The following is a 72,089-nucleotide window of genomic DNA, read 5'->3' as shown; positions in this document are numbered from 1 at the left end:
TAGGGGATTCACAGTTTAAAATATCCTTGAAATACACTGCTATAAGTTTGCAATTTTCTTGATTATTCGTTTCTAATGTTCCATCCGGGCGTTTGAAGCAAAAAGCAGTTGCCTGATAATTTGAAAATTCTTCTCGGAAAGTTTTGTAGAAGTTACGTGTATTTATTTGTAAAATCTTGTTCAATTTCTGCCAATCTGTAGTGATCATATTTGCGTTCCTCATATCTGATGATTTTCGATGTTTGTTTCTGTATTTTGGTGAATTCCGGCCAGGTTAGCTCAGTTTTATGAGAATTCCATTCCTGCCAGGCTTTAATCTAAAGTTTATGGCCACCACCTATGTTTACGTTTCCTGGGTGGTGTGCCAACATTTCGAGAAGCTATCAAAAGTATGCCTTTGAGATCTATCCAGTTCGAAAGATTGTTAGTAGGGATACTTTCAATGAATGTACTAGAGTCCTCTCTAAGGAATTCCGGATCGACGCACAGGGTTTTTGTTATTCTTGGTTTGGACCTGTTTGGTTGAAATTTTACCTTCAATAAGAATAGATAGTGGTCCGAGTCAATAGTTCCTTTTTAACTTTAACATTCATAATTTCTTTTTGATTGTTCTTGGCTCAACGTGATCTATCTGAAATTCTCCCTGGTTGAAAATTTGGGGATCTCCAGGTTTTCTCTTGTGTGGAAGCACCCGAAAGTGTGTTGACATTAGATTAAAATGTTTGCAGAAGTCAATTAATCTTTCTCCATTTTTACTAGTCCTATTGTGGGCTGGGTATAGTCCTACAGTCTTTAATTTATTTTCTCTACCAATATGGTCATTAAAATCTCCCAGTAGGATTTTTACGTGATGCTTTGGAATTGTGGCTGTAGTTTCGTCTAGCAATTCCCAGAAGTCTTCCATTATTTGTGAATCTTTTCGATTGGAGTGGGAGCATGCACATTAATCAGTGTATAAGCTTTGTCTCCTGATAATGTTGAAATTATTTCAGAAGGTGAAGAAAAGTTAAGTACGGTATTGAGTTAATAATAATATTTCTTCTTACAGCGAATCCAGTGCAAAATTGCAATGGCTTCTTATAAAGGAAAATTGCTGGCTTGCCTTTGTAAATTCTATAATTTTCAGAGTCAAAATGATTTTTATCCGTGTATCTGGTTTCCTGAAGTGCTAAAATTTGGATATTTAAGTTTTCTAACATGTCTGTTAATTGCTATAACTTCCCAGTTTTCCGAAGTGTGTTTATATTTAGACTACCAATAAAATTCTTACATTTTCGGCGAAGAGTTCCAGTAGGTACTGCAGGCGGAATTATATTATTATTATTATTATTATTATTATTATTATTATTATTATTATTATTATTATTATTATTATTATTATTACTATTATTATTATTACTATACATACATACATACATTATCATTATAGACTGTTATGCCTTTCAGCGTTCAGTCTGCAAGCCTCTGTGAATGTACTAAACGTCGCCACAATCCTCGATTTGCAACTAGTGTTGTGGCCTCATTTAGTTCTATACCTCTTATCTTTAAATCGTTAGAAACCGAGTCTAACCATCGTCGTCTTGGTCTACCTCTACTTCTCTTACCCTCCATAGCAGAGTCCATTATTCTCCTAGGTAACCTATCCTCCTCCATTCGCCTCACATGACCCCACCACCGAAGCCGGTTTATGCGTACAGCTTCATCCATCGAGTTCATTCCTAAATTAGCCTTTATTTCTTCATTCCGAGTGCCCTCCTGCCATTGTTCCCACCTGTTTGTACCAGCAATCATTCTTGCTACTTTCATGTCTGTTACTTCTAACTTATGAATAAGATATCCTGAGTCCACCCAGCTTTCGCTCCCGTAAAGCAAAGTTGGTCTGAAAACAGACCGATGTAAAGATGGTTTCGTCTGGGAGCTGACTTCCTTCTTACCGAATACAGTCGATCGCAGCTGCGAGCTTACTGCATTAGCTTTACGGCACCTTGATTCAATCTCACTTACTATATTACCATCCTGGGAGAACACACAACCTAAATACTTGAAATTATCGACCAGTTCTAGCTTTGTATCACCAATCTGACATTCAATTCTGTTGAATTTCTTACCTACTGTCATCAATTTAGTCTTCGAGAGGCTAATTTTCATACCATACTCATTGCACCTATTTTCAAGTTCCACGATATTAGACTGTAGGCTTTCGGCACAATCTGCCATTAAGACCAAGTCGTCAGCACAGGCCAGACTGCTTACTACATTTCCACCTAATTGAATCCCTCCCTGCCATTTTATACCTTTCAGCAGATGATCCATGTAAACTACAAACAGCAAAGGTGAAAGATTACAGCCTTGTCTAACTCCTGTAAGTACCCTGAACCAAGAACTCATTCTGCCATCAATTCTCACTGAAGCCCAATTGTCAACATAAATGCCTTTGATTGCTTTTAATAATCTGCCTTTAATTCCATAGTCCCCCAGTATGGCGAACATCTTTTCCCTCGGTACCCTGTCATATGCTTTCTCTAGATCTACGAAACATAAACACAACTGCCTATTCCTCTCGTAGCATTTTTCAATTACCTCGCGCATACTGAAAATCTGATCCTGACAGCCTCTCTGTGGTCTGAAACCACACTGGTTTTCATCCAACTTCCTTTCAACGACTGATCGCAACCTCCCTTCCAAGATGCCAGTGAATACTTTGCCTGGCACACTAGTCAATGAGATGCCTCGATAGTTGTTGCAATCCCCCCTGTTCCCTTGCTTATAGACAGGTGCAATTACTGCTTTTGTCCAATCTGAAGGTACCTTACCAACACTCCACGCTAATTTTACTACTCTATGAAGCCATTTCATCCCTGCTTTACCACTATACCGTACTTAACCATTTCAGGTCTAATTTCATCTATTCCTGCTGCTTTATGACAATGGAGTTCATTTACCATCCTTTCCACTTCCTCAAGCATAATTTCACCAACATCATTTTCCTCCTCCCCATGAGCTTGGCTGTTTGCAACACCACCAGGATGATTTCCTTTTACATTGAGAAGATGTTCAAACTATTCCCTCCACCTCTCCAGTGATTCCCTGGGATCTATTATGAGTTCACCTGAATTACTCAAAACACTGTTCATTTCCTTTTTTCCTCCCTTCCTAAGATTCTTTATTACTGTCCAGAAAGGTTTCCCTGCTGCTTGACCTAGCCTTTTCAGGTTGTTACCAAAATCTTCCCATGACTTCTTTTTGGATTCAACAACTATTTGTTTCGCTCTGTTTCTTTCATCTACATACAACTCCCTATCTGCCTCGGCCCTTGTTTGGAGCCATTTCTTATAAGCCTTCTTTTTACGTTTACAAGCTGCTCTCACTTCATCATTTCACCAAGATGTTCGCCTTTTCCCGTCTTTACACACAGTTGTTCCAAGGCATTCCCTGGCTGTTTCTACTACAGCATCCCTGTATGCCACCCATTCACTTTCTATATCCTGAACCTGCTTACTGTCTACTGTTCGAAACTTCTCACTAATCATATCCATGTACTTCCGTCTAATTTCCTCGTCCTGGAGATTTTCTACCCTTATTCGTTTGCAGACAGATTTCACTTTCTCTACCTTAGGCCTAGAGATACTTAGTTCACTACAGATCAGATAGTGGTCTGTATCATCGAAAAATCCCCGGAAAACTCGTACATTCCTAACAGATTTCCTGAATTCGAAGTCTGTTAAGATATAGTCTATTATGGATCTGGTACCCCTAGCCTCCCAAGTGTAGCGGTGAATCATTTGTATTTTTATTTGGGAGATTGAATGTGATCAACCTCCATGTTACAACTAAGGTATTGAGCCTTAGAGTTTGCCTCAAGATGTTCTCTAGCTGTCATTTTACGGCATTGAGCCAACCCTACTCCCCAGGCTTGGACCGGCAACAGCAATTCCTGAGTTACTCAATCCACCCAGTAGGTACTGCAGGTGGAATAATAATAATAATAATAATAATAATAATAATAATAATAATAATAATAATAATAATAATAATAATAATAATAATAATAATAATAATAATAACAACAATTACTATCATTATTATTATTTATTTTCATCTTTATTCGTTAAGCCCATTCAGAGAGCATCTTTGAACGTGTCCATTCGCCTGATGGTTTTCGCCTTCTTATACTCACAAAATCTGTTCATGAATGTCCGTCTCCTTGCCTAAGTGGGTAGCGTGCTTGTATTTGGTCCCAGGAGTCCCGGGTTCGATTCCCGACAGAGTCTGAAATTTTTACCATAATTGGTTAATTCCCTTGCCCGACGGCTGGGTGTATGTGTCGTCTTCATCACCATTTCATCCTCACCAATTCGCACAGGTCGCCTAGAGGAGTCAAATCGAAAGACCTGCATCTAGCGAGCCGAACTTGTCCTCGGACACTCCCGGCACTGAAAGCCATACTCCAATCCAATTCAATTCTTCATGAATGCACTGTATTTCACTTTGCGTTCTGTGGACCACATCCCACCAGTTTTCTTTTTAGGGTTCTCTACGAATTTGTGCTTGGCTGCTATTGTATTGAAGGCTCCACGATCTTCTAAGATTACATCCGTGATATTCATTTCTTGGAGGTCCGCCTCAGTTTCTTCCAGCCAGTTTACTTTGACCTTCTTTGAGTCGATTACTTTAAACAATCTTGTGGCGAGTCTGTCACTGTCAATTCCATAGATATGGCCATAGAATTTCAGGCGCCTCTTGTGTACGGTATCAGTGAAGCTGTCAGTTAATGAATAGTGGTCCGCTGCATTTCACTTAATCAACTTTCCATTTTCTCTCGTGGGACCATAAATTTTCCGGAGAATTTCTGTTTCTTGTTTCTCAGTTGCTATAAATTTAGTGACCTCATATGGTTTCTGAGACAAAACAACTGCTGTCTTGTAGTGTCGTAACTTTACATTAAGCATTATGACTCTCTTGTAGTAATTCCACGTCAGTCTGTACGCCTTATGGAGTTTAGTGGCTCTTTCTACGTTGGCACTACCGTTGAGTCTTGATGGTAGTATGATTTCTTCAAGAAATGTGAAGGAGGACACCTGCGAATTTGTGCCGTTTTTCATCTCTAGCGGAGATTTCTTTGTTGCTATGTTCATGTAGATGTAGCACTGCTTGTTTTCGTACGATATCTGGAGGCCTGCCTTTGATGCTATATTGTATAATCTCTGTAAGGCGTATCTGGTTTCATCTCTAGTCTTAGTAATGATTGGTAGATCATCAGCAAATATTGTACATTTGACCTTGACTTTTCTTCCCAAATTTTCTATGGTAACACCTATGACGTCCCTATCCCATTCTCTAATAACTTTTTCTAGAACTAAGTTAAACAGAATAGGGGAGATGCCGTCGCCTTGACGAACGTCCATACATATTTCAAAATACTAAGATACAGTATTTCACCAAGGAATTTCACTTCAGAAGTCGTATTCATGAGAGTTTGCCGGATTAGTTCTCTGGTCATCTTGTCCACTCTGAGTTCTTCTAGAGTATCAATAACTGCCTGTCTGTCCAGAGAACCATACACCTTCTTAAAGTCCACTTAAGTGGACTGATTGTTTTCGGCAGATAATTAATGCCGTCTACAAATTCCATACTTCTAAGCACAAGATCGACCTTTCCAGAAACCTGCTCGAAACTCACCGATCAGGTGTTCATTCTGTTTTTCTAAAGGGTTTAAGTGAACTTTACAAAGAATTTTGAATGTGATTCGTAGTACGGGATATGCCTCTGCAGTTCTTTGGATCCACCTTGTTGTCTTTTTGTGCAATGGTTGTATTAATGCACACTTCCAATACTGCGGGATCGTCTGTTTCCCAGATTTCTAATATGATTGCATGAATTCTGCTTACAACATCATCTCCTAGTTTCCACATATCCTAATATTGTTAAATAATAATGTTATTTGCTTTACGTCCCACTAACTACTTTTACGGTCTTCGGAGACGCCGAGGTGCCGGAATTTAGTCCCGCAGGAGTTCTTTTACGTGCCAGTAAATCTACCGACACGAGGCTGTCGTATTTGAGCACCTTCAAATACCACCGGACTGAGCCAGGATCGAACCTGCCAAGTTGGGGTTAGCCAGCGCCTTAACCGTCTGAGCCACTCAGCCCGGCCACACGTATCCTAGAGGATGCCATCCCCTCTAGGGGCTTTCTTACTTTTAAGCGATCGGCTGACGTCTGCTGAGTAGTACGCAAGGCCGGTTCTAAAACACGTTGTCAGAATTTTTGTGCTGAGTCAGCACCCGAGGTCACTGAACCCTAGTAGTGGGGAAAAGGGTTTCTGATGTCATTGACCCCTAATATGGTACTAGGGCAATAAGGGATTCGCGGAATTTGCATAAGAGAGCAAGCGTAACCTCACACTCGCCACCTTGGAGGGACCAACCACACAGGGCCTAGTTTTACGGTCAGATGCCCTTCCCGACTTTAACTTCCAACCTTACAGGGCCTAGTTTTACGGGAGGATGCCCTACCGGACGCCATCTTACCAGATATGCTTCCCGTCGCTATCTTGGAGGGCCTAACCTCACTTTTACGGCCAGATGCCATTCCCGACGCGATCTTAAGTAGTAGAGCAAAGCGGATTCGCGGATTTTGCCGACGCCATCTTGAGTAGAAGGGCAATGGGAATTTCGCAGATTTTGCATAAGAGAATAAGTTTAACCTCCCGGAGGGGCCAATCTGCACAGGGCCTAGTGTTACGGCCAGACGCCCATCCCGACGCCAGCTTGGAGAGGCCTAACCTCACTTTTACGGCCAGAAACTCTCCCCGACGACATCTTGGAGTGGCCTAACTACACCCTCGCCAACTTCAACTGGTTATACGGCCAGATGCCATTTCCGTCACCAGTTTTGAGGGGCATAACTACATCGTCGCCATCTTGGTCCAGTTTTACGAATATATGACTTTCCCTCCCCACAAACACGGCTCAGATGTAATCTTGGGCCCAATTTTTCGGTCAGATGCACTTCCTTCTTCACAAACGCTATTTTTGGAAGGGCCTAACTACACAGTCGCCATCTTGGGTGCAGTTTTATGACTAGATGAACATCCTTTCTCAAAGCCGCCATTTTTGTGTGGCCGAAACACACAGTCGCCATTTTGGGGTCCAGTTTTACGGTCAGATGGCCTTCCATTCTCCTCCTTCTCATTTGGCCTATTCCCCCCTTGGAGTAGTGACAGGGCTGTGACGTAATAAGCGTGGCTATTTAAAAATTCCGTTTCAACTTGCAGCGATTACTTCGACATAGTTATGCACCTTTAGACTTGTTCGTTATCAAGGTCACTCCCTAGTAAACTCAAGCTTTTATAGATGGTATAAGTGTGAATTTTTATTTAGTCTTTGAGATACTGTGATAGAGAGTTGAACGCCTTATTCCGTCATGAGAAGAGTGTTAATAGTTGGTGTACAAGGCTTTAAAGTGAACGGCAACTAATTTGTGTTCAAAGAGGTGACTGTGTTGAATTGCACTGTGTGGTGGGTGCCAAACTCGTCAGTTTAGTAATTAGCCTGTCCTTCCCTTACTGTTTGCAAACAGATATAGACAAAAATCAAACAAAATGGACAAAAAAATTAGATCTGCAGTGGGAGGAGAAAAGAGTACCTTATCGCTTTCTGTCTGTGATCATGAACACCCATTTGTCAAAAGCAGATCTTGCTTTTTAAAGGGTATTGAAAAGAAGGAATGGTTGCGTGAGTATCCTCAATCAATATGTGAAGCTACTGAAATGCATGAATTAGGATGTACATCATTTAAAACTCTTCACAAGTGGCATCGTGGAGAAAAAGTTAAAGTCATGTATGCATGCTCTTTTATTTGTTGTGTTGTAGTGCATGCCGGGAGCTGAACATGATATGTAAATTGAAGTGTCGAAATGAAGTCATTGTGAAAGAAATATTTGTGGAGTAAAGACATCATTCCGTTTCTATCTGATACTAAGTGTAACGCAGTTGGAAAGTCAATCGTGAAATTTTATGCTTGCAAAAAGAAACTATACACGTTTACTGGAGAAGATATGAATGCATTACCAAAGGCATTTTTGGTCAATGAAGCTGCGAATGCTGTAAAGAAGATCTATGATTTGTCAGCGCTTCAAACGTGTAGTGTACATCATGAACAAGTGAGTTTAGCTGCGAGAACTTCAGTGAGACAGTGTCGTACATGTCAACTCATTAAGCTGTATCACGGACCTAAAACTAACTAGTTGTTTTCGCTTATAAACACATATCATGGCTGTGAAATGAGTAAGCAAGTTATCGCAGAAAAAGGGGAAGAAACGTGCTGGGAGATAGGTGAGGAAGCATGCTGGGCATGGACACATCACTTGATCTTCTTCCTTTTGAGCTTCATCTTCGTAGTTGCCAGTACTGCGGCCCTGGAACTGGAATTGACGTCCGCTTGGGACGTGGTGATCCTGGCATTGATATATTAAATTATGACTGCAGAGAACATGACGTCGCTTATCGTCAAAGGAGACGTGTAGCTGATGAAAATGTGTATTGTAACGCTATGCAGCGTGTGTTGTCACCTAATGCTGCAGTTGCTGAGAAGATAGCAGCACTTGTCGTCCCCGTTGCAATGGAAGGAAAACTGTTAATGTGTGGTGGCATAAAACAGCGAAGACAGTAGAAATAATCTATGTAACAAAGTACAGAACAGTTTTACTTGAAGAAAGAAAAATGTATATATACTAACATAAATATTGTTTGTAAAACATAATGCTGGTGTTGCTTGATTTTTAATATTAATCCTACCCTGCAGCATGTCTAAAATTAACTAGTAGTAGTAATTTTGACTTGCAAGTTTAATCTTGCCTTATGCCATAGAAGAAAGAGAGGTAGATCTTCAAGAATCAAATACTCAAGATTTAAAGAACATCATCTTTTTTATTAATCCATGAATTGAAGTTGTTATAAAAACCAAGCCATTTGACATAAAGTTTATTTCCACAACGACGAATAACACGTTCGATTAAATAGTGATCAGGATATTTTATTTTCTGCAGTTCTTCGATGTAGAATCCTCCTTCAATAGGCTGTCCTGTGAGATCGAAAAGTAAATATGTAACTGGATAGTATGCTTAACACTCCTGATTTGAAAAAATTATGTGCTCCAGTTAGGTGCGTGTCCTTTTGTAAAAATAGACTTGTGTTTGCTGATGCGAACGAAATCACCTTTTCCCAAGCGATGGCGCCAGGGATCAGCCGTTTTGAGTACAAAATAAATAGCATCTAAGCGTGGTGTATTAGTAAAATCACGTGGTTTTGTGCCCATAAGGCGATGAGGTGTATCGTTGTAAGTAGCCACGGGTCTAGGTTGCACTTCAATCCAACGATAAGAACCTTGAGCTGTATATTCTCGCCACATCATTGTTTTGAGTATACGATTAAAGCGTCCTACAACATTTGCCTCAAGATTGTTGCCCGTAGAAATCTCTTAACCTCAATCGGTTTGAAGAAGTGTTGGGCAGCGTTTCGATTGTTCAACAATAATGTGTAAATGCGTCTTTGACTTGAGCTGGGGTCTTATAACGCACCGGTTGTGCAAAAGCAAATTTAGAGTACACATCGATGACAGTAAGTCGATACATATACCCATTATTGCTAGAGGAATATGGTATCATTTCTACTAAGTCTGCTTGATGCCAGAGATCACCTTTTCCGCGTGTAATAACACGTCTGCTAGAGTAGGTGCGACGAGCAGGTTTATGTAACTCGCATGCGATGCTTATCTTTACAGGCGAGGTCATATCTTGACGAGCCATTACTGAATAGTACCCGCCTGACGTAATTCTCTCTCAATTTCTAGAATTTCTGATTCATGACCTGTGTGACCAGCATCTTGCGATGATCTTAAAAGTTGTAATCTTTCAAGGAGTAAGTTAGAGTCATTCCAGTATCTTACGTCTGCATACGGCAACAAAGGCTTTTAGATAACGTTAAGACCACGTGCAGTTGGTTGATGTCACAGAAACAGCTTAGAAGTAAACTCTCGATACTTGTGACTCTTATTTTGATTTACAACTCCTGTCCTCTTGCATTTACGTCGTGTTGCGTCACTAGCAAAAAGTATCGCTTTATATTAATTAAGATAATCTTGTGAAATGCTATCCTTGTCAGGTATTTCGTGAGAAAAGAGTTCTAAGAGCCTTTTATTAGGTTTATAGGTAACACCTTTTACGATGAGGCTCTTCCCACTAATCTTAACAATTGCATTACCTATCCAGAAACAGTTGTCCTAATAACGAATACAGTAGGTTGTGTCAATTTGTCCGGTAGGGAAATTTTCTATATAAGGAGCAAAGAGAGATCTATAGGTATTTCGAGTAAAAGTCTTAGAGTGATACCGATATTCTGGCGATATCATAAGCTTAGACAAAGAAGGTAGATCTTGTGTTGATGAAGTAGGCGTTTCAGCAATAACATCTGTAGTTAAAAATTTAACACGCTTAGATGGTGAAGTATCGTCAAGTTCTTCTTCCTCATCCTCTTCTTCATCCCTGCCCTGCTTCTCCTCTTCCTCATTCCGCTTCTCTTCTTCTTCTTGCTTTTCTTGTTCATGCTTCTCTTCTTTTTCTTCATGATTATCTTGTTCATGCTTTTCTTTATTGTAAGATGATTGTTTAGAAATAGAACTTGTAGTAGACTGGGGCAATGAAGTATAATTAAACATTTCTTTCAGTGGTGCATTTTAAAAATAAATCAGTGTCTGCTTGAATACATTTAACCTCTTTAAATTTTCGTCGAATATTGTTTCAAGCACGGAGTATATGTTTCGAAAACACTTTGCTGCATTTTGACATGAGGCTTTTGAACAAGTGGTGACTGTATCTCTGTGTTGATGCATATAAAATGATCCAAACCCATGCGATATCGTTCGTAATGAACATCACTTTATGTATCAATAACAAAAAAGCCGTAACGATGTGATTACCAGCATGTAGCACACGTACGTTTAAAGTCATTGAATGTCATATCAGTGTTAACACAATCATCATACGAATGCCGCATGTTGCACTCAGTTTGCCGAAAATGCACAATAATATTTGTATAGTCGCGTATCAACTGCTTAGATACACAAGAATAGGTTTGACATAAATAGAAGCGATCTACATATTTGTGTCGTCCCATACTAAAGTATGCGCGAATAACGTTATGCTGTTCTGTAGCGACACCGTCAAAGATCATAAGAGAATTGGAAAGCACACCATCCGGTGATGGTATTTGCTCATGCGCATTAAATTGATAATATTCCAATCCATCTTTAACAAGTTCGTGACTTACAATTTTACAATAGTATATAGCAATTGATAGAGTGACTTTGCGAAAACGTAAATATTCTCGAAGCGTATGCTATTAAAGATTTAATGAGTGTGATTAAAACGTTCGTCTTCCCACATCCAGCTGGGCCAGATATAATGAATCGAATAGTAAAAAGAAACAACGTTCCATGTCGTCTTTTTGTAGTTGTACTAGAACTAGGTAAGAGATGTGGCACTATGTCACTAACAGGTAGTGTGTCTTACTGCTGTATAATCCTCATGGTAATTGGATAATAAATTAGGCAAGAGTAATATATATATATATCAAACGAACCAACAGGGAACTTTCAGTTCATAATTCGCTATTGACGAATAAATTCGTGTACTGAATGATGAAACAACGATATCCAAACGTTATGAAGAAGAAGAAGAATAAAACAGTTTGATGGAAACAATTTGGAAAGCTTCACGAAAAGCTACTCGAAGGGAATACAATCCGCGTGTAGCAATTACTAAGGCACTACGCGCAGCAAGAGCGAGAATTTCTCCAATGTGCAGAGCAATGTTTTTATACGTGCACGAATTATTCCTGTGCCAAAACGGGGAGGATTTCTTCCTGCGCTTTTTGCTGGACTAGCAGCTTTAGGGTCTTTGCTGGGTGGTGCTAGTTCTGTAGCAAGGACTCATAAGGCTGTAGAAGAAGCGAAACAACTGTTGAAAGAGAGTGAACGTTATAACAAGACAATCGAGGCGATTGTATTACGAGGCAAAGGCGTACACATGAAACTAGCGCCACAGAAAAAAGGGCTTGGCTTCTACATATCACCAAAAAACGTCTACTAAATGCACTGCCACATCGAGCTCTAACCCACGAGGTTGTTACGTTTGCTAAAGAACAAATAATTCATTGTTTTCGAGGTGTGTATATGCGTGATCAACTACCAGCATGCCCACGTGAACGTGAGTGTGCTGTAATAAACACAGACAACAGCTGTGGACCTGGAACTCATTACGTTGCCTATGTAAAACGTAAATTTAAAGTATGGTGTTTCGATAGCTATGGAGACTTACCTGCTCCATTTGAGCGCATATGATATTTTGGAAGCAGTGAAGACATTGTTTACAATAAAGACCGTGTGCAAACATTCAATACACGCATGTGGGGACAATTAAGTCTTATGTTCTAATATCAAATCCAAACAGTAGCCAAAGTGTATCAGTGTGCACATAATGACCAAAGGTGTAAGAAAGTTAGCTGTACGCGGAGAAGGACCTAAAACAACTGTCTACTTCAATCCTCCAATCAAAATCGGTCATCAGCCACATAGTCTTGGAACTGTGTTGTTTGAAAGCTACAATAAAATTTCTGATGTGCGTGATGGCTTAAACAAGTTCTATTGCGATGAGTATGTGCTAACGCTACCATCAGGCAGTTGTTCAGTAGATGATATTCATGACTATATTGAAAGTCCATTAATTGAACAGTTTAGTGAAGAATTGAAAGTCCATTAATTGAACAGTTTAGTGAAGATGGTTATAGTAATAATAATTACAAGTTCTCAATTACTGTAAGGAACATTACACATGAATGTGTTATTGTGTCATCATTCAAGATTGACTTCACATCACAACCTGATTCCATTGGACCATTATTTGGACCTTCACCAGGAGAGCTCATATCGAACGTACATTACGAGTCTGATCAACCTATAACACTCTTCTATGATAATAACGTGAACATTACTTGTAGTATTATTACAGACATGAATAGTAATCAACAACCTTCACACGTACGGCACGACTATATTATTACAGAAGAAAGTGGTTTTACTATTCGTGAGAAACCGTCACTATGTTTTATCATCCTGAGACGTAAAACACATTAGTAACATCACCCTTAGGCTTGTGAATAAATATAATCAGCTTATTAATTTAGATCAACATACGTACGTAGGTTATAAACTTAATCTTAAACCACTATGATAAAATCTATAAAACACCGTGTATATTCTGGAAACAATCTACATGTTTGCGAAGACTCAACGAGTTAACAGATGACCATAAGCAGTTTCTCCAAGATTTAGAGTATACGCTACTATAACAAAATGCTAGACATTATGAACACAGTAGAAACTCGTGAATGTATAGTACGAAGTGAGCTTCACTCTTATGAACCTTTTACGTTTGGACTCAATAACAATGATGAAATTTGCTCTATCATTAATCAACAAGATGTATTACACCCTACCATACGAAAACTAGCTCTATATTGAAGGACGTCTAGATAAGGAAGATGGAAGTGGACCAAGCACATCAGAAATAAATACCCAAGGTCTAGCTTTTCTCTTTTGTGATGCGAAATATGAAGTAAATAATATGGAAATAGAAAGATCGAATAATGTTGGTATTACACGCGCAATGAAACTACCTTCTGATAGTGATGAAGAAAGTTATTTTTACGGGTGGCCGGATGGTGTCCGAAAGCTAATAACAACTGGATAATTAATCAGGATGGTACAATTTCCGGTATTTCACAATTGAATCATATTCACGGTTTGCAGATGATTTTAGACGTATTATAATCAACGCAAAACAAGAGCTAATTCTGATCCGTGATCGAAGTGATTACAATTCTCTTAAAGCAGCAGAAACACCAGTAGACTCGAAATTTACACTTCATCGTATATTATGGAGGCTTCCACATGTAACATCTTATCCAGAAAAACTTCGATTGCTCAAGATTGTAGAAAATGATACACCATTACCTATACGTTTTCGGAGTATGGAGCTGCATGAATATCCTGTATTACCACCTACAAACAAGCATAACTGGGCTGTTAAAACGTCACGTTTTACTGAAAAGTCACTATTATTCTATATCCAAAGCTGTTTGGAACCCTATATTACATAGTATACTAGGGTTATGGTTAAAATACATATTCAGTTTTCCAATGAGGATGAATTCATGTATCTAATCGACGGAAAATGAAGTGGATGAAGTTAATAAAATATTTGTAACAGCATGGCTTCTTAAACAAATGATACAGGGGTTTTGATAATGCATTGTTGCAATAATTCAAATGAGATTTCAAGTCATGCCTTCTTCTTTCAATGCAGCACATTCGAATAGTAGGTGGTCCACTGTTTGTGGGGATCCGCAAACACACACGTAGTCATCAGGACGATTGATTCCAAATCGATGAATACAATAACCAAATTTGCCATGACCAGTCAAAAATTGATTAATTTCAAAGCTTGGCACCAACACGTTACTTTGCAGGCGGTTGAAAACCTCAGGAAGAACATTTCTCTTGTACTTGGCCTCTAGTGGAAGAAGTCCAAATATTGTTTCTTTGATGGTTTACGTGCTTCTTTATGATTTGTTAGCGTAGCTCCAGTCAAAAATTGATTAATTTCAAAGCTTGGCACCAACACGTTACTTTGCAGGCGGTTGAAAACCTCAGGAAGAACATTTCTCTTGTACTTGGCCTCTAGTGGAAGAAGTCCAAATATTGTTCCTTTGATGGGTTACGTGCTTCTTTATGATTTCTTACCAAATTAGATATAGCCGCTGCATTTGCCAGAAGATAAGCTTTCTCTTTTCCAGATATTCCACAATGACCGTGAATCCAGTCAAAACGGATGTGCGGACTTTGCTGAGCTATGGTTCTAATAGCTACAGCTATTGGATTCAGATTATATTTGTTATTTATCGCATTCAACGCAGCTTGCGTATCACTTAATAACCGAGATTTCTTATTGTTCGATTTGTAGCATTCGATCGCAGATTTGATCGCCCACAGCTCAGCCCGGAAAATAGAGCATTTGGAAGAGAGTTTGTACTGGGATGAGAACACCTCAGAATCGTTCCCATGAACAACGAAGGCGCATCCAACTTTGTCCTGTTCATCTGAAAAACCATTATATATTATTTGTGGATTTACAACAAACCCACCGTAATTTCAACCACGAAAAAGATAGTTCACAGGTTTTTCACTGTAAATTAATAAACATTAGACTATATCTCAACGGAATTACTTATCCGTACGAAAACATAGATATTAATTTTGAGAAAAATGAATTTGGATTGCTCTATGACATGTTTTATAAATTTCATCATCTTATTATCACGAAAGAAGGTCGTCCGCTATTTTCGCCTGAAGAATTTAAAAATAAAGCACCGATTGCAGTTATAGGCAGCTCGTATTATGAAGAATATCTTGTCGATATTCGTTTGGAATTTGAAACATCCTGCTAACACAACAGATTATTCTTTCATTATTCACATAATTGACGTCACCATTCACTAACGAATATTGTTACAAGACTATAAATATGGATAACCCTTTATCATGATCAATAGTGTGTGCTTCTTCACCGTACACTATGGAACAGAAAGGAGAAAAGACAACACGGTTACAGACAATCGCCTTGATAATGAAGAAAACTGTGAATGTGCACGCTGTTCGCCTACCAGTGTAACTAATACGCAACATCTTATTTGACTCACACAAGTAAGTGGGGCTATTAAGATGTTCTATACTTGTAAACATAGAACCTTATATCAGATGCCAAAATATCTGATTCAATGTTTACCACCAGGATTTTTATCTACGTACACTGCTCCTTTCGTAGATGCTTTTTGGGACATCCTTCGTCTCCACGGTAAGATGTCAATCGATGTAGCTTTATGCAGACCCTGTCAACGTCATTATAGGCACCGAGATAAAAACGATTCGGATGATTGTGATGGATCTAATCCGATGATTGTAAACTATACACAGTGTATGGATGAATTGTTTCCCTTCTTTACAGTTCCTGATAATAATTCAGAAAGGAACAAAACACGTGAATAACAAGGTAAGAACTGCATTACTGGTAACTTCTTTGTAAAGCATAACATACATAGTATAATATATTTCAGTGGCGGCTGGTGGTTTAAAAGCTCAGTGGTGCACAGTTTTTACCAATGATATAATATGATTACAGGCTAATTTTCAAATCTAGATACATCAACAATACCTTTTTATTATTAAAAATAAAACAAACATTTTATATTTCTATTTTCAGGAATATTACTATAACGCATTAACATTTTTTCATTTAAAAACTCTTTTACCATACTGAAATGAAACACTTTGAGGTAGCCTAATTCCGGTATTGAAAAAAATATCCTTTTGTAACGTATCTGGTTTCGAAATTAAACGTCGCGTGGGCCTTCCCATTCGTTTCACCTCGGATTGTTCCTCAGCAGTCCGTTGCGGAAACGGCCCAGACATTAAAGACTGCACCGAATTCATGATCTGGCAAAATACCACTAACCGATAAAAACGCACAATAATAAAAACACACATGCTGACACGAATGTTTACACAATGAAATCAATAATCTACTTAGCTTGTACGCACATAACAAAGCTCACGACTATATTGAAAGAAATGGCGGTTTTTATTATCAAATTTAGAGACATTAGTTATATATCCAGCCACGGCCGACTTGATGCGTCGCTCTAGCCAGGACGAATAGCTCCAACTAGCTCCTTACCGAGCGCAGCAAGGGATCCAACCGCCCGTGATCCAGCAGATGAACTTCCATCTGGTGTCGCTAGATGACACTCCTGTTCTATAACAGAATCTCACATTGAGCAGCAACGGTCTCTAGCGACTTCGCTAGTAGTTGGTTACGTAGGAGCACGGCCGATTTGATGCGTCGCTCTAGGTAGCTCCTTAGCACAGCGAGGGATCCAGTCGGCGTGGTAGGAGGAGCCAGGTTGATAAACCTCCATTTAACCAATGTATAAGAAGCCACGCCTATCTTTTCCTCTCCCCGCGCACCCCTCTAGCAGCCTAAAAGCACACTTCTAGCAGCCCCGCGCACCCCTCGAGCAGCCCAAGTTTCATCCTACCTCAGGTTGACTTCTCGCTGCAAACTTTTCGACTCCTGCAGTGAACATCTAAGAGTAGCGGCTTGTTAAGTACCCTGTAGTCAATATTTGCTCTTTCAAGCTCTTGAAAGGTTTGTCTTGCTGAATAAAAATACAGTAGTTGAGTAATCCAAATGATAAAAGTTTACCTAAAGGCCGGTCTCCACTGATTAACATTTAGCAACAACATGTTAAATGTTAAAAGTGTTAAATGTTACTGCTAATAAGAAGAGATGGCGTCTGACAGGTAAGGTTGGAGGGAGGAGCACTGCACGTGGCATTTCACGATGTTGCCACATTCCAGCATTCCTTTCTGTACATGCTCTTACCCCTCGCTTCCGGCTCACTTGTTCTCTCCGTCATTCTGACCACTGTGATCTGTTGTAGACTGCCTGGCCAGGCGGTGTCGTCCCATTTGCGATCACTCTTATACAATCAGGTTCTTATCAGTGACATACAAACAGTCAGGTTGCTGTGAGGGAAATCCTTACTGAAGGATTAGTACAGGAAGACATCCCTCAAGTAACTGGCGAAACTGGGAATCTTACGAATCGTATGTTGAAAGTCATTAAATTACTTATATTTACCGTTTGAGACTGATGCGTTTATATCGGGATTGACAGGGAATAAACAGGACTCAAATAAACCTTTTATTTACCGAGCTGGATAGCTGCAGTCGCTTAAGTGCGGCCAGTATTCAGTATTCGGGAGATAGTGGGTTCCCCACTGTCGGCAGCCCTGAAGATGGTTTTCCGTGGTTTCCTAATTAATTTACACAGCATGTTTCTACTGCCGGATGCCCTTCCTGGCACCAACCCCAGTTGAGGAGCTAATGAAGACGAAATGTGTTATGGTGAATAAAATTGGGTAAGGGGTGCCTATGGATAGGAACTGTACCGGCATTTGCCTGGAAGTGAAGATATTAAGCCACAGAAGACTATTCTGAGAAGAGCCGACGGTGGGATTCGAACCCACGCGTTTCCCGAATGCAGAGCTTGGCTCCATAGCCACAGAGCGTTAAAACGCGCGGCCATTCGGTCTGCTTTCATCTATATAAATAAAATTATAATTTTTGTCTGTACGCTTAGATTAGATGTACAAGATTCCAGAACTTAATGTTAAGAAAATGTTTAGAACAATAAGTTGAAAAAATGACGATTCTATAATGATAGCGCGAAGAGAATATATTGCGTTCGGAAAATAGTGGGTTCGAATCCCATTGTCGGTAGCCCTGTAGATGGTTTTCCGTGGTTTCCTATTTTCACAACAAACACAACAAGCCAGGGTCGTTTCCTTCCCACTCCAAGGCCTTTCCTATCCCATTGTCGCCGTAAGACCTATCTGTGTCGCTGCGACGTAAATCCAGCGGTAAAACAAACCCTTGTCACCAAACATCCTCACTTTTCCGTAAATTTCTGTAAGAGTATCCATTATATAAAGCTACGCCTTAATTAGCAGTCCCCTTGCTGCGTTAAAGTTGGGAAACCCTGACAGGCTGCTGAAAATTTTACAGTGATCGCAAATGAGACAAGAACTGGTCTTTCTTCACATTCTTGTTTTCCACTGTAATGGAATTGGTCGCAAATAGAACAAATTTTGCTCTGGAATGGAATTAAGGGAACATTCCTTTCCGATAAACTCGTAGCCTCCTCTTCAAAGAATTCTCTTGCAGCACATATCATTTCTCTTCCTTGGTGATGAATTGTCACACCATGGCCGGCGGTATTTTTTTCACGAGGTGGACGAGTCCTGGGCCTCCCTCTCCCTCGAGGAGTATTCATCGTACTCAAAATATAAATACAATGATTGCACGTGCGTACGTACGTAAATACTATTTAAAATACAATTAGAAACTTACTAACGGCCACTCACACTGAACTGCTTGCAACAAGATCTACCTCACAAGTGAAGTGAGAGTTTGGCAACTCCCAGCAAGACGACCCTCCCAGAAGTTTTATCTCCATGGCAACCGCAGTCGCCCCACCCTCGTTTCCATGGCAACCACACAGCCACTCCCTTTATCCCGCCTCGGCAGGCAGTAAACGGACCTCCCTCTACGAAATGTCACAAACCATCTCTTATTATTAGCAGTATAACTGGTGACACCATCAGCATGTTAAATGTTAAATGTCAAATGCTGTTTCATTTAACATTGTGTCCACACTTAATAAACATGTTAAACTTAACATCCTTTGTTTATATACAGGTAACCACATTGAAAGCTTTAGATAGGGAAGAATGGCGGAGTATGGTTCATCGGCCAGAGGGCTGAATATTATGATAGTCACGGCGCCTCAGTCATGAGGCAAAACGAAGAAGAAGAAGTTCATCATATCCATTTATGGTAATACATTTAGATGGTGTCTAGTATTTTTAAACTAAGGACAATGGACTCAGATGAAGAGGAATTGGCTTTTGTTATTGCCACTGTTGCAATTTAGAAAAGCAGTTTTATTAGGCACATTTCCTCCCCTCACTCTGCTCATTGCTTCAAAAGCAAACCACTTTGAAGTATAAACTTCGTTCGCTCCCGACTACCGAACTTTCTGCAATTCTCGACTGTACTGGGAGCGGCGGGACGCTAGTTTTTTTTTTTTTTTTTTTTTTTTTTTCATTTACTCCCGGGAACAATTATAGATATTTTCGAGTTCCTGGAAACTGTCTGCTTTCTTCGCTTTATATCTGTATTCCTCTGATGAGACATCCTACAAATAAGGCCTTTCTATTATATCATTAATTAAGTCCAGATTAATCTTCTTGCTCTACTCCATTCCCGACTATACATTTTAGTATAGTGCAGAGAGAACGACACACGTGCGTGTACTGTATTTGTAGCTTATAACAAAGAGAAGGATTGTTGCGGAGTGTTGTAATTATAATCCTACTTCATGAGGAGCACGTCGTTTGCGTCGTTTAGGTTATGTGTTGGCATGGAAACATCATGGTAGTTGCCGAAGCTGTGCCGACAACGCACGAACAACGAATTGACTTGACATGTTTTCCACTAGGAGCGGAAAACACGCCAACATGTTAAAAGTGTTAACTCAACATTCTGAGTAAACATGCAAAGTCAATTGGAAGCCACAATCACAATATACATGTCAACTGTAACATGTTAAATTCAACATGTTGGTGTTAGATGTTAAACAGTGGAGACCGGCCTTAAAATAAACATAAAAATTTAATGGGGGTAGCGCAAACCTGCAACCTTATGGAGAAACCGCCCCTGATATATTTTAAAAACTTACTTTTATAAACAATAATTTTTTTATATAAATGAATGTTGCAGGGTTACAATTTCGGAAGCATGCACCATCTTTGCAGTAAACTGTTAAGGAGTAGGCCTACAGCTTACTTGTCGGCAGCATACCAAACACTGTTGTATAACCGGTAGTAGATTCATTAATTTGTAAATAATTACACAATAAATACCGGTATTTCATTAAATTCAAACTGTTCTATTACATACCCTTTGCCTTCTTCTACTTATAAAAAGTATTCACACTTATTCCATCTATAAAGGCTTGAGTTTACCAGTGAGTAACCTTGATAACGAACAAGTCTAAATATGCATAACCATGTCCACATAATCGTTGCATGTTGTAACAAAATAACCTAAAACTGGAGTCAAATGAGAAGGAGGGAAGGGCATCTGATTGTAACACTGAGTCAAATCAGGAGGAGAAGACTACTAGAATGATGAGGAGGAGAGAAGGGCATCTAGCCATAAAACTAGGGGAGGTAAGGAAGAGGGAAAGACATCTGACCGTAGGAGTAGTGAGGTTAGGCCCCTCCATGATAATGTGGAGGGAAGAGAATCTTTCCACAAACTAGATCAGATGAGGAGAAGGGAAGGGCATCTGTCCGTAAAACTGGACCCGAGATGGTTACTGTGTAGTTAGGCACCTCCAAAATGGCGTCTGTGAAGAGGGAAGGCTCCTGACCGTAAAACTGAGCCCACGATGGTGACTGTGTAGTTAGGCCCTCCAAAATGGCGTCTGTGTGGAGATAAGGGCTTCTGACCGTAAAACTGGGCCCAATATGGCGACTGTGTAGTTAGGCCCCACAAAAATGGCGACGGGAAGAGCATCTGTCAGTAAAACTGGTCCAAGATTGCGACGGTGTAGTAAGGCCCTTCAAAAGTGGTGACGGGAAGGGCATCTGACCATAAAACTAGGTCAAGATTGCGATGATGTAGATAGGCCCTTCCAAGATGGCGTCCGGAAAGGGATCTGGCCGTAAAACTCGAAGACGACGTCTGTTCGTAAAAATTAGGTGAGGGCTCTCCGAGATGGCTTCGGGAAGGGCATCTCGTCGTAAAACTAGGCCTTAGGCGTTTAGGCCCCTCCAAATCCGCGAAATCCCCACTGCCATATTACTAAAGATGGCGTCGGCAAAATCTGCGAATCCCCATTGTTCTACAACTGAAGATGGCGACAGTAAGAGCATCTGGCCGTAAAAGTGAAGTTAGGCCCCTCTAAGGTGGCGACTGTGCTTTTAGGCTTGCTCTCTTATGCAAATTCCGCGAATTCCCATTGCCCTACTACTATACTAGGGGTCAAATACCTGGGTTGCTGACTCAGCACAAAAAATGCTTACACGGTGTTTTAGAACTGGCCGTGCCCTACTACTCTGCTGTTTCCTGTATTGTCGGGGGTTGTAAATTAGGGTTTGGTATGGGCTTTTCGAAGTTTAGTTTTTTTTTTGAAGGATCACAGTTTAGGTCTCGGAAGTTGTCAGCTAGAATTGTGCAGATATCTTTGGTGTTCGTTCTAATGTTCTGCTCTATGGAAACATAAAGATGGTACCGGTAGTTGATAACTGGATACATTCTCACGGAGGATATTGTAAAAATTCCTAGCGTTGTTTTGGGGAATCCTTGTTCGATATCTATGAGTCTATTATTGGCCATACGCTCTTTTCTCCCGGCGGGGTATTTTAGAGGTACCGGTACCGTAATTCTCTGCACCTTTAGGAGGGCCTCCAATTTTCAGCTTTTTAATGTCACTGATTCTAAGCTTTCATCCGGTCATCAATGGCTTTATCGCTGGTCGTGTTCCACCAGCTTCTCTTTCCTCGGAGGCTGTTCTAACTTCAGGGCTGAAGTTTGAAGTGTTTCACGTAGGTCTGGCCAGCCTCTGATATCCTGCTCTCGTATGTCTTGTAAGGAGGAGCCGATTTTCTTTTATTATTATTATTATTATTATTATTATTATTATTATTATTATTATTATTATTATTATTATTATTATTATTTAATCCGCGTACCCTCCAGGGTTGGTTTCTCCGTCGGACGCAGCGACGGATCCTACCTCTACCGCCTCAAGGGCAGTGGAGAATAGGAAGTTTGGAAGGGATAGGCAAGGAATACGGAAGGTAGGATCCCATACCTGGAGAAGTGGAAAATCACCGATAACTTCTACACAGTTGACCTCCCGAAGCTGAGTGGACCCCTCTTTCCAAATTTCGTGACGGAACTGGAAATCGAACCCGGGCCTCCGGGCGTGGCAGCTATTCGCACCACCCACTACACCACAGAGGCGGACAGTATCGACTTTTTCACTGATATCCGCAAGCTGTCCGGTACCGTATTGGTATAATCAATTAGGGAGGTCCATTTGGCGTTACCTCTGGTGGTGGTATTCCAGGATCCAATCTCCGTCTAGGCTGATGAAAATCTACACTGTTTCCAGTCATTCGACCGGGTCAGGAATGGAATGAATGAAGCCCCATCTAGCGGCGAGGATAGGAAGCCTGTCGCACTCCTCTGGGGCAATGATTAATGAATGACAGATGAAATGAAATGATACTGGAGAGTGTTGCTGGGAAAACCGGAGTACCCGGAGAAAAACCTGTTCCGCCTCCGCTTTGTCCAGCACAAATCTCACATGTAGTGGCCGGGATTTGAACCACGGAACCCAGCGGTGAGAGACCGGCGCGCTGCCGCCTGAGCCATGGAGGCTCCGTCTAGGCTGATGACCCAACAAAATAACTTTCTGCTTTATTTCGCCATACAACCTCTGAAATTTATAGATGGTAAAATGGATGGATTGGGGCAGCATCAGTTTTCAACTATCTGCCGTGTAACTATTTCATGAACAGAAACTATCATGGATTCGTAATCTGTGGATTTGAGTTAGTTTGATGATAGCATATTCCATAATTGGATTTGGATAATGTTTTTGTAGTGCATCGTGCTGAGAATTTGTTTCTCTCCTGATTCGAGGTAGGTTGGATCAAATACAGTAGAGACTCTACTGTACTGTACTGTACTCTACTGTATTTGGTTGGATTCTATGTATTATATCCTTGTGGATAAGAAGTGTGTAAGTTGGTTAGTTTGTGCCAGCTGAGAATGACACTGATGCTCAGATGTGATTCAACTTAGCACGGATTTTGAAATTTTTTATTTATGTTTAGAAATCAAGTCCAACATCATGTAGCTTATAGAGAGTAGACGTAATACTCTTGTAACATAATTATTCTGTCAGTTATTATTTTCAGAACAGTAGTGTGTATGTGTGATTGATATAGACTATTTAAGTGAGATAAGCTAATGACTCGATTTAAAATCGGAGTTTTCTACTTCTTCAGTACTCGTATAACTTCAAACGTTTATCATTTTAGAGATATGTTCAAATAATATTTCATGTATCCAATTCTTCTGGAGGTAAGATGAAGTATTCTGTGTTGAACTGGGCGTCGTGTTACATTTTCTAAAAATAGGGCAGGTAACTTATGTGGAAAAATCCACTTCGGAATGAAACCGCGGAGTCGTATATTTAATAGGGTATTTTTCTTTTCAGTTTCATGCTAACTGACTCATTTTAAGAATGATACCAAATGATTGATGATGATGCTTGTGGTTTAAAGGGGCCTAAGATATAGCTCATCGGCCCACCAAACGATTGCTTCATACTTTTTATTATGGTACTTATTTATGTTGCAGGGGTACAGGTTGAGGGGGAATTAATTTGGCCGTTAACCCTCGAATATACAGTCTTGTAACGTCAGGGATATTTTACTGGAGTTGCAGGAGCCTCTTAATATAAATTCTGCCAAAAATCATTGACTAAACAGTATATCATTTTATTTACAAAATCGCAAGGAATAAGGAAATAGTATTATATAAACAGTTATTTACCTTCCAAACAAATTTAAGAGAAAAACCAATGATTTTTAATACTAATCATTTTTGCCAAATTTTTACTATACCATATGGGATATGCATAGCCTAGATCTATAATTGTACTTTGTACTCCTTCCATTTCTCTTGTGGATGGCTTCATGTTTTGAAGGGTTGGAGCTCCTCCTCCTCTGACTGGAGTCATAATAAGTTGTTAGTTCTCCTTAAGACAACAATGACCACCTCTCAATTTGTTCATGGACATATTCATGAGTATATTATTTGAATGACCAATATTTAATACAATATTCTAAAGTGACTCATAATTTGTATGCTGGGTTTGTTTTAATATCTATATGGCTTGTATTTCACAGGTTGAAAGAATATGGAGGAACCTGTGTTTGTCAAATGTGAACCAGTATGGCCTGAAGATACGGAAGAAACCTCTAATTTTGTAAGTGGATTATCATAAAATATATTCCCCTAAAGAAGGATAAAACTGTATGTTTCTTTAACTACATTCTGTCTATAAAATACCCTTTTCAGATAGATGGGTTCACACCTCATCAATTCCGGTTATCTTATGTCCATGTTTTATTAACACTTTCAACACTATGCCCGTATGGGATGTGGGTGCACTGCTTTCCTGGTTGTGGATGGCACCCGTATGCCATACGGGTGTGTTTTTCTTGATTGTAGGCAGCTGTGTGTATCCCGTATGATTCCTGTCACTTGTTTGACGGGCAGTAGTTTATCTAGTGTCCACTAGAATGTAGTAGTTATCAGGAACTTTAAACTGAAACAATAAAAAGGGTAGTTTCTCCTTGCCATGTCTTCTACCGAAGCATTCAATGTGCCGAGTGCAGAGTGCGCCAAAATATTTTGCAATGTCAGCCGTGTTACTGTACAAACATGTCCTCACATCAGCTCAATGACAGTGATATCTTGTATATTTTATTGTGAGAAGAGGGTACAGAAATACTGTAGATGACTGTGGTGGAGACTCTGCTTACAAACCAGATAACATATCAGATGATAGTTTGGGCAAGATCTTTATTTGCTATGTCACTTTTGAATGCAAGTTTTTAGCTGCATTATTTTACTCCATATACAAACAATATAAATACTTCACCTCTTCAGAAATTTGGGCTTATTTTTTTGCTTAGACGAAGAGACGCCGGCTGATGATTCACCTGTACTGCAAAACGAAAGTATATGGTGGTGCAAGGAGCACAAGGTTGGACTGTGCATAGCCCAGTGTTTTCAGGGCTACTACTCAAGAACAAAGTATTCCTAAATAGGTATGTGTACATTGGGTATTCAGCCCAAAGTTGGTTTGATCCTCTACAGCTCTGCCAACAGCTGTCGTAGATAGCTAGTTGACACTGAAGAGGCATACTAGGGAAATGAGGAGTGAGGTAGTTTTCCATTGCTTTCCTCATCCTGAACAATGCTTATAAAGTTAAAGGTTTCCACCTATTCAATTAAAACATCACCTGTTTATTTAAAATATGGTATACATTGTGGGACCGGTTTCGACATCCATCGTGCCATCATCAGCCATTGAGATTTTGATTGCAAGGTATATTAGAAAAAATATATATATAATACTATTAGTGCAGTGTAAAATGTATGCTTAGCATACTATACTAACAACAAATTTTAAGTTGTTATATGTACATTAAAATGTGGCTAAGTGACAAAGACCAGTTATTCTGTAGAAAATAATATGTCTTAAAAAACACAATATTATCTTGTGCGTCCAAAATTATTAGGGGTGATTAAACATGTCTATAATTTGGCCTAGCGAAAATACAAGGTTGTCCATATAAAACTGATTTTTAGTTCTTCAAAACATCTGCCATGTTGATACACAATTTCTAGAATGTTGTTCTTTGGTTCCTCATAATATATAACTGTAAAGTTGATATCATATGCAAGTTTTTACTTTCCTTTCAATAAGGTTTTTAAAACAGTCTGTGTTTGACTATTGTGAGAAGTATCTGGTTTTTTATATATTATATTTTACTTTAACTTGAACACTGCTATGTAATATTGTTCAAAGTAAGTTAATGATTGGCTGAGGCTGAGGATTATGGCTGAGATCTTGAATATTATTTCAATGCCAGGTGGAATTGGGCAGATTAAACCTGATCTCGAACCAGCATGGACCTAAAAAAGGAATTACGAATTTAAATATTAAGTTACCGAGAGTCAAACGCGGTAGTTTAGAAAGAAAATAATAATATATGAAACTCACCTCTAGCTCGATGTGACTGTGTGTAGTGTAAATGAGGAACTGAATACGAAGTGTCAAGCGACAGCCAGCAGGCATCAGCTGTGAGGCAGGCCGTGTTATGTAGGGAAAGGGGAAGTTGGAGAGGTTGTGGTAGCATGTAGCTGCATGTCAGGGGGGCATGGGCTTTGCTGGGGATAATAAGCCAGCGCACTGCGTAATGTTTTATGTACTGATTGATTTTTAGGAATTTTTAGATTATTTATCACTGAAATAAGCATGTCAAATAAAATTATGGGTTTTTCCAAAAGATCATTTAGATTGTAATTGGGATTTACCGGGCGAGTTGGCCGTGCGCGTAGAGGTGCGCGGCTGTGAGCTTGCATCCGGGAGATAGTAGGTTCGAATCCCACTATCGGCAGCCCTGAAGATGGTTTTCCGTGGTTTCCCATTTTCACACCAGGCAAATGCTGGGGCTGTACCTTAATTAACGCCACGGCCGCTTCCTTCCAACTCCTAGGCCTTTCCTATCCCATTGTCGCCATAAGACCTATCTGTGTCGGTGCGACGTAAAGCCCCTAGCAAAAAAAAAAGTAATTGGGATTGTAATATTGATCTAATGTAATGTGACATTGCTCCGTTAGGTCTAATAGTAGGCCTTTGTTCATTGTTTCAATGATGTCTACATCGTTGTTAATACCATGAAAATTGTGTTTGTATTCCTGTACATGCTGGCCTGTTGCTGAAAATTTCTTATATCTTATGGCATTGATATGTTCGTTATATCTAATATTGAATGATCTCCCAGTTTGTCCGATGTAAACACTGGAGCAATCATTGCAATGAAACCTATATACGCCTGATCTATCAAACGGATTTGATACATTGGAATTGTGAAAAATGTCAAGGTTTCTATTGTTAGTTCTGAAGGAGATATTGATGTTTCTTTTTTTTTAAATATTCGTTAATCGGAAAATATTGTGATTGAAGGTGAAAGTAGCATATGTTTTTACTTTAGTTACTTCTTTTTGTAACTTGGTCCTGGGTTGGTGTTTGAATTTGTAAATTATGCGTTCTATAAAACATTTGTTGTAACCACTATGTAATGCGATCTTGCGTGTAGTGTTGAGTTCTTTTTTGAGTTCTGTGTTAGACATGGGTACATTAAATGCTCTATGTATTAGGCTATTATATGTAGCTGTTTTGTGACTGGGTGGATGTACAGAATCGTGTTTGATTGTTGTAGCTGTGTGTGTCGGTTTCCTGTAGATTTTATATTTGAAAGAGGATGGGAATCTGGTAATGGTTAAGTCTGAAAAATTTAGGGTTTTATTGCTTTCAGATTCTATTGTGAATTTGATATAATTATTGATGTTATTGAGGTGTGTTAGGGTGGAAGGTCCATCAGTGATAACGTTAAAATCTTCAAAATTAGCATGAAATCTTCTATTTGCAGTTGGCTGAGTCGACTATGAGTGCGGAAGTTTTTTAGGATGATTGGTATAACTTTTTCTGGTTTAATGTTAGCATACATATTGGTGATATCAAATGAGTGCATAGTATGATATAGTTGTAATTTGAAATTGTCCAGTTGTTTAATTAATTTTAAAGTGTTTTGAATTGATTTATTAGCTTGAAAAGTGTAATGCTTACTCAAAAATTGCTGTATAAATTGCGCTGTTCTATATAAGGGGCTCAGTCTAAAATTTATTATAGGGCATATAGGAACACCATTTTTATGTATTTTAGGTTGTGGTTTTACGGTTGGTAGGTCAGGGTTCATATTGATCAATTTGTTCTTTTTGCTATCAGTAAACAGGCATGTTGTATTTTTAAGAATTTGTTTAAGTTGTTTTTGAATAGATTGCGTTGGGTCTTTGTCTGTGGTTGTGAAAGTTTTGTCTGTGAAAAAGTTTTGTGTTTTTGTAATATAATCTGTTTGATCTAAAACAACAGTGGTGTTGCCTTTATCTGCTTTGGTAATAATAACATTTGAGTTTCTGATTTTATTTTTAAGTTGACAAATCGTTTTTCTGTCTTCGAGCTGCGATATGTTTATATTGTTAATTGGTGTGCTGAAGATGTTTTTGATTTGTTTTTTAGCCTCATAGCTAACTTCATTTTGAGTGTCTGTAGGCATTTTACTAATAGCTGCCTCTGTTTCAATGATTAGTTGTTTAGCCATGTTAGTGATATTATAATTAAGCCAATTATGTTTAGGTCCTTTGGAAAGAATTTCTATTTCTTCTTGGTTAAAATCGGTTTTTGACAAGTTTACGAATGGCTGGTGAAATTGGGCTAGATTTTGAGCTAGGTTTTTAGTTTGTGTGTTGTATGGGGTTGCATTTCTGAATGGCACTTTTTTGAAGTTGGATTCATTGAGAAGAGCCTGGAATTTTCTGTCTAATATGTTTTGTTTGTGGAAAAGTATCGTATTTAATGTGTTCTGCACTGTATTTTGGAAGATGTTCCATTGTGCAGCTGATAATAGTTTGGTAATTTCGAGATGAGTTTCATATAGTCGGTTATTCAGAAAGGATTTTTTCTTATGTAAGAATTTCAATTCATTTTGAAGCCGAAGTTTATTAGTTTTTTTCCTGCACTTTTCTTTGATGTGTTAAAATGTGCCCTTCAATTTTTAGAAATTTTGGAGTTAATTTATTTGTAATGCATTTTTTGATAAAGTTAATATCCTTGCACAATTTCCCTATTTTAATACGTAAGCTCTTATAAAGATAAGCTTTGCTTTTTGCCTGGTAGACAGACTTATTTAATATTATATTAATATATATTAATATTATATTTTAAATAAACATGTGATGTTTTAATTTAATTATTATGTTAATGTATTGAATAGGTGGAAACCTTTAACTTTATAAGCATTGTAAATCTCGAGTCAATACGGACAAAAAATGAAATTCTTTATATTAAATCATCCTGAACAGGTAAGTTTTGTATTTTAAGTGTAATAATGTTTATTTGTGGCTTAAGTAGCCACGTTAAATGATTCATATTTATTGTTGGGCAGGCTTATTAGTATAACTATAACGTAAAACTTTTTCCATACATTTTTTAATAAAACTAGTATAATTAAAATAATTCAAATATGTACATCGTCATTTTGGATGGCTGAAGCCTTCATGTGATAAAAACAATCAGGTGTGTACTATGTTTAGCTGTTGTGTAATAATGTCCAGTAATAAATTCAGGAAAAAGACCCAGTTCACTGCCAGGGCTCATGTTGAAATGTGTTAGTGGTGAAAGTGTTAATGGTGCAAGAAGCTTCCAATTTAATATCTTGGTCTTGGAGAAGAGATGTGACAAATATGGCATGAGAATTAGGATTTTTGAGATGAAATCAATATCAGTTTTGAACAAACATGAAAGGACTGAATGTCAGATATGAAGACATAAAGAAGTGGAACATGTCATGTATTTAACCTCTTAACTGGGCATGACGTATATATTTGTGTGCTGAATGTTACAGGGTAATGGGCATGATGAATATATATGTACTCGTCTTTTACCGCGAATATCTCCTGGGTATGACGAGCTACTTTGCCGCGTTGTGTATTGTCGTATTAATTGATGTTTTTCCCGCTCGATGACAGCAAATACCACGTCATGCTTCTTGAAGCTTGTTTGTTTTTATTTTACAACTGTGCGGTGCTACTTGTCCGCAGTAGGCCAAATATGGCAGCATCTAGTTCAAAGCTTAAGTTCAAAACGCTCAAAGAAGGCTATATGGTTCAACACTTAGACAATGATTGTGACAATTTATCTTCTCAGAAATCCAAAGATGAGTGGTTTGATACAGATGAAGGTGAGTCTGATAGTGAAAGTGGCTCAGAGAATGACAATGAAGAACAAGGTGAACAACATGACGAATTGGATGAAGGTGAACTGCTAGACATGTTTCAACCATTCCCACCGCATGGTGTTTCACGTCAGAAATTTGTATTTTCTGGTGCTTGTGGTGTAAATGTGGACGTCGATGATGAATCCAATGTGTTGGAATATTTTGAACAGTTCATAGGTGATGATATGCTTCAACTTATTGCTGAACAGACCAATGTGTATGCTAAACAGATTTTAGAAGCCTATCCAAACTTGAAACCACGGTCACTAGCGAGAGATTGGGTGGATACAAATCCAACTGAGATAAAAGCTAATTGGACTTCTAATGATGCAGGGGATAGTTCATAAGCCAGAAAACAGTATGTACTTCTCAAAACAGGAAAGTATTGCAACCCATCACTTTTCGAAAATTATCTCTGAGACAAATCACCGCAGTTCTAGTGAGGTAAATGACGTAACTGACCGTGAAGTTAATGTAAAACCTTTCAAACTGTCACTAGCATGATGTGTAATTCGTAAATATTCATTTCTTTTATTTGTTTTAATTTTAGGTGCCAACATATGAGCAAAACACTCAAATTTCAACCAGGTAAATGACCTTGCAGTTAATGAAAAATGGTTCAGAATGTCACATGCGTGATATGATATTTATAAATATCCTTTGCTTTTATTTGTTTCAACTTTCGGCTGTAAAATATGGGCCAAACTCTCTAACCAGGTAAATGGCCTTGCAGTTAATGTAAAACTGGTTGAACATTTGTCTAACATTAAAGTTAATTAATTAATTAATTAATTAAAACTCCTTTATTTTACTTTTGTGTCACAGGTGAATGATATTAATGATATTACTAACTTTTCTGCCTATCCTACCATGTAACAACAATTTGCTGAAAAAATACACAGGGCAGGTTACACCAAGCACATCAATAATACCCAGTTAAGAGGTTAAGATGTGTATTCTGTTGGGATTGTATTATGCTAAGTAAAATCAAATCTAGTTTTAGCAAATGCATCAGCACTATTGTTTAGAAATAAGTGATCTCTTGGGCAAAATTCTTTCTTACGCTGCTATTTTTTCGAACAGATTTAACTGTATGGGAGTGAAAGCTGGGTTGCCTTAGGATATGTAATTCTTAAACTAGAACTAGCAGACATCATTTAAGTGAGAATTCTTACTGGTACTTATCAATGAGAACAAAACTAGGATAGAACTCAGAATTTGGGGATAGCGGCCAGTATCCAGTAATCGGGAGATAGTGGGTTCGAGCCCCACTGTCGGCAGCCCTGAAGATGGTCTTCTGTGGTTTCCCATTTTCACACCAGGCAAATGTACCTTAATTAAGGCCACGGCCGCTTCCTTCCACTTCCCAGGCCTTTCCTATCCCATCGTTTCGATAAGACATATGTATGTCAGTGAGACGTAAAGCAAATAGCAAAAAAAGTAATTTGGAGATAAAGGCTAAGTTAGGAATGCACTCTATGGTGTCACTCCACCACATAACAAGTCGTGTTGATCCTCCATTTAATATCTTTGTTCAGATTTCTGTCGAGCAGTTCGTTTCCTTACTTCCAAGTCTTCATGGCCTTAAATGTATAGCATTTTTGCGACACTACCCTTTTGTCAGAAACACGCAGGCTGCTTTCCTTTGAATCTTTTCCAGTTCTCATATCAAGTAATCCCGGTGTGGATCCCATATAATAGAACTGTATTCTAATTGGGGTCTTACCAGGGACTTATATGCCCCAGTGGTCTCCCCAGAAATTTACTTCAGCCGGATGACAGGAAGAGTATGCAGCCTAGGAATACTACATAGAAACTGAATATGATAAAATCTCACTGTATCCCCCTCTGAGTATTAACTGAAAAGTTGAACTATTTCAGTGTTATTTTCACAAACAAGACATAATAAGAAAATTCTGAACTTGTTGTGCTCTACTGCTCATTTATAATCATGTAACACCGGGGCTTACCACTAGGTTGCTGTGGAGTGCCATATGGATTTATGTTGCCATGCAGAATCAAGCTCGCATCAATTCCACACTAATCCAAACATCGCTCACGCACATTACGTGATAGTCCAGCTAAACATTTAAACTCCAAGTTAGTTGATGCATCTATGCTAATAATTATGAAGATATATCTTTTACATAAGTAATTTTACAGTATTTACATTTTGATTTGGAGCACCCAGTGACTCAGATCTGTATTAGTATTATGTAACTAGCACGTTTGCTTGCAGGGCAGTTTGTAAAAACAGCAGGACAGTACTCCCATTAAAGAGGTCCTAGGGAGAACTGTATGCCCTCTCCTTTATATACAACCTCATGAATGTGTTTGCCCCAATGAAGATCTTTCCTTACATTAACAGCTAAGTACTTACAGTGGTCCCCAGTGAGCTACTTTTACCCTGTCAATACATTAATTAAAACTGAGGGGACATTTCCTCTACGTGAAACATATAACCTGACTTTCCATCCCCTTTACATTATCAAGGTCTTTTGGCAGCCGTTCACAATCTTGTAACTTGTGTATTACTCTATGCAATTTAACATCGTCTGCAAAAGCTTTATCTGTAATTCCAGCTTCTACACATGGCATATATACATATAAGAAAACATATAGGGTCCTATAATGGTGCCCTCTTAATCATTACAGAACCAGATAACACTTCAGCCTCTCTAATTCTCCAAGTTCTACTTTCTAGAAATTTTACCACCCATTCAACCACTCTCTTTTTCTAATCCAATAGCCCTCATAATTTATGATTTTCATGATTTCTGTGTTGATTTCCCAGTTTCATTAGGCTTAACTTTTTTGGACACTTCTACGTATTCAACACTACAAATTGTGTTATACAACTTTATACTTTATTCTATCCCATTTACAATAGAACTAGTTTGGTCTATTATACCCTCTTCAGCTTAAAAACTATACATTACAAACTATAAACCATTATACTAATTCTATATTATAAAGTTTACATTCCATTCCTTGGTGATGTCTTCAAGAATTAAGAAACACAGCTTAAATGTCCATTTTGTACGAATATAAAATCTTTGCTGTTGTCCTGTAAATTTGTGAAAACACATTTAAATATAGTTTAAAACCTTAATCTTCACTTGATGTTTTTCACTCATTTTAATGTCCGACTCGACTGAATGGTCAGCGTACTGGCCTTCGGTTCAGAGGGTCTCGGGTTCAATTCCCGGCCGGCTTGGTGATATTAACCTTCATTGGTTAATTCCAATGGCCTGGGGGCTGGGTGTTTGTGCTGTCCCCAACATCCCTGCACCTTACACACCACACATAAAACTATCCTCCACCACAATAACACGTAGTTACCTACATATGGCAGATGCTTCCTACTCTCACTGGAGGGTCTGCCTTACAAGGGCTGCACTCGGCTAGAAATAGCCACACAAAATTAAAAAATTAAAAAACCAATTTTATTAATGACTATTAAAGTTTTGCGCTACTCAGTTGTATCTTCAAACGAAAGTAGCCTTTGTTTACACTATAATGTTGCTGGTGGATAAGCGTGAATTTGTAATAAATAGTACATTATGCAACAGGCCTATAATGGCAATAATTAAGACATGAGTATGTCACTTCGCTCATTTTATAATTTCCATACGAGTGTCGAGAGGCAAGTTACATATGACTGTTAATGCTCAATGATAATTATAACTCTATTTTTTTAATATTCATAAATTTCTGTTGAGATGTCACTTGACAGTTGAGTTTACTGAACAGATCGCAGAGCTCATGCACTGGGTTATTAATTTTCCATGAGTGAATCAGAGACCTTGAGAATGTCATATGTTTTCAAAGCTTCGATAGAAGGTTATCATAACCTAGCTTTATTTCAGATATAAATTATTTATTGTACAGTTGGTGCAGTGAATTTGTGGCAATGTGCCATGAGGTTGTGGAATATTGGAAGTAGAAGTTGTATTGATATATGTGTGTCCGACATGTTTGATTTTGGAAACAAGTGTGAAGCTAGTGCGTTGAGCGCAGGTGCGATGCTATCCTTGCATAATTGGTCAACCAGTTGTATCATAATGAAAATCTGAACTCTGATTGGTGGAGAACCTGTATCATAATGAAAATCTGAACTGGGATTGGTAGAGAACCTGTACCATAATGAAACTTGAACTAAAATGACCCTCAATAAGATTCAGTTTTCTGACATGTGATATTTATATTTTGGCATCATCGAACGTAAAATCAATTATCTAACATATAAAATACGTAAGAGGCAGCAATCTCCCCTATATCCTTGTTTTGATTTGAATAAATTAGTTTAAAGTGGTAGCAGTTGAGTGTTGTTGTTTCATGAGTCAGATGCATGAAGAATATTGGTGATGGCATAGACATAAGATGATATCGTTGTGCATAAGATAAAAGAAAGGCACCTAAGGATATAAAAAGTAATATGATATTGTAATTGAATGTGACAGTATGGTTATTTAAACATTCATTATTAAAAGTACAGTGTTCGAATATTTTAAAAGGCTGCGGTTTGTGTGGATTTTCTTGTCCGAGCCTCAAATGTTGCTGCCATGTAGCATCAGACATGACTTCAGTAGGAGGCTTCACTTTTCCTCTACCTGAAAGTCATTGTATTATTCTTGTGTACACTGTGGACAGAATAAAACCGGCTCGGAAAATATGTACAAAAGGACTTGACGTGGGATTGGCCCTTGCTAATGAACGTCACAGGAGATGCTGCAAATGACCATCATTGATGTCGCTGCAGCGCTGTGCTCGATTTATCAAACTATGAGTCAAGCGTAACAGCTCTGGCTGAGGGATAGCAGCTGTAGCTCTTCGAGTGTGTGAGGATTTTTGGGGTACATCTGACCCTTAAGTTTGCTCACAGGTTAAAATTACAGGGGGAGAGAACAAGAAATTGAGGTGGCCATTCGATTGCTCTACCTCTGTGGATAGTCCTCTCTTCACAAAGTTTATACAAGGAGTAATTTTAATACCACCTATTCAATACAATTTATTCCACTATTGTGTGGTCAAATATACATAGAAATTACCAGAATTTTAAAGGTACATTTTTCGCCCACTATTTATTGGGCATCATCAACTTCGTTCAATCTTAAAATACACACTGGTTTGAGGAATCTTAACAATTTACAAAAAAAAGTATTGATGAACACTTACAGCTATTGATACTGTGGTTGCATAATGATTACAGCACAAAAAAATATTGAATAAAATAGATACATATACTAAAATCGCTTTGAAAAATTAAAACGTTCATCTAAATGTAATTGTGTCACATTGTATTTTAAAAATAATCCATGTCTGACACTGAAATGGATCTTTTTGATAAAAAGCTTAAACAATATATATCACGCCTGGGGAACAGATTATCAAAACCAAAGCTTCACAGGATAAGAATACTACAGTTAAAAGATACAGTATTTGATGAAGTTGAAGGCTAATATTTAAAATTAGGGTGTAAGTACGCAGTTGAATTAGGGACCGTATAGATTAAGACATCTTGGAATGTTGGATAAAAATCGTAGTATGTCGAGAAGTGCTAATAAAACATTGAAGGATTTGTCAAAAATGCTGCTAAAATTATCCAAATAGAAGAGGGTAGATCAAATTTCAATTTCGTGTAACCAGAAAACGCCTCATGTAGACGTGGAAATCCATAGTAAGCAATGTTGTCATTTCATTCTCAAGATGTAACGTATGTCCTAATGTATCTGCAGCGTTAGTCTGTTTGAAATGACAACATTGTTTACTATGGACTTCCACGTCTACATGAGGCATTTTCTGGTTACACGAAATTGAAATTTGACCTACCCTCTTCTATTTGGATAATTTTAGCAGAATTTTCGACAAATCCTTCAATGTTAAAAATTAAATAATTGAAAAGGAGGTTCAACCTATTCAATACTTAAAAGAAAGAAATGTAGTATTGAATAGGTTGAACCTCCTTTTCAGTTATTTAATTTTTAACATCAATAATTTCAATACGGAACAATGAAATTTTTATCTTTAAATCTTTCAATGTTTTTTAGCACTTCTCGACATACTACGATTTTTATCCAACATTCCAAGATGTCTTAACCTATACGGTCCCTAACTTGACTAGGTATTTTCATCCTAATTTTAAATATTAGCCTTCATCTTCATCAAATACTGTATCTTTTAACTGTATTATTCTTATCCTGTGAAGCCTTGGTTTTGATAATCTGTTCTCCAGGCGTGATATATATTGTTCAAGGTTTTTATCAAAAAGATCCATTTCAGTGTCAGACATGATTATTTTTAAAATAAAATGTGACACAATTACTTTTAGACGAACGTTTTAATTTTTCAAAGTGATTTTTGTATATGTATCTATTTTATTCAATATTTTTTCGTGCTGCAATCATTATGCAACCACAGTATCAACACCTGTAAGTGTTCATCAATATGTCTTTTTTTGTAAATTGTTAAGATTCCTCAGACCAGTGTGTGTTTTAAGATCGAACAAGGCTGATGATGCCCAATAAATAGTGAACGAAACATGTACCTTTAAAATTCTGGTAATTTCTATGTGTATTTCATCACACAATAGTGGAATAAATTGTATTGAATAGGTGGTATTAAAATTACTCCTTGTGTAAACTTTGTGATTAGCAATTTTCAATACGGAATAATGACGAAATTAATGGTTTGTAGTCCTTTCTTCGCTGAACACCTCATGCACTCATGAGAGGGCTGTCAATGCAGTGCGTGCTGTTGGCCTGTCCTGCTAAAAATATCCATACATTCATTCATCTTCTGTGAATTGATCCATACATGGATTAAACAGTGTCTGTACATACCAGTTAGCATTAACGGTTCGGTGAAAAACTCGTGTTATGGTGCGAGCACCAAACAAAAATCTTGGTATTATGCAAGGGCTTTTCGACATACTGATGAGTTTTTGATGCATAATGGCGTGTGTTCTGTAAGTTTACTTACGCTGACAGACAGAAACCAGGACTCATCTGAAGAAATGAAAATCTGAGGATCCGGAAGTCCTGACTCCATTTCACTCAGAAATTGCCGGCAGAACTCAACACGCGAAGGTTTGTCTGGATGCTTTAACACATGCATAACAGTAAATTTGTAAGGATACAGATGCAGGACCTTTTGATAATGTTTCAATTTAATTTCCACTTGCACAGATAAAGGGCATTGAGATTTCATTGGACTTCACTCCAGGCCTGCCTTCACTCGAGTAATGCTCTCTGGTGTTTGAATTTTTTTGGATTGTTATGGTTTCTATTCGCTAAAGAGCCTGTTTTGATCCATTTTGCCACTAAGTTTTGCATTGCAGACTTTGTCACAGATTTTTCTCAAACACTTCCCATCTTAAACTCTTGTACAAGCAGTTCTGCACAGGTTTTCCACAAATCAAGCTTTACATAACATTTGACAGTAAATATGCGCTGTTTTATTGCGAGCACCATTTTGTGTTGCATTCACCTGGTCACTGAACACGTCTGCCCCTCTCACTTACTCACTCATATGTAATGACACAGTGACATACACAATACAGAGATTGTGGGATATGCACATGTACAGCCTTGTAGCAGCAAGTAATAGGTGCTTCAAAATCCTGGTTTCTAGCATTTCCTGTGATGGGCAGTTCTTCAGTTAAATCCACATCAGTCTTATAATTATTTTGTGGGAAAATTTTAATTTACCCATCTGGTTGTTGAATGGTCAATTTTTGGAAGTCACTATTGTCTTGGAAGTTTGACTGTCATCATCATGAAGGTGTGTGCTCTGAAATTTACTTTGTAAGTAATGCATAATGGGAATGAGGAGTAGTAATGAGACTGGTGCACAGTGATGGTTGTGAAAAAGCTCTTGGTGATGCCTGCTCTCCTGGCTCAGATGATAGTGTTACCTTTAGATGACAAATTATCTTTGAGACATAACCCTGCCTAATAAAACTAACACATGAAATAAGCATGCAGGAAGCAATTATAGTGACAAATTATCTTATGGTTTTCCTCTATTCTGCTTTTTATTTTTAATCCGGTAGGGGTTGCGTCAAAATAGTTGTACGATGGGTTTGTGCATGGTCAATTTGTGCGGGGGGTATACAATACCTGTTCTTGTAGCAAAACACATTATATTTTAAGGAAAAACTTATCCTTGAAACAAAATACCAGTTTTTCTTGAAAAACGCATTGTATTGTGTAAGAAAACTATATTCTTCATACAAAATGCTATCTTTCATAGCAAAACAAGCTGTATTATTAAAGGAAAGCATACCCATGAAACAAAATATCATATTTTTATAGCAAAACACATTGTATTATTAATGAACAATATATCCATGAAACAAAATACCAATTTTCTTGCAAAAACACATTGAATTGTTAAGTTCAAATATATCCATGAAACAAAATACACAGCAAGACACATCCAAGAAATAAAATAGGTTTTAGTGCAAAAGGCATTGTATTATTGAAGAAAAATATATCCATAAAACAAAATACTAGTTTTTGTAGTAAATTATTATTGAATTATTATTAAAGAAAAGCATACCTATGAAACTAAATACCAGGTTTTGTAGCAAACACATTGTATTATTGAAGAGAAATATATCCATGAAACTCAAAAAACACTTCTTTACCGACAACAAAGACCGCAGACGGCGAACGTCAGGAGTCACACATGGTGTAAAGGACCAGTTAATAAGGCAATGCCAGGAGTTGCGCAGAGTGGAAGTGACCAGGTTTACAGACAAAGCTTTCTACTGAATGACTTGTGATGAAAGAGGGAACAGTGAACATAAACACATGTAGTGGACAAGTTTATTGAAAGGTACAGGAAAGGAGGACGCTTGATATCACAAAACTATTTCAAAAGAATAAAACATTGTGTGCACCTGGTCTAAAAGACCATGATGCGACCCCTTATGGGTTAAAATACTGAGCAATATCATGAAGTAGAGGAAGGTGGGAATATTGACAGTTATGAACAAGTTACTAATTAATTTTGTCGTGAGACATCATGTCAAGTCAGAATTAGTAAAACAATCATGAATTGCTTACGAGGAAGTAGTGCAATATTTTTGTTAAATATTAAGTTGGTATGAGATGTGATGACTTAAAACCTATTTATTGTTGCTGGGTAATACAATGAAGTTCCAAAGGAAACAGAAGTAGGAATATTTTAAGGAATAAAAGTTCAGTTTCATCCAGTAAGGAAAAAGTTATACTGTGAATTTTGACATGCATCGCATTGCCTTAGCTAGTGGTAAATGTCGATCAAACGCTATGAGGGTGTTGTTGTTCCAGAGCCTCAGTTCTTAGTTCATCATCTGTGCAGAAGCATTTGTCGTTCAGGAATTTCCTGAGAGTCTACAGGAAATGAACATCACAAGATGACATATCAGGTCTATAGGAATGGTGGTCATGAATCTTAATCACAATTTCCTACAAACTACTCTCCAGGTGCTAATTACATGCAGGTTTACATTGTGATGAATGGTACTAGATGGCAATATGACGGGACACTTCCTCCTTTAATGTGATGCAAGTTTTGAACAGGTTGAAATTTCTCACATATTGCTTACTGTTGACACAGCAAAATGACTTTTGCAAACTCCTGCTCAAGAATGATAGAATATAGTTTCCTCCTTCTGCAGCCTCATTATGGGTTGATGTGCCCTCATTAGAGTGAGCAGTTGGTTCTGGATGGGTTTCATTTGATTCCACCTCATTCAAATCCTAAGTACCTTGTGGAGTTTCAAATTAACTGAATGTTACGTAAGCCATTTTCAGGTGATTAAGATTGTGTGGAAATAGCTGAACTCACTTTGAAGAGAAAGAAAAAACAGACTTGTATAGGATTCTTATTTTTCTTATTAGTGTGGCTTGGTTCCATGTGGCAACTGTTACCATCACTACTTCTGCTGCAATGGTAGAATTATCAGTTTCAAACAGTAATGTGTTGGGGTGTTGTTAAGAATGAAGGGTGAAATTACTACAAACTGTCTTGGTTATTGTGTTAACTTTGCTATGTAAAATCTTTACAGATTTTATATATATATAATTGGATGTTGGTATATTTGTAATTAATAGACTCAAAACTACTGGATCTATTTCGCTGAAATTTTCACAGTTTGTTCTTATTACATCTGAGAGGGATTATGAAGTGGTTTAAATGAAATCGGATAGGTAGTGTTATTATTATGAGGAATTTTATGTAATTTTATTAAATTGCAAAGCTGCACCAAGATTGAATCAACTTGATGGACAAATTGTTGCTAGGCAACAGCAGCTTATGCTTTATCCTGATAGTCCGTTAAGAAATGCTGAATATAGGAGGATGGGAACACGTCACTATGGGTTATAAAGTACCATCCCTTGCTAGGAGCATCATGAATGACCTTGGCTGTTATTTGAAAATAACAATCCAACATGCCGTGATCGAGACATACTTTCAGTATATAGGACCAACTTTGATAGGTCTGCCCAGTTTGAAGAATGTAGTTCTCTATTAGATGTGTAAAATATTTAAGAAACTGTGAAACATATAGAATATCAAGAGTGGATTGACATGAGTTATCACCTACTCCTAACGAAGAGCAACTGGGGGGTTCCCAATGGGCAAAGGCAAGTCTATGTAATCTATCTGTCATTGTATGTGGATATTTATGTATTACATATCCTAAACCACTGGAGCAATTTCAACCAAACTTGGTACACTTGTGACTTAGTATCAGAAGACAAACTTCATGAGGCCAAGACACCACAAGCACCCTTAAATGCGAGGGGGGGGACGATGGGCTGATTTATAAAAATAATCGACAATAGCCCCCTTTGGTGTGGGGGAGTGGAAGTGAGATATAAAATAATCTAAAGTAGTGTCGAATCCATAGCTCTCGGGGGCATTGAGATGAATAGTGACACTCCGGACTTTTTATCCCTTACAGGTAGAGGTTGAGGAAGGGGAGAGGTATAAAATAGTCTAAAGTAGTTTTGAATCCACAGTTTTCGGGGTCACTGAGACGAATAGTTACACACCGGGTTTTCTGAAGTCCATATTCAGCACCCTCTAGGGTGGGGGGCGAGGGGGGTAGTGACACATAAAAGTAATCTAAAATAGTGTTGAATCCATAGTTTCCATGGTTGCTGAGATGAATAGTGACACTGCGGATGTTGTGTAAGTCCAAGTTAAGCTCCAATCGGCAGGGAAGAGAGAAGGGACGAAGAAATAAAAATGTCCAAATGACTATATATTATGGAAGTTTATATGTTGTTCCAGAATATGTGTCAACTAAATGTAGTAAAAATATTACCAACTTTCTAGAAAAAGTACTGTGAGGGCAAGGCACCCCTATTAGCCCTAAGGAAGAGAGCAAAGTATAATTATAACTAAAAATTACCTATATTAGTGTTGAATCCATACTTCTCTGGACTACGGGAGAGATTTCAACCAAACATGGCACACTTATGACTTACTTCCAGGAGGCAAACTGTGAGGAGATATGGTAAACCTAGCACCCCTAAGGGTGGGGTGGGAGGGACTGAGATGTAAAAATAATCAAAAATAATGTCGAATCCATAGTTTTCCTGGTCACTAAGAAGAATAGTGACACTCCAGACGTCGCTGAATTCCATCTTCGGCCCCCATCGGCATGGAGTTGAGAAGGGATGGAAAGGAAATTGCCCAAAATGACTGAAATTACGGATGTATAAGTGTTTCTTCCGACATAGCCCTCATACAAAATTGGTACACATATTTCTATCTAAAAAACTACTTTTGTGTAAAACACCCCTAGCACTCGTAGTAGAGGTGGTGAAATATGAAAATAAACAAAAATGACTGATATTAATGTTGAATACCATCGTTTATGAGGTCGCTGACTTGAACTGTGATACTCTGGATGGTTAAGTCTTACATACGGGTGTATGTGGGTATGTTCCAGAGTAGCTCCCAACGAATCTTGGTACACATATGACTTACCATCTGGAAGAGTAATACTATGGAGATAAAACATACCAACCCCAGCTGGGGGGTGGGGAATGGGAGGAGATGGCATTTGAAAATAATGGATAACCAATATTAAAGTCTAATCCAATGTTTATATGTCCCTGAGATGAATTGTGACACTCTGAATACTGTTAAGTCCACGTTCAGCCTCCATTGAGACGGGAGGAAGAATTGGTTTTGTTAGTAAATAGTCTAAAATGACCGACATTAGCATTGTATCCACTGCTTTTAGAGTCACAAGGCTGATTGGTGACAGTCTCAAAAAGAGTTGAAAACGTGTAGGTCATATCTATAGCATGACTAATACATACATGTAGTTACCCCTTATTAATTTTTTGAAAGGATCAAATACTTCCCAGTCAATTCAAGCTTCCACAAGAATAGTTTTACTTCATGATTAAATAATCGAAAACTTGAAATCAGACACATCTAAATAACTCTAAAGCTTCATAAGAGATGTTGAAAATCAATACCCCAAAAAGGATTTCTATAAAAATTCACTTCGCACATAACTAACTATTAATACTAATCTTAAAAGTAAACATTCAAAAACCAATCGGGCAAGACCGGGTACTACAGCTAGTATATAAGTAAATATTAATGGTTTTATGGTGAAAATGTCTTGAGAGATTTGAAGGAAAATAATTTCTTTGAATATCATATTATTCTGGGATAATAATTTATTTAAATCTAAATGTATACAGAGGTACATATATATATATATTAAAATAGGTCTTTCTATTATGACATGATTATTTTTGACTATCATCGTGATATTCCTTGCAGTGTAATATTTTAATATATTTTATTGTTGCAATATTTTAGTTGCACAAAGCATTAGTGAATTATATGAGACTAATAATCTTGACCTTTGGTTCAATATTCCTCCCAAGTCTGTTGCTTGACCATGGAGTTGTATTTTTTGCTGCTGTAAAACATACCTACCTCCTGATATCTTTCACTTTTTTCCTTATAGGAGGAAAATGCTGTCCATTCCTTTGACAATGGAGTGAAGATTAAGGATGATCCACATGCTGCGATCACTGATCTGAGTCTCGAGGAGGTATTTTCTTTTTCATTAACCGATCCTTGCACATTTAGGGTGTTAAATGGGGAATGCACAAGCGTGGCGCATATATTTAGAATTCTTCATTAACTTAACTGCGTTAATTGCAGTAGAATCTGTTATATGAACTGCTATCAAATTTTATTTCTTTAAAGTTTTTAAATGGATTAAATATGACTTTTAAGTAATACTTGAAATGGTGCATTTCATACCTGGCTCCCCCTTGCAGGAGGGGTGCTTGTCGTAACAGGCAACTAAAAGGTGGACTACAGGTGTTCTACATGTGAGACTGTCTGAGTGTGGGGGCAATAGAATACATCCGTGTTATCCCTTACCTGTCATAAAGGAACCTAAGACTGGCCCCAGAGGCTGTCAACTTGGGAGTGTGGGTTGGCAATCATATTTCCACTGGCTGAGTCTGGCATCACATCCATTTAATTGTGTTAGGCTCCTCCCTTTCATCTTTCCTATCCAGTCTCTCTTGGTGACTCAAATTGTATTAGGTTTGCAATACCATGCCCTTAATTGCCATTCCCTTTCTCTTGGCAATATTTTCATTCTTTGAAGTGTCAGACCTCTTACATTTTCCTTCAGATTAGTGTTACTACAGGATTCTTTTCTCAGTAGCATTTCCTCTTTGTTATCTTACAACTGAGAGATCTGCTTGTATTTATGTATGAATATTATTAATACATCTACACAGTTTTATTAGGTACACCCTTCCACAGCTTGGCTAACGTGCTGCTGGTTTCTTGTACAGAATGTCATGGAGGTAGTCACTGTCCAAGCAAGAAGAACTCTTCAGAAAGAAGATACAGTTGAACCACGATATCTCAAACCTCCATTACTTGAATTTTCAGTATCTTGAAGTAACTTAAATTTCCTGGCCGTTTGTCCTATTCATCACGTGTACTATTACTCGAAATTCAGTTACATAAATTTCTCAATTTCTTGAAGCAAACATTTCCTCCCTTGCAGCAAATAATACTCTGTAACTGAAATTTTGTGCAATGTTGACTGTATAATATGGGATTTGTGGTTTGTGAGGAACAATTAACAAGTCAAGAAAGGTTTACAGTGATGCTAGGAGCTAACATGATGGGAAGCAAAAACTAAAACTTCTAATGATTGGAAAATCATCAAAGCCAGCTTGTTTCTCGTGTGTGAATTAATTACTGGTCACATACAAAAGCAACCCCCAAAATCATGGATGACAAGCTCTACTTAGGAATCTCAGCTGCGTGGTATTGACGAGAAGTTTCAATGTGAAGGGGGTTAAGGTTAACAGTAACAAACAGAAGAGACTAATGTATTGTTTCCAGAAGTGTTAACCGAGATATGTTTCTTGTTTCACTACTGTATGTACTGTATCCTGTCCTCTGAAAATTTACTATAATAAGGGTTATAATTAAAGTAATGTCATAAAACCGAGTTTGTTTGTATAGTTTTAAATACTGCTAAAAGTAATGTATTCAGTATAAGCCCGTAGATACATATCATTCCAAGATATGCTATACCTGCTCAAAAATAATATTATCTATATCTCGAAATTTCAATAACTTTTATTATAATCAGGAACATCAGATAAACTATTAGTATGTAATTTTCCCAGTATTTCATCATCGTTCAAGCTGTCTTTGCTACGGCACACCATTACGACACCTGGCAATACACCCGGTGTGTTATGAAACCACACTTCCTGCACCAAAAGAATTGTCAAGAAAAGAATACACCTGTCTCAGTTATGATCAGCAAAGACTTTATTTTGTTTGTAAACAGCATGTAGTAGTTCAATTAATGAACAGTGGAGAGTAAAAAATTACACAAGATTGAAGCACTGTGAGGAAATGTTAGTTTACGGAGCCGGTCGTCCATGCACAAATACAAAACTGTGTTAATTAAAATAACCCATCCTTAGTGTGTCAGTTGTAGTTTCTCCTCTGCTGTGATCTCTGGTCCCTCTACTTTTGGATGTCTAGTATGTAGGTTGTTAACATTTCACCTCTGTTAGAACAATTGTCCCTTTCATAAATCCAAAAGGTATCATCAGTTCAATTATTGTTACAGAGTCAAGTTTTTCTCACTGAACCAGTGGCCGCGTGTTTTGTGTCATGTAGCTATCAGCTTGCATTTTGGAGATAGTGGGTTCGAACCCCACTGTTGGCAGCCCTGAAGAAGGATTTCTGTGGTTCCCATTTTCACAGCAGGCAAATGCTGGGGCTGTACCTTAAGGCCACGGCCACTTCCTTTCTTCTTGTAGGCCTCCCCTCGTCACACTGAGACCTATCTGTGTCAGTGCAATGTAAAGCAAATTCAAAAAACAAAAATTCTTGTCTGTTGAATCAGAATGGTAAATTTTTTTATGCTGTTCTGTTCATACCTTAGGGTAATATTATCTCACTTTAAACTATCTGAACAATTCCTGTACAGTTTGAAAACAAATGTGAATTTCATAAGTCTGATTTGTACGAGGGGGATCAAAATATAAATGGGATTTTTTTTATTTAAATGCATTTATTGAATAACACAAGGCAATTACAATTTATTTTTCTACATAGTTTCATGCTTTAGAAATGCATTTGTCCCAGCATATGGGCAGCTTTTTGATGTCCTCATCATAAAAATCCAGGATCATGTCACCAGCCAGTGGCGCACGAAGTCTTGCCCTCCTAGAGCTTCTTTAAGCGGTCTAAACAAATGGAAATTTCAGGGCGATAAGTCTGGGCTGTAAGGATGATCAAGTGTAGTCCAGTGCATTTCCTGTAGCTTGGAGACAGAGCTGCAGTATGGGGCATCACATTGTCGTGGGGGGGACAACCTGTTGAATCGGTTGGTCTCGTCTGTTGCGGCAATGTGCAGCCCTCGGCTTGTTCAACAGCTCACAGTAGTAAGCAGCATTGATTGTGCATTGCTAATGCAAAATATCAGTCAGCAGAATGCCTCGCCGATCAAAGAAAATGGTTGCAAGAACCTTGCCAGCTGACAGTCAAGTCTTGGCTTTCACTGGTGCTGCCTCCCCTTTCCTCCGCCACCCCTTACTGGCTTGTTTCGATTTGGGAGTGTAGTGGTGGACCCATGTTTCGTCCCAGGTGACAGTCCGACTCAAAAATGCAAACCTTCTTCTGCAAACCTTGCTCTAAGCCTCTGACTGACCTCCAAATGTCTCAACTTCAAATTTTCGGTCAAAAGGTGAGGGACCCATCTGGAGCACACTTTATGGAACTGTAGGTCATTTGTGATGATTGTCTGACAGCTCCCATAACTGATTCCGACTTGTTCTGCAATTTCTGATGCTCTTGCACATCGATCATCATAAATAATGTCTTTAACCGCATGAATGTTTTCACCTGTAATGCTGGTCCAAAGACAGCAGTCGTGTGACTGATTTTCCGCTTGTTCTCGTCCTTCCTTGAACTTCTTATGCCAGGCAAACACATGCAACCTTGACAATGTTTGATTACCAAACTGTACCGTCAATCTCTGGCAAATTTCCACAACTGTAACTTCTTCACGAGCTCGCACAGTGGAGGGGTGCACCTGTTGCCCCGACATCGTGAGCGTTACTGACGAATCGGCGGGAAATATCTAACAGCATTCTCTCCCTACTTCTAATGGCCCTGCCTAAACATAGCAGAAGCGCAGGGCCAGTCCTACCAACTGTTGATCATCAGGTACAAAAACCCCATTTATATTTGATCGACCTTCGTATACTGAATTTCTGTATTGTGGGTAAGTCATCAACCTGGAGAGGTTTATGTGGAATGAGCACCAATGTATATGTTCTCAGTGATCATAATTATCCTTAGGAATGAGATTAATGGGATGGACGAAACAAGTGGTGAGTGATGCCCTATACAGGGTCTCTCTTATAAACCCAGGCCGCACGTACAGTGTTTGTACCTTGGATTATGGCAGCTGCAGCGTGAGAGGCGTGTGCATAGTTCTTGACCATGCAAGCAGCCTGCAGGTGTTCAACCTGGTAAGCATGAGTCGCCAGTCTGAATCTCACCTGTTGACATGGTGAGACAATTGTCATTGCAACACTGTATTTTTGTATGTGTAAGTTGAGGTTTCAACTTAATGGCCATATAAACAGTCATGACTCTTGCTATTCATGTGCAGAAAATCCTAATGGTGCTTATGAAATCCCTCATTAAGATAGGAAGTTTGATGTTTGGTATGCTGTTAGTGCAAGACGATTAATTGGGCCTATTTTTTTGAGACAACAGTAAATGCAGAGAGGTATCAAGATGACATTTTTATGCCGTTCCTCCATCACTTATGGAAGAAAAGTCCCATGGATGTTTTCAACAATATTCATCCCCTACTCATACGCCAGAAGATTCCCTTCTTACAATCTCCGAAGTGTTTGCAGGCGGAGTGATCAGTGCTGGTCTATTTCTTCCTCATTCTCCAGATCTAACAGTGTAATTTTTGCTTGTGGGATAAACTGAAAGAAAAAGTGTATTGAACCAATTCCTCACACATTGGAGGAACTGAAAGAAAACATTACGAATGAAATCAGAAACATTACAGTGGAAGTACTCGTGTCAGCTAGAATGCCTGTATAACCCAGGAAAGATAATACTTCCAGCATCTTTTTTAAGTTAAGATTTCATATAAGAGTGTATACACACTTAAAGCGGGGCAGCCACACACGGCATATGTTCGGCTGAGGCAGCTGCTGTAGCGCAGAGTACAAAGTCTATTCATTCAGTCTGAGTTTATAGAGAGACCCTGTACACAAAGATATACACATAGTTGGATAAACATATTGATGGAACATGAAGGAAATGGGGAACAACAGGAAGAGGTGATAAGAGAAGGCATTTTTAGAGGGTGTAGAGATTTCCCTTGTCCTTTCAAGTTTCTCTTTTTTTCCACTGCTTCTCCTTCTAGTGCTGTCATCTCACTGTGTGTATCATATTTTGTGGTCATTTTCCTGTTTCTATCTCTGTGTATAACTATGAAATGATACTTGTTATTTCCATTTCATACATTTTTTAATTGAAAGATTAAGTAAATAAACTTTTACCATTGATGCTTTCATGGCCCATAATTGTAGATACGATTTAGGCTTTTTGGGCTTATATATGCCATGTCAAGAAAATAAGGTGAAATTCTTTACGTTTCACAGAGAAGACACGTCACTATACCCAGAAATCCTATATCATGTCTACAATGATACTTTTATTGTGCACTAATGACATTTTTTTCATCTGTGTCTTTATTACTTACTTTCATTCCTGTTACTTCTTTCCTATACTTTTATTCATTTTCTTTCCATTACCTCTAGTCTTCTGTCAATGTTAAGGATGAAGAGCAAACAGTTGTTGAACAGGTCCTGTGTTTCAAAGAAGAAAACAAGTAAGTACAGTTTTGCTTAATTACATTTTGCACCCTCAACCCTACACAATATGGAATTTGTCATTTACCTATTCACTAGCTGGATGAGTGTTAGTGTATCTGTCTCTAGATACAATCATCTGAGTTCAAACCCAGCACAACGAGTTGGATTTTTGAACGGCGGAAATTAAGTTCCTTCGGCACTCCATGTTATACTGTGTCAGCAAGTTTTAAAAAAAATCTGTGGTGACACACTTGGTGTTTAGCTGACAAAATTAATTAAAACTCAGCTTTGTATGCCCAAGAGAGATTTGGTATACTCTGATGTCCAGTAGGCTTTTGTTATAATTGACTAGCTCCAGATGGCATCAGAGCTGCCTGCAGTTGGTAGCTGAGTCCTGCCTGTTCACCGCTGCTCAGTAATGGGTGTTTAATGTCTATGAACTAGTCATTTTAGTCAATTTAATTCTTTTTACAGGATTATATTCAACATATAATTTCTTAAAAGAACTACTAGTTACAATTGAGTGAGATATAACTGGGCGAGTTGGCCATGCGGTTAAGGGCACGCAGCTTTGAACTTGCATCCGAGAGTTAGTGGGTTCAAAGCCCACTGTCGGCGGCAGCCCTGAAGATTGTTTTCTGCGGTTTCCCATTTTCACGCCTTTTCTACCTTAAGTAAGGCCATGGCTGCTTGCCTCCCACTCCTAGGCCTTTCCTGTCCCATCTTCATCATAAGACCTATATGTGTTGGTGCAATGTAAAGGAGGTTCTCAGATAAAAGTAGGTGTGATATTCAGGAACTTTAAAATTTGGTTGATTCTGTTCCCAGATGTATGAAGATATGTGTACAAAACTATCTGAGGCAGTGTAAAGATACAGCTTTTTGGGAATTATTCTCATTGATGTGTTAAAGTAGCACCTTGTCTTTATTTTGTTTTCTTACTTTGTCCTTTTTAATGGTTTGTCTGTGATTGGACTAGTTGCTAGTTTATTGTTTGATGTAAAGCAGCTATTGGCTACTGCAGTAAGTGGTGCTTGTTTGTCACCATAGCGCACTCTGGGACTTGTTGTATAAGCTGGGAGTCGTTTGGATGTAGCCACTCTGTTATCTGTACACTAAATTCTCTGGCTTTGACAGTGAGCCCCCTTGGCTCATATTAGAGCTTTAAATGTGCATAGAGTGAAGAAGAATGTAACAGAGTAAAATGCATTTATATTGAATTATTTTTCTTTACTTTGGGTGGTGATTATAAACATTTAAGTTTATGGTGTGGCTTGTTAAACTTTCATCATGTCATAAGTAACATACTTTTGATGAGGCATTATTTAAAATTCTGTACCTATATCAGTGCACAGAATTTGGATATCAACCTCTCAACATTTGATAAGTGGAATAATTAGAATTTTCTTGCTTGATATCTGGAATTACAACAGCAAGACTTCCTTCGAGACAGAATAATTCTAATTGTTGGGTCATGTCAACTGTAATTTTCTATCATGAAGAAAGTGCAATGTCAAAAATAATTTTTCCGTAACAAACTCTTTAACACCAATGGTTTTCTTTATGAAATAACACTAGCCTCCAAAAAAAACTTGTTGTGCGGTAAAAAGGAAAATAGGTGGGTTTTATGAATTTCTTAATGCAGAATTCGAGAAAAAGTTCGTTTTGGCGTATCACGTCTGTTTTAGTGGCAATTTTACAAAATGTTATTTTGTTCTTACATAAAATTGTTGATACTTAGTATTGATTAAATTTGATATATTAATTAATGTAAATTTCAGCTTGCAAAACAGTCATATTGTGCATGCATTAAATACACATAAATGCTGCTTTGTAAGCAAGTAGATGGTTTCTATTATATTTTTTATGTATATTGAAATTCATGAAACTGAAGCATAAAGCGCGTATTTGGTTTCGGCTGTAGAGTTGGTTTTAAATTAATATAACTGTACCTTAAATAAAAATTACATGGTTAAACATACATAGTTTTGTTACTTACATTATGTGCAGGTTAGATTTACACCTCCGTCTTTTTCCATTTTCCTTGGAATTTCTGAGTTTTTGAAGTTCTTGAATTATCTCTGGAATGGTCATCTCGTGCAATCGACCAACAGTAATCAGCCATCATATTCACATCCCAACATCCGTGATAGCATTGTTCTGCATCTTTGAGATCCTGGTGACATCTTTCACCTTGTTCTTTGCTGACAGCTCCTAAATTCGGAGGGAAATAATCCACATGAGAAGCTAAGAAATGAATCTTAATGCTCATATTATAACCAAGTTCCGTAAACTTTACCAACACTTTCCTTACAATTTCTTTGTGTTGAGGGTTCTTAACATTGTCAAGGGATTTAGTCACTACATATTTGAATGCGCTCCATGCCTCTTTCTCAATTTTGGTCATCGTGTCTGTGACATTTTTATCCTTCCACAGTTTACGAATCTGTGGTCCATCAAATATGCCTTCTTTGATTTTTGCATCTAATAATTAGGGAAATTTAGTGGATAAATATTGGTGTGCAAGGGTGGAAGTAGGATTTTTTCACAGTCAATAAGACTTACATTCAAAACATTTTTGGATCCTGGTTGTAGTTTCCTTTCTGGCCAATTCACTGTATCCCAAGGTTCATCCCGTGCCCTGCTATACCATTTGCATAGGAAACAGGGAAATTTTGTATAGCCTTTTTGCTGTCCCAGCAACAATCCAATGGTCTTCAAATCACCACAAATTCGCCACCCATGCTCGTGATATTTAATTTTTCAAGCACCAACTTTAAGGTCTCGTATGTTTCAGACATTTTTGTGGAGTGTTCAAGTGGTACGGATGCCAGGACATTTGCATTATGAAGCAAAACAGCCTTAAACTTCTTTTGGAAGAGTCAATAAAAACATGCCAGTTACTAGCATCGTACTCTTTCTCTCCCAGTTGACGTAGAAGATTTGAAACATCCGTACAAAATACAAGTTCATCTTCTTGAGTATAATACTTTTGGAATTCTTTGTCACAATTTCGGTACCAGGAGAATGCAACACCGAGTGCCAACATATTCTTTTCCTGCAATCTTGAACCAAGTAATTAACTTTTTTCCTTGGTTAGCTCTAAGTCCCTTATTAGATCATTCAATTAGGATTGCGTGAATTTGTCTGAAGGTGTGTCATATTGATGTGGCTCGAAATCTATTTCTTCATCAGATTGCAATGAACTGCTACTTTCCTCACTCAAGTGAGTAGATGGAGTAGGTACAGGTAAGTCAGGTCCATGAGGAACTGGTCGAAGAGCTGACTTGAGATTCAGATATTTAATTTTGTTTTTACTTTTCTTATTGTAACCAACAATATGGGTCATACAAAAATAGCAGTCGTCATGATGGTTCTTTTGCTCTCGCCATTGCATGTGTATAGCAAGTGGCATTGAGTTTTGTTTGCTCTCATGCCAGTAACGTAGTCCCTCGACACAGGTATTGCATGCAATATGAGGTGTGAAAGATTTGTCGTGATCCCCAACATTCAATTTGAAGTAAGGAAAATAAAGGTTCTTTACAAACAAGTCTATTTGACGCACCTTGGAATCCAACACACAAACTCCACAAATGTAACAAAACTTTTGAGGACTTTGTTTACACTGTCTTCTGTGCACCCCTGAAACACTAGCCATGATGTTGTTAAAACACTAGAACTTCACTTATTAGTGATCAGTTTGAAATTAAATGATATTAAATCTCACGCACATGATAGGCCTACAATTAAATGAATGTGAAATTTAAAAGACACACTAAACACGTACTGGTACTTCTTGGAGCCAGTCCCAAGCAGCACTGTTATCATTGAAAGGAAACTGCTTTATCAGTCCATCATAAACATTGCATAAGGGCTGGGGCTTTTAATGCGTCTGTTTATTCAAGTAGTCTAAGATGAAAGACTAATGCTCAACTGTCTTATCTTCAACACTACGTACCTCGTGGTCTATTGCTTATCTGGGGGAGATTGTTATGAATTTATCAGGAAACCCCCAACTACAAAATTGAACATTTAGACAGCAATAAACCTATAATAAAATGCAAACAATAACAAATCAAATCACATAATTGTATTCTAAAAAAAGTTGCATGAGAACATCTGTCAACATTACATCTTACGAATTCATGCAGATACTAAAACACCGAATTGCATCAAAACTAGACGTGATAGGAAAAAAATAGCATCATTTTCGGAATCAGGGAAGTGATTTCCATAAGAATGACATATTTTCTATTTTACTGCAAAATCATGTTGGCTAGTGTAATTTATTTTAAACATTTTTAATGTTGCAAACCTAAATATGATAATATTTCAATCTTCTCCTCCTCCAGCATTTCCTGTTTCCTCTCTTCTGGTTGAAGGTTGTGACCCTTCACTTCTCTCTCTCTCTCCCCCCACACTCCATTTCATCCTTCTATATTTGATCTAATTATACTCCTCTTTTCTCTATACTCCCCTTCACCTTCACCATATCCATCCACCTTATTCTGAAACTTTGCCATTGCTTTCCTCCCCTTATTTTCTCCTTAAATGCTAGGTTTGGAACTCGATCCTCTTCCATTCTCATCGTGTATCTATAGCATTTCAGCTTACTGGTCTCTGTCTTGCATTGCAGTTTAGGGAATCCAATTCTCCCTCTGATTTACATGTTTCTCATTTTATCACTTTGTTTCTTCCCAATTATTCTTCTCGGCTGCTTGGATTCCCCTTTCATCATGTTTTGTTGTTATCCATGTGCCCAACACATAAGTATAAATTGGTGTGTAATTCATTGAGTACAGAATTTTCTTGCATTTCCCTGGAACATCCCTGTTCCACATGTTACCCATCATATATTTGTAAAAATATCAGTTGTTGGATTCTCTTTCCAATTTCTTTGTTCATTTTCCTATCTTCTGCAAGTATACTCCCCAAATGTCTGAAGATTTTCACAACTTCTAATGGTCTTCCATTTACTTCAATATTCCCCCTCCCTTCTCTATTACCTCTTGTCATCATGACTGTCTTACTCTTCTCCACACGTCTTTTCATTCCATGTATTTCTGTCTCCTGATTCCATACGGTAACTTGTTCTTGTACTTCCATTTTGTTTTCTTCCTATATTACGATATCTGCAGAGTGTAAGGCTTTGTCTCTTTGCTTCTCATTTTTAACATGCTTTTATTAGTTTGACTTGTATCTATCTACAGGGGATGTACTATATTGTTTTTACACTTTATTTTTTGTACGTCTGGGCATGGTTCATATTTCACTTTTGAAGGTGGTGATGTGTAACTAGTGTCTTGTTCCACCGTTTGGAAGCAGCACACTTACAGTGGCCAACAAATGCACTTGACATAGCCTTTTCATAACAACACTGTCAACGTAGGAGCAGACAACATGGAAATCAACCGTCTGGGACAGCGCTATGCGACATGTTTCCTATGGAAAAAAGGCGTGACCACTGCAGAAATTCATCAGCGCTTGTTGGCAGTCTGTGGAGAACATGCGCCGTCACGGAAAACAGTTTACAACTGGGTGGAAGGTTGGAAAACAGGCCGCACATCGGTGGACAAGGGAACCAGTTCTGGAAGTAATGTGACAGTGTGAACACCAGCCAACATTGCCCGGGTCGAACAGGCCATCCAAGGAAACAAATGCATCACATTTACGGAAGTGGAGGCAGCCACAGGAATTAGCCAAAGTATCCTGCAGCGCATCATGCACGGCCACTTACAGTTGGGAAAGGTGTCATCCACGTGGGTGCCTAGACTATTGCCTGCAGGCTAAAAACAAAGGCGTGTAGACGTGTGCAGAGAACGTTTGCAACACCATGATCAAGATCCAGTTGACTTCATGGCTAGGCTTGTAACTGGTGATGAGACATGACTCCATTACCATCAGCCACAGATGAACATCAATCGATGCAATGGAATCATCACCAGAGAAATGTCTAACAGTGCCATAACCTGTTCAGAAACATGAAGAAACCTCTGTGTGGTCGCCATTTTGCATATTTTGCAGAACTGGGAACAGCTGTCAAGGTATGGGTATGCAGCACTTCAAAAGAATGGTTTCAGGAAGGTTGGGAAGACTGACACATCAATGGCAAAAGTGTATACTGTTACAAGGAGATTATGTTGAGAAGTTGGACATAACAGCTGATGTGCAATGTACTTTGTTTGGGTAGAAAAAATAAAGGGTAAAACAAAATAGTACACCCTTCATATGTAACGGAATCTGTCAACATAATTTACACCAACTTGGAGACATGAAAATTTGTGCACATGTGAAGGGCTGATGACAATACTATCATTTAATAACTTTATCCTAATATCCTGACTGGGATCACCAGGATAAAATAAAATGATTTTTATTTTTATTAATCTTCAGGCACACCTCTACGGAGGTTCCGACATGCCTTCAGGCAGAATACACCCTTACTGTACCTCACATACTGTTGGGCGGGCAACCTACTAATCATACTTGTCTTGCAGTCTGTTTGCTTACCTTCCTCTATTTTTTTATTTTTTTGAGATATGATGATAATGTTGGTCTGCGTGTAATCCGGATTTTTAACAATACAGTGAAAGAAACCTTAATTTCCTTTAGAGTAACAGGCCGCCACTGCTGTGCATGGGAGTTCAGCTTCAATTGTTGTGCTGACCTCAAAAATTTAGTAGCTTATCTCCTGTCACCATTAGCTGCCGCAGAGCCTGAGTAAAGAGGAGATAGGTTTTGTGTTTCAAAGCAGGACATGCTTTCACTTGGGAATAAAAATGAAAAATGAAACTACAACACACCAGAAAAGGGACTTGGCAATGAAAAGATAAAAATTAATAGAAAGAGTAGCAGAACTCTCAAACAATGAAGTGATAGAGAAAAAGAGCAAAAGGCAAATATACATGAAAAAATATAGAGTTGTACAATCAGAATAAAGACAGAGCGCCTGCTTATAGCATATGCACCAGTATTAAACTGAATATTGAGCCTCACAATCACAAGGTAGAGCAGCTCACTCAGAGCATATGCACCAATATGAAACTGAATCCTGAGCCTCACAATCAGAACAAGATAGAGCAGCTCGCTCACAGCATATGCGCCAACATGAAATTGAATATCGAGCCTCACAATCACAAGGCAGAGCAGCTTGATTACAGCATATGCTTCTCCATATGATGGAATCTAGAGAATTGTGTAGGGCAAGTGAAACAACTTTTGTGCTGGCAATAAACACAGTTTGCGATATGATTTGTGAAATTTGCACTAAACGTTGTTATCTGCATCAAATCTCCAAGTGTGTAACATTACAACACGTTACTTGCCTGATGAACATAAGCAAAAACATTCTTTGGTTTTTTTGTGGCTGTTGCAAGACTCATTTAAATTCAAAGAAAACTACTGCACCATCTAAATCATATTGGAATGATTTAGATCCAGGCCCTATTCCAGTAGTTATTACAAATTTGTCACAATTGGAGCAACGATTGATTTTACATATTATTTCATTCCTTAAAAATCATCAAATTATATGGCATATTTGGTCAGTATAGTTTCTGGGGTCAGGCAATATTGTTTGCACAGGATGTATTTGAGGGTACTGAAAACCTTACTAACATGCAACCTAGAACTTCAAACAATGCTTGTATAGTTATTGTCACTGAGCATCTTGAAAATATTAATGTAACCTGACAGTTGTCAGTTTGCAGACATAATGTATATGATGCTTTGTATTGGTTAGTGGCAAACAATCCTCTTTCCAAAGATGTCATTATTGACAGCAACATTAAAATTATTGAAGAAGATATAATAAGACTAGAAGAAGCTCCTGTACAGAATGTTGCCGAGACCAACAATGAAACCACATAACATGGTTCTGCATGAGAATTAATGAGTTGCCAGGAATTCTACATGCGTCATGGCATCAAGCTAATGGTTATGTATTCGCATCAGGTCTTTGCAGGAGTACAATGCTGCACTATGGTATTGGCAAATATTGTAAGAGCTTGTATTCTTTCACACAACATTGGTCAACAAACATCCTTAATTTGAATATGATAGCAGGTGATCAAATCTCTAGTTATATCAGATTTCGAACAAAAAGAAATCTCGTAACTCATCCTATTCAACATGATGGATACTTACTTGTACAAAATTTCAACATTATCAATGACAACCTCATTTTATTCAACAAAAGATTTCAGTTGAGTTTTGATGAACCAAGCTTATTTGGGACTTTAAATGATCAAGTTAATCAGTCAAACTTTGGACTTACTTTCAGCAAGCTTTTGTAGAGCTTTTTATAAATCATACAGCAGGAGTACTGATATCAGAAGGTAAAACTATCGGAGTAATGCGTTATGAAAAAAAATATTACTTCAGTGAGGAGCCTCCATGGCTCAGACGGCAGCGCATCAGCTTCTCACCACTGGATACCGTGGTTCAAATCCCGGTCACTCCATGTGAGATTTGTGCTGGACAAAGCGGAGGCAGGACAGGTTATTCTCCGGGTACTCCAGTTTTCCCTGTCATCTTTCATTCCAGCAACACTCTCCATTCTCATTTCATAGCATCTATCATTCATTAATAAATCACTTTGGGAGTGGCGACCTCATCGTACTAACAGCCTATATCTGCTTCATTCATTACATCCCTGACCCGGTCAATGACTGGAAAACAGGTTGTAGGTTTTCATTTTCATTACTTCAGTGATTTTCATTCATGTGGTCCAAAGGGTACAAGAGCAAAAATGGAAAAGCTTGTATTACTGAATGTGATAATTTAGACGAATTTGTAAGCATACAACAAGCAACAAAAATGGTCAGTTTGTGGAGCCAGTAGCTCAGACTCGACAGATGAAAAACAGTAACGAAATTTTGGGAGGAAAAGTAGAAGATTATTGGTAATGTATTGAATTCCAGATTCATGGTAGTCCTCACCATCATATGGTAATTTGGATAGAAAAAATCATCCAGAATTTCATACAAAAGAAGGAATGCTTCTTCTTGATCATAACTGTTCCTGTTAGAAGTCCACAGAAGGAAGGAGATCCAGAATTATATGAACTTAAAAAATGTCAAATCCATCTTATTATTATTTATAAATTTCATATTCCGTATTTATTGGATTCAATGTAATAGACAAGAAAAATGTTCCACCGATCAATACATTTATTGTGAATGAATTATTGCACTAGTACCGGTTTCGACCTATCTTGGCCATCATCAGCTAGCACAGAAATTTACAGTCATAGGACAAAATTGTAAGAGCATCCGGATGTCTATTCTTGTCTATTACATGTCAAATCCAGCGACGTACACAAACAAATTACTTCATTTGTAATGGAGGAAGAATTTCTCTACTTAAGCACTAAAAAGAAGATGCTTGGGTAAATAATCATCCAGGTCTGTTGAGGCTATGCACAGCTAACATGGACGTTCAGTCAAATGAAGTGATAGCGTACTCTATTGCATAGTACTTATCAAAAAGAGAATCTGCAGGATTAGATGCTGGAATAGAGCAGGCAATACAACAAATACAACGTGAAGAATCCAATATTTCACGCAAGCTATGTTGGATTTGTATGAAGATTCTTCATGTACAGCAAGTATCAGCTGCTAAACATGGATATTGTCTATGTCATATTCCTTTATGTGGTAGCTCACGAAGTAGTGTTTTCCTTAATACCAGAAAGCCAGAACAGAAAGTTGTCATGCCACTGGTTATTGTAGTAATATCTCTGAAAGATATAAAAAATGCCCTTTGGATCATTCTGATTATGATCCTTCAATTACGGGCCTTACAGAATTTGCTATGCTATTTGACCCTATAACAAAAAAAAAGGGTGAAACAAAATAAAGTGTTGATCATGATGATTACAAAGCTCATTTGAATGTCCATTGTCAACTTATTACGCTGTCAGATAGCAGTAAAATAGCTGTGAGGAATGTCCCTGCAGCTGTGAGAGTGCCATACTTCATTGCATCATCTGATCCAGAGAACTGCCTTATCGATCAGAAACTGAATTACTCGAAGGGTTCAATAATGCTTTTCTTTAGCTTGAAAGGACCAATTGAAGGCAATGAGTGAACATATGCGGCAACATCAAGAGTGTGATCAACAACTTGAAATCGCATTTAATCAAGTGCATGGGTATGAAATCTTGGACTAACCAGAGATAATATACCCTGAAGGAGCAGAGGAAGAATTGCCAGATATAAATATGAGCACTGAACAGTTTCAAAGGGTACAGCAGGCTATGAATATCGACCGAAGACAACTCTTCAATTTTATTACAGACAGTATAAGGGACTAAATTAGTGGGGAACAAAAACAAGAAAAAAAATTTCAAAACAGATGGAGCAAGCACTGGAAATTTTTTTGTTTAATTTGTTAAAAAACCAAGTCAACCGGTGGTATGGAAAATTAGTAGTGAAAGTTGGTGCTCTCACAGGAATTGCAGCATGATAGGTCAGTGGATCTACATTACACCCTTTGCTAAAATTGCCAGTACAGAAAGATGGAGTAATGCGATAACTATGGCAGAAAGTTGAATTTCTCTTCATTGATGAAATTTCTATGGTTCCTTACAAGATGCCTTGTATGATCAACTCTCGTCTGTGACAATTGAAAAATCCAAACACCTTTTATGGAGGTATAAATGTTTTATTATTTGGTGATTTAATGCAATTATCGCCTGTGCAAGGACATCAAGTTTTTCAACAACAGAACATATGACACTTTTGGCAGCTGTTGAACTTAAATAAAACATGCACCAACAAGGAGAGACAACATTTATTGATGTACTAAATGCCTTGAGAGTTGGAGAATTGGCATCTAGGCATCTTGAAACACTTCTACAAAAGATTCAACAGATGCTCTCAATGAATTCTCCATTGAAAAAGCATTAAGTATCTATCCAACAAATGATCAAGTAGCTGAACATAATGAGAAATTTCTCCAGTATTTTGAGAGAGAAAGGGACAAATATTCATACAATAAAGCACAAGATCAACTCATTGATGCTTCATGAAATTTAAGTGATAAGAATCTGGACTCTGTTATACCTGATGATATCATTTTGTGGGAGCAAAAGTAATGTTGAGTTTGAATATTACGTGGCAAAAGGTCTAGTAAATGGCAATATGGGTATTATCACTGATATTATCTGGCCACATTTCCACTGCAATCAGGTATATGATACGGACATACCATCAGTCCTTATTGATTTTGGTCTTGACGGCATACATGTAATTAAACCAATAACAATACAGTTCCCAGCAAAATATAGCTATGATACACCTGAAAGAAGAATGCTGCCATTAATACTGAGATGGGCATCAACCGTACAGAAAATGCAAGGCTGTACAGTAGATTATGCAGTTATTTATCTGGGCTCTTGGTTGTTTGCAGCAGGACAGGCTTATGTAGCTCTCAGTCGCGGAAGATCTCTCAATGGTATCCGAATAGAAGAACCTGATTCCACAATGTTAATGAGGATAGTCCCACGTAATGGAGATGAATTGGATGAAATGACAAGATTACGGGGACATGAATGAAACAATTTTTGAACTGTCAACACACACAAGAATGAATTGACCAGAGTATATCAAGTAAATGATATAACATAAGTCTTGGGTCTAGTTTCAGCCACTTAGTGGCCATCTTCAGCCAAATAAAAATTAAACAGATTGTGTGTTAACTAAGACATATGTATACCATACAAAGACAATGTTGTAGGAATAATAACATTAAAAAATATATAATAAAATTAAGGTTATGATCTCCATGTCATAACTTGACTTAGGACCTGAGGCATACAATAAATTTGAAAATGATAACCAGAATTAGAAATGAATATACACAGAAAAAAAATTAAAAGGATAAAAATGATTTACGAGACTCACCTCTAATGGCTGATGTAGAACAAGCACTGACTTGCTGGAGGAAGCAGGCAGGCCATGTAAACAAAGGAGTAAGTAGGAAACCAGCACTGACTCTCTGTAGGAAGCAGGCAATGTAAACAAAGGAGTAGATAGGGAGAAGAGGGCTGAAGGATGAGGAAAGAAAAACTGCAGTGAGGGGTGAATTTATAGAGATTAAAAAAGAAAGAATTATTTTTATCTGAGGCATTACTGAAGATAGGAATTAAAAGGTCAAATAAAATGTTTGTTTCCCTGAAATTTCATTGAGATTGAAGTTAGGATTGGAAAACTGTTCCAGATGGACAAAACAATTTTCTGTAGTATTGAGCAGGGAACCTTTTTGTAAAACATTGAGAACTTTCATGTCGGTTGATATTAGTGAACTTATGGTTAGTGTCACCTATGTGCTGTCCCATAACTGAAAATCTGTTATATATTTCAGGGCGTTAACACACTCAAAGTATCTTGTATGGAAGCTCCTATCTGTTCGATGGATGTAAGATGTGTTACAATTATTACAATTGAGTGTATAAACACCTAACTTGGTGAACTCTTTGCTATGATTAATAGAATTGGTACTGTATAAAATACGTGTTTCTGTTACAAGTTTTGAGGGCTATTTTAACATCTTGCTTTTTGTATATGTTTGTGTTTTGGAAGTTTGTATATTATTAAACATAAAAGTAGATGAAAATTGTGAGTTTTTCTTGTATTAAGCTGTTGTAGCCATTAAATTTAGATATACAGTGAAGGATGTTTAATTCGTTTCCAAGTTATTTTCTTGACAGGAGGATGCTAAAAGCATGTTGTACCATACTAAGGTATGCTGCACATTTATGGGCATGCATGTGGATGGAATCTGAATGGATTTTATTAGTGGTTTGCATTGGTTTTCTAAAAATCTTACAGCTCATTGAACTAGGTTGTCTGATGATCGTTAGATCTAAATAATTGAGTCTTGTATTGTTTTCTTATTCTAGTGTCAATTTGATATATGGATCAATGTGATTAAGGTTGGTTAGAGTGGTGATGGCGTCAGTTGTACGTTCGTTCATGAGCCCAAGTGTGTCATCCATATATTTTGTCCAAAAATATTATTATTAAAGATATTATTGTTAATTTTGATTTGTTCTATATGATCCAGATAGATTACAGCTAGGATGCCTGATGCCTGCAATCCCATAGCTAACCCATTTTACTGATAAATGGTATTGCAAAATAGGATATAATTGTTATTCAAGACCATTTTTAGAACAGAGATGAAATCTTTAATTTCTGGTGGGCTCAGACCACTGTGTTTATTTAAATTGTTGTGAATAATGGGACGAACTTTTGAAATTGGGATGCTTGGATATATGTTAACAATATTGAAGTGATAGAGAGGACAGTTGTGTTGAATAGTAACATGATTTAGTTTTTCAAGCAATTCATTAGTGTTCTTAATGGAATTCCCAGATAAAAAATGGTAATTTCCTTTGAGGAAAGGTTGGATGAATTTTACAATTTTATATAAAGGACTTAGTCCGTAATTAATGATGGGTCGGATAGCAACATCAGTTTTATGTATTTTGGGAAGTGCTTTGGCTGTTCGCAGGCCTGGATTCATGTTAATAATTTTATTTATTTATTTATTTATTTATTTTATTTTATTTATTTATCTATCTATTAATAGACATAATCATAAGCAGATCGCTTTGCAAGACGGTGTTGCTAAATATGCACATGACTTATGACCAGCTTCAGAGCACTTGTCATGGTGCGGTCCTGTCAGCTTGGAGGTCCGTGTTTCAATTCCTTCCCATGACGAAGTTTTTTCTTCGATTGGTACTCTCAAGCAGGTTTTAAGAAAAATTCAGATTTACCAATACCATCTCACAAAGCCCCTTTGAATTTGTCTCAAAATTTACCTCATTGGCTAAGTTCAGCAGCTGTTAAAATTACGTCATAAGGTATCAAATTACTTTTTCAAATTATTTAACAGTATGACCTCCGCAGTAACACTCGTATGCCCAGTTAATGTTTCCAGCCACCCTGTGTACAATACTTGTCCTCTAATTAAGTAATAAATAGTTACATTGTACTAACATAAGAAATACTTGGAGAATAGCTATGAGGTTAGCCACCATTCAATAAATTACAAGATGACAAAGAGATTTTAGATCATTTCACTATTTGAGGGACCGGTTTCAACCCAACCAGCGGTTGGTTTTCTTTTATACCTGCTGATAAGTTCTAATTAACCACATAAAAGCAGCCAACATTTTAAAACATTTGTGTATAAAGGTTTAACTTCATGTAAACTGGTACTACCAACAAATGGGACACATACAAGGAATAAATGTGCCCTCAGTGACATATTTCATTCTTCCAGTCCAATAGAACTTGTTTACAAGTGGTCAGTTTACCAAAAGGTTTCTTTATAATTCACATCTGGTTGTTTTAATTTAATTTTTTTAATTTATTTTTATTTAATATTATTGATTGTACATTGTATAACTTGGCTATGTTTAGAATTATAAGGCTGAGGATGATCCCTTGTTTGGTTCACCATTTCCTCAAATTGTGAAGAGATCTTAAATCTCATAACTTTTTACAAGTCAGTACTGATAAAATTTGAAGTTATTTAACTTATGATAAGAAATACATCGTATCTGTTATGGTTTTCCTGCTGGAATCTATCCCTGTTTGTACTTTGTTCCTCGGAAATTGTAATATCTTTTGTGTATTCCAGTCTGGAGGATATTGCAGTATTGAGCAAGGGTCCAGTGCATTCACGTGATCCTATTAAGTGCCAATTGCATACTGTAGCTGAAGAAAAGTTGCCACCTCCTTCTTTGTGCGGCAATACATTGTCTCAAGAGTGTTACATAGAAACACAATTGTTGCCTGTCTCCAGAGGAAAGTGCCACGTATGCAGTATATGTAATAGTTCCTTTTCGCAGAAATTTCGTTTGAATGATCACATGTTAACACATTCTAAACCACAGCAATGTACGAAATGCAACAAGAATTTTGCTCGTAAGTCCCATTTGGACAGACATCTGCTGACCCACAGTACTGAAAGGTCTTATTGTTGTAATATTTGCAGTAGAAAGTTTAAAGCAAAAGATACTCTTAAGAAACATTCCTCTATTCATACAGGTGAGCGACCATTTTCTTGTAGTGTGTGTAGTAGGAAGTTTCGCACTAAACATAGCCTGAATGAACATGAGGGTACTCATTCCGAAGATAAGCCGCATTTTTGTGACTTGTGTAACAAGGGTTTTGCTCTGAAGTCCGGTTTAAAACAACACATGGCAGTTCACTCCGACGAAAGGCAATTTGGGTGTAATGTTTGCAGCAGAAAATTTTATACTGAAGTTAGCCTTCAGAAACACGCGTTGGTTCACACCCGAGAAGGATCTTTCTCTTGTAATTTTTGCAATAGGAAGTTTCGTAGTATGTATAGCCTTACAGAACATGCTGCTGCACACACGAAAGAAAGACCGTACGTTTGTGATATATGCAGTAAGGCGTTTTCTGTGAAGCCTCGTCTTAAGCGTCATATATTGTTGGTTCATTCTCCCATAAGGCCTTTCTCATGTAATATTTGCAGCAGAGAATTTTGTTTCAAGTCTGCTTTTACTCAACACCTGTTAACTCACTCTGCAAAAGAAAGGACGTAGCGTCTTGCCAGAATGCAATCGTTCATGTTCAAATCAACCTTTTAATTCACCTTCCTTAAAAGTTGTTTTGTTATATAGTTCATTGTGTATTTTAGAGCCGAACTATCTCTCTATATCAGTTTAAAAAATCTCTTGCATATTCAGTTTGTGTAAGTATCTCTCAAGAGGTTGCCGCATCGTCGAATTTATGAGAATACACACTCTGAAAGTAGGTGTTTCCTATAAGGACAGATGTTCCAGGATGAAGGAACATTAAAGGCTCATGCATCATATTTTGGGGAAACAGTAGCATGTTTTGCAGAGTGCTATGTATGTATTCACCCTTTTAACCATATTTTTGCTCAATGCTTTTGAGCTTTTTCAAATTTGTGGCAACTCAGATTTTAGAATTGTCACAGTTGAGAAGGCACTGATATATTTATAGTAATACCTTGTCTTATTATTGTATTAGGTTATCATTAGTTAAGTTCTTTCCAGATATGGCTTGTACAGTAGAACAGAATTCCTTATACCCAGCAATGTGTGGAAAGTCATTCAAGCTGAAGAAATCAGTACTTCAAGTGCACATGATTTACCTCAAAATTCCATGGTGTTTTCTGCAGGTATTGTGGAAATGTTCTCAACATCCTGCTTAGTTAAAGCCTCTTGTATAATGTATACATCAAATGTTGTGAACATAACACTAATTCTAGTGGGCACATGACCGCTAATAAATGTGATGACACTTCAATCCAACAGAATAACGTCCTAAAAAGCTTGACTACCATAATTATGAAGGTAAAAATAAAACCTGAAATTTTACTGTATTTATATTTAATAATAAATTATATACACACAAATGTGCAAAGAATTTAACAGTTATTTTTCTTTACTGTACACGTTGATTGATCTTGTTCTTTTCTTGCACTTATTTATGTGGTAGCACTCGCACACTTTGTCACATAGAGAGACTCATTGTTCACCTCATGGAATTGCGTAGTTGCACATAGCTTATGGTGGAAGCCATGGACTGCCATCCTTGTAACTACATGTTGCTGTTCATATCTGGCTTCTGTCCATTTCCGCTCCAACATGGCATTGGTGGCATAGAATTCAAGCCTGATTTGGGCTTGTTTCATTCTTCTCTCCTCAAGAATTTTTGCACTGTGTCTGTATTTATATTTGCCATTGGGAAACTCCTGGTAGTGAATATAAGTCTCTTTACTTTGCATTCTTTTTTTTATCAGTATTTTAACTGCTGACATGTCATCTTTAGTTTAAGACATGCAACTCAGTTAACTAACTTTACATTTATTTATTGCACTTTTGAATCCAGAAATTTGACATTTGCTAAGCATTAACATTGCTGGTTGACACAAACATTATCTTTGTGGCAAATTTAAGAAGTTGTGCAAAAAAATTAGAATTTTCATATTTTTTTAACCTTATTTCATGGAAACATCCAAAATTGTATATCGTAAACCCTACTCAAAGATTCAACAATTTCATCATGAAATCTTTGTTGATCTACATTTACTTCACATGCATTTTTTAGCTCTTAGTAATAGATTTAAACGATATGTATTATCTAAAGGGTTTTAATGATATGTTTGTTTATTTCTTAATCTAGTTCTCTTGATATGGTTTCAGAATGAGGTGAGATGAATTTATATGCCATGCTTTTGGCAGGATGCCTTTTTATATCAAGCTTGGTCAAAGAGCTAATGAAGATGAAAGGAATGGTGGTGAATGAAATTGGGTAACGAGGGGGAGAGATTTTACGTCATTTGTTGTGGACTATGAATAGGAGCTTCCCAGCATTTGCCTGGAAGTGAAACTGAAAGTACAAAACCACAGAAAACAATTTTCAGGATGGATAACAGTGTGGTTTGAACCAACTCCTCTCCCAGATGTGGAGCTTTGGTCTGTAACCTTAGCCTGTTAATATGCACAGCCACTGTGATTGCAATCACACAATTATTAGTTTTTAGAATCATGTTACTTCAGTTATTCTAGGCATTGTGAAATACTTGACTTGTCTTGCCTCATGTGAAATCCTTTTTTGATTTATTACTGGCATAATAATTTATACTCTCTCCGGAAACACTTTAGGACTGGCTGCATGGCTATTAAAATTTGTGTCTTTAAAGTGGTTGGCCGCTACATTAATCATCAAGTAATTCATGGTCACAGATACCATGGTTTTCAATACTTACAAACAGGAACTTCCATTGGCTTAAATGGTTATTAAGATGCCCAGATGGTGCCTTTCCTGTATTCTCCTGCATTCTGGAGTCATAGGTATGAACTACCTTGCCACTCGCTCCCCCCTCCACTGGGTGTGTATGCGCACGTGATCATTGCGGCTGTGCACTGACTGGAGGCTCCTGGGTAGTCACCATTATCGTTCTGAGAGTGAAGCGAAATGGAAGGGCGAAGTGCTTCTCTGCCTGGCGGGATGAATCGTCTATTTAACATGGACCCACGGTGAAGTTACTATGATAGTGCTTATGCCCTTGTGAACTTGGAAGATTTCCTTTAAATTTTACTATAATTTCATTTTCCTCGCCTGGAGTTTTTGTGTATCTTTGAGGATTTCCTCTGCCATACGTAAGTAAGCATATGAGGCTGGAGCTACTTCTCAACTACAGCAAGCTGGTGAAATGTAAGTGCTTTTCCTACTCACCTTTTACTGATTCCGTGTGGTGAACTGAATATTTTGAAACGTGAAGTGCGCACCGGGACATAATGAAGCTTGGCGTCATCTAAATTCAGTACTTTAATCTTATCGTTTTCAAACTTTTTTCCAGTAAAAAAAAGAAATTGTATGTCAACTAGCTTTGTTCACTAGGAACTTGCGTCCGCTCTAAATTAATGTTAATTCTTGTTCTTGGAAATTGTAAATTCAATACTTAATGTTTGGTTGTGTCCTTTTAGGCCTGATAGGTAGGGGTTAACGCAATGTTTTGGCAAGTATACTAACCAAGCGAGTTACAACAAGCATGTAGGTTTTCCATTCTAATTTCCTTTCCGACTTCTTAATTAAATGTTATTATTAATTTGCTTAGTATTTTTGTGTTTTTTTCGGCGTCCTGTTTTTCTTTTGTCTCTTAATATGTATTTGCCTATTGTTGATTGGCGGCCTGTGATTGACCCTTTCCCTTAACTGATCTAGCGTGTGTTCGTTGCCATGGAAATGCTAATGTTGTTGGTGATGTTGAAAGTTGATGGAAATGTATTGATATTCCTGTTATGAAATTAGTATTGTGGGTGGTTTAACCTGTTTTTCTTTAATTATATTTGGCATTTTTCTCTCCCTGTTGGCATGTTTTCTTACTCTCTGTCGCAGACCTGCTTATTATTATTATTTTGGGGTAAACTTTCCTTGAATCTTGTTCGCGATGTTACACCCTTCCTTGTAGAAACTCCTTGGGATGTACTCCAAATAACATTTCTGATCTTAATAAAGGAAAATGCAATTTAGTGAAAATTGTGTCTGAATTTAACGAGGTATATGATGGTGATATGAATTTTGGCATGAAATCTATCAGTATTTAGAGGATATCTAAAGCTGGAAGAAGTGTTCCAGTATGGTGTATGGTCTTACTTAATTTATTTATTTATTTATTTTATTTATTTCCTATGAAGCATGATGCATATGTGAGTTGATGGGATATATTGAATGATAGGGTTGTTGAGATCATGGAAATTATACTATGTGCGATGGTTATGGTATATATAATTTTGTTTGGAAATAAGCATTACGAGCAATGTAATGTAGTCTTCATGGAATCCTAACGATGTTAATGCATGCTAATATATTGAAATCATATTAAGATATAGACAAGCACTTAAAGGTTAATAATTGTATGTTCAAGGATAATATTTCCCGAAGAATACTTGCATATTGAACATGCGAATTGTCATCAATAGATTAATTCATGATACGATGTTGAAATGAATGTTACTTAGCTGAATAGATAATTGCAGTAGGAAGATCTTCGATACCAAGTGATATTAATGATATGTGTGAAACATATTATGATCGGGAATGAAATTAGTCATATTGTGTCATTTGCAACTTAGCATTTCCTATTTAGTAGTAGTAGTAGTAGTAGTAGTAGTAGTAGTAGTAGTAGTAGTAGTAGTAGTAGTAGTAGTAGTTGTTGTTGTTGTTGTTGTTGTTGTTGTTGTTGTGCACATGTCTTGTAGATATTATTAGAATTTCAGGTCTTTGAAGGAGAATCTACAGGCGGATCCAAGTGCTGTGGAGTCATGATAATCCTAAATCGTGATTGTTTTCAGTGGTATTATGTAGCCTGATGTTAGAGTTTTATTTAAGTGCAGCAATTTGAGGATTATATAAGTATGCTGTTCCTATTCTACAGTTTTGGCTATTATTTATTAGACACCATCTACGAAGTTTGTTTTCAATGTCCATGATTATTTCATTCTTTGGTTCCACGGCTTTGTATTGATGAACACTCAAGTTGTTAATTAGGGCTTCGCTTATTTACGTGACAATTTCAACGTTACCTTAATAGAATATCGGAGGACAAGGTTTTGATCAACAAATGATTAGATGTGAACGAACGAGTCTTTTCTTTATTTTCTTGTCGGTGAAAATAAATGAATAATGTAAATAATCACATTGTGAATTGAATAGTTAAGCCTTCGGCAATTTTCATGTTGAAATTAACGAATTATTTGATCTGTCAATTTAATGTTTGATTGCCAACATGTCCATTTGATTATAAAATAATGTAGTACTTTACAAGCAAAAGATACAACAACCAACAAAAGAATATTAATATTTATTTTAGCTGCGTTAAATATCACATTCAATTTTTCTTCATCCAATCATGTCGTCACGCTTCAATTTTGATTGTTAATTATTTTTGTTCATAGAATTGATTTGATTACATCGGAACATCTTTCCAAATAAAATAAATTTTCGGTATTGTCATTTGTAGACTAAGGATTAGTATAGCCTCAAATACTCATAAGATGAAAATTCTCATGACATCGACAAAAACTTGATGATGTAGGCTATAAGTTGTAACCGGTAATTAAATGAACCCGCACGCCCGCGAGTGGATTTTCACCTATCTCTGTTGAGAAAAAGCAGAGGCTCACCTACAACACTTCTTGAAACCATTAATCAGAATTACTTATGCTTTGACCCTTCTATTGTTTTTAGGTCTCTTATTGTTAAATGTTTGCATAGCAAGTATAGCCCATATGACATGATTGGTACTATTTTGGCGTGATATAAGGCCATGGCTGTCTTTATTGAGAGTTTGTTCAGATCTTGGATGTTGTATATTGTTTTTATTGTTATTGATTTGATGTCCATAGGATCTTGTTGTTTGTAGCATTACTCCTAGGTATTAAAAGAGTTGACTTTTTATTTCATCTTCCTCCAGATAAAATACTTCCTTCACTGACTTCCATTTTGGAATACCATTTGAACTGTTTTTGTCTTGTTTATGTGGAGCTGATTCTTCCTTGCCCAGTGAGCTACTTTGTTCACTACCACTTGTCTCTTGGCTTTTTTTTTTGTTCAACCAAGTTTAATGTCATCATTGAAGATAATAGCGCTGAGAGGGTCACCCTCTAGCATCCCTCTGTTTTTTATCACAGGCCCAGATATGTTTAAGGAAACTTATTAAATCCTCCTCTTCAGGATGTCTGTGATAACTGCCTTCAATTGCTTGTTCTTGTGCTATCTTTTGTATTAGTATTTACAGAGTTGAAGCCTGTTTGGAAGTTGAAGAATACTGTATAGTATTTCCCTCCTGGTTCCGTAATTGCTGTTCGGATGTCGTCTAATAGTGCTCTTATAGTGTTGTATGTATATGTTCTATTCCTGAAGCCACACTACTGTGTGGAGATGTGCGGCTTTGCTAAATTATGTATTCTTTTTGTCACAATCTTCATAGTTTCATCTTACATCAAAATTCCTCTGTACATGTTTGGTGATCTGTGCTGTCCCTTTCCTGTATATATAACTGAGTAAGGCTGTCCGCCATTTTTTCGGCACATGTCCCTCTTCACACATTTATTAGTTCTGTCTATACTTCCCTTAATTCTTTGTACAATTATTTTTTGTATTCTTTGCCAACTGAACATACAGCTCTTTAAGCACGGTTCTTCTCTAACTCCTTCATTTTTAGTGTAATTGCTTCCTCTCCCTTTACCTCTCGGATTACTTAAATCAATGACACATTATCCACAACTTGCAGTTGAGTTCCACTTGAGATTTTTCAAGAACAGTAATGGCATTGGGAAGGAACCCAAAAGTTATGATGTAGTAAATTGTACCCACAATTTCTCTGTCAGTTAACAGTTCCTATGCTGATTCGATTGCAGCAGAAGCAATGTTGGCAAAGCATTCAGTTAATTTCTTCACAACAGCGAAGTTTTTGCCAGTAATAATTCACATTTCTCATCTTGGCAAAACAGATGAAAATGGTAACGGAATGTACAGTACTTTGAGTGCTTGAACTTTAGAGGTAGCTTTCTTAAATATACTTAAGAGTTGCAATCATTTAAGAAAATTGGCATGTACCTCCTCTGTTGTTTGGTGTAAAGCATGTACTAAACGTGTCACATGCACCATTTTTACATGTAGTGCACTTAAACAACCAGGTTGCTGCATATGTTATAAACAGTGGCACTTTATTGTTTCTAACACAGTATTCTAGACAACAATCCTCTGCGCCTATGTAACACTAATCAGAGATTTAAAAAATGGAAGGGTTCCGATGCTTCAGAAATGAAGGTAATGGCCACAGGAAGACAAGGGCCACGAAGGGCATGACAATGCAAGACACCCCACGCCTTGAATTATCTAATATCTTCAGGCTTGGCAAAGAACAAGAGTTGACCAAGGGAGGTCGGATAAGATGGATGACACAAGTAAGTGGAAGCAATAACAGGACTCAGCTGAGGGCATATTAATGATGGCAGCAATTTTTTCTTGAGGTTTGGTTAGGCTGTTATTCTTGACAACATGAACCAAAAACTCGATTTCATCTTGAAAATATACACATTTGCTTTGATTGAGGTGTTAGTCAAAATTATGCTGCTACTTGAGACAGGCTTCGCATATAAGTAGAAGAGCAAACTTTGTTTCAAAACAATGGGTGCTGAGTCAGCATTTTCCCATGCTTCTTTGGGTAGTAAACCTATGTAGGTCCTTACCCGGATTCAATGACCTCTCGGTGAGGTTAAGAAGCGGAATAACGTCATAACCTTGCGTACAAGAGCAAGTCTAACCTCACAGACTCCACTGGAGGGACCTAATTGGTCAGGGAATGATTTGGGGTGCTTTTGGCCCCTAGGTGAGGTTATGACATCATACCCATATGTACGAGGGCAATGCTAAACTCACTGGCCACTTTGGAGGAGCCGAATGGATTGGGTGCCTTTGGAGGTGCCGAATCGATCGGGCACCCTTGGAGGAGCCACAAATCGGTTAGGTGACCTACAAATGACGTTAAGGCGTAATTATGATGTGTTAACTTAAACTTGCGCACGAACGCTAACCTAACCTCGCACAGGCACCATGGAGGATTCCAGTCGGTTAGGTGACTCGTAGTTGAGGTTATGACGCCATGATGACGTGTTAACCTA

The 72,089-nt window shown here is 37.7% G+C and overlaps 1 protein-coding gene across 4 annotated transcripts; it reads left to right on the top strand.

The window, feature by feature from the left end:
- Positions 1–23,255: 23,255 nt before the first annotated feature.
- Positions 23,256–66,211, top strand: LOC136882047 (zinc finger protein OZF). Of its 4 annotated transcripts, none has more exons than XR_011018758.1 (6): positions 23,256–23,454; positions 24,729–24,808; positions 43,444–43,530; positions 48,830–48,900; positions 63,539–65,249; positions 66,082–66,211. XR_011018758.1 is itself a non-coding variant. In XM_067154552.2 (6 exons), exons 2-6 carry the CDS (start codon positions 24,740–24,742, stop codon positions 65,105–65,107), a joined length of 795 nt encoding a protein of 264 aa, XP_067010653.2. In that variant the 5' UTR covers positions 23,256–23,454; positions 24,729–24,739; the 3' UTR covers positions 65,108–65,301. The 4 variants fall into 4 exon arrangements, 3 of the variants coding, with proteins under 3 accessions (XP_067010653.2, XP_067010654.2, XP_067010651.2); XM_067154552.2 differs by lacking the exon at positions 66,082–66,211 and having other exon boundaries at positions 63,539–63,948; positions 64,950–65,301; XM_067154553.2 differs by lacking the exon at positions 66,082–66,211 and having other exon boundaries at positions 64,950–65,301.
- Positions 66,212–72,089: the final 5,878 nt, after the last annotated feature.

The sequence above is a fragment of the Anabrus simplex genome, chromosome 10 (assembly GCF_040414725.1).
Source record: "Anabrus simplex isolate iqAnaSimp1 chromosome 10, ASM4041472v1, whole genome shotgun sequence".
Taxonomy (NCBI): domain Eukaryota; kingdom Metazoa; phylum Arthropoda; class Insecta; order Orthoptera; family Tettigoniidae; genus Anabrus; species Anabrus simplex.
The sequence above is the reverse complement of the archived record's forward strand: the minus strand, read 5'-3'. Positions and strand labels throughout refer to the sequence as shown.

What these genes read in the sequence shown, in the direction of transcription:
- LOC136882047 (XM_067154550.2), top strand. Translation starts at nt 24,740, where the DNA reads ATGGAGGAACCTGTGTTTGTCAAATGTGAACCAGTATGGCCTGAAGAT. An exon ending in CTGATCTGAGTCTCGAGGAG is followed by an intron (nt 43,531 to 48,829) that starts GTATTTTCTTTT and finishes CATTACCTCTAG; the next exon opens with TCTTCTGTCAATGTTAAGGA. An exon ending in TGTTTCAAAGAAGAAAACAA is followed by an intron (nt 48,901 to 63,538) that starts GTAAGTACAGTT and finishes TGTGTATTCCAG; the next exon opens with TCTGGAGGATATTGCAGTAT.